The 72,089-nt window shown below is 42.5% G+C and overlaps 1 pseudogene; it reads left to right on the top strand.

The window, feature by feature from the left end:
- The first annotated feature begins 35,076 nt into the window (after positions 1-35,076).
- Positions 35,077-43,711, top strand: LOC143642285 (polyunsaturated fatty acid lipoxygenase ALOX15-like; annotated as a pseudogene).
- The last annotated feature ends 28,378 nt before the right edge of the window (positions 43,712-72,089 follow it).

Below are 72,089 nucleotides of genomic sequence, written 5' to 3'. Positions count from 1 at the left end.
CCTGTCCCTGCTCCTTGGTTTCAGGTCTCTTTTTCCAGCCTCCTCCTGTGTTTCCGCTCTGTTCCCCTCATGCTGTGGTATCCTGGCACTGCCCAGAACCTCCACTATCTCTGCTTTGCTCTAGCCTAGGCTCCTCAAATGTGTCCTGCAGCCCACTGCCCTCCCCAACCTCCACTCACTAGGTATCCCCTCACATTACCCTTTTTTGCCCAACATTGTTCATGGTACCTCTCTGAAGATCTACTCACCTGGGGCAGAGTTGCGGATTTGGCTGGTCTCTGCACACTGAATTCTCCCTTTGAGAAGCACAGCCCTGCCAGGCACCTGAGTCCCCTTCACCATCTGTACCTTGAGACCTGCCAGGTAACATGGGACTTGCTACAACCCAGCCCTGAGAGATCTCCTCATTTTCCTCTCCTGCCCACTGGCCTTGCATACTGCCTGTATCCCAACCTATCCCTCTCTACCCCTGACCCTTTGTGGTCCAGTCTCCAGACCTGGGCACTCACCTAGGCCCCTGAATGTGTTCCTCATGTCCCTTGACATAGCATGGAGTCTCCTTCTGTTGGATCTGTCCTGGGAGCCCCAAATGTGGCCCCCGAGTGGGCTCTCCTAGGTGTCCCTTGCACTTCCCTCTCTTTCCTGGTCATCACGCAGTCCCTACATCCCTTCCCATTTCACTTTTTCCTGGAGCTTATAGGTCTCATACTCCTTGGGTCCCTCATCACAATCGGTTGACTGGGTCCCTTGCCTGGGGGCCTGCCTTGGGTCGTGACTCTCACCCAATACACCACCATGACCCCTGGCCAAGCCCTTTCATCCTCCTCCTGGCCCCCTTCCCTTGTCTGGCCTCTCCTGCCAGGTCCCTGGCCCTAGATTAAAATAAGAGCCAGTGCACCTTATGCAAAACAGAGCTCTGCCCCTCACCTGAGTCCCTTGCTCTCCTTGGGTGCTTGGTCCTCCACCAGGAAGCATAAAACCTGGAGGTGACTCTGGGCCTGGAACCTGACGGCCCCCTGCTGGATCCTCTGTCTTCCCTCCAAATCTTGTCCAGTATCCTTAGCCCCTATCCAAGCCCTGGCCCTTGGCTCTCTGTTTCCAGGCCTGGCTCCTGGCTTGAGGCTCTGGTGGCCCTTCTTGCTCACTAGTTCTCTGGGCAATGTGTGAGGGCCCCTCGCTGGGGCCACTTCCCTGTTCCCTTGGCTTTCCTATACCTCAGTACCATAGTGCAACCCTAACTTCCAGCCTGACATTCCCTGCTCTCCTCTACCTGGGCCCTCCTCTAGGTTCCATCCTGGGCTCCTTGCTGGGGTCCTGACCCCAGCCCACCCACACACATCCTCAGGTCCTTCAGGCTGTGCCCTCCTTCAGCACTCCAGTCTTTTCTGTCTCTTCCATGCACTCTTTCCTGATCCCCTTCCCAGGATGCTCACCTGGGCCAGGCCACTTTGCCTGGCCTCTTTCCCCTGAGGGCTTTCTTTGGAAAAAATGTAGCCCTACCCTTTGCCTGGGTTCTTTGGCCTCCCTCAGCCCGGGTTCTGCTCTGGACCCCTGATACCCTGCAGTGGATCCAGAACTTAATCACTTCTCCCCCTTTACCAGCCACTCCCTTTTCTCCCCTTTCACCCCTCCCTATCCATATTTCTTTTCATTCACCCAGGCCCAGGTGCTAGCATTTGGCTCTCCATTATTGGGCATGGCTCCATGCTTGAGCCCCTGGCCGCCCGCCCTTCTCTAGGACCCTGTTACTGTCCCTTGGTTTCAGACCCATTTTCCCAGCCCTATGCTGTGCCTTCCCTCTGTTCCCCTCATGCTGTGGTATCCTGGAACCATCTGGAGCCTCCGCTATCCCTGCTTCACTCTAGCCTAGGCTCCTCAAATGGGTGCTGCAGGGCATCAATGTGGACAACCTCCGCAAGCCAGGTATCCCCTCACAGTACACTCTTTTGCCCCTCATTGGTCCAGGTCCCGCTCTGAAGATCTACTCACCTTGGGAAAGGAGTGGATTTGGTAGGTCTCTACACCCTGAATGCTCCCTATGGGAAACACAGTCCTGCCAGTCATCTGAGTCCCCTTCACTGCCTGTAGCTTGAGGCCAGGCAAGTAAAATGGGACTTGCTCCAAACCAGCCCTGAGCAATCTCATCCCTTCCTTCCCCTGCCCTCTGGCCTTTCATGCTGCCCCTACCACAGCCCAGCCCTCCTTAACCCTGACACTTTGTGCTCCAATCTCTGGAGCTGGGCACTCACCTAGGCCCCTGACCATGTTCTCATGTCTCTTGACATAGCATGGAATCTCCTCGTGTTGGGTCTGAGCTGGGGGCCCCTAACTTGGACCCCCAATGAGCTCATCTAGGTGCCCCTTGTGCTTCCTCTGTCTCCTGGTCCTCACGCAGCCCCTACCTCCCTTCCCACTGTGCTTTCTCCTGGCACTTGCAGGTCTCCTGCTCCTTGGCTCCCTCATCACAATCAGTTGGGTGGGTCCCTTGCCTGGGGGCCTGCCTTGGGTTATGGCTATCACCCTATAGTGCACCCACCACAGCCCCCCGCTTTGCCCTTTCATCCCCCTACTCCTGACCCCCTTCCCTTTTTCTGTCTTCCCTTGCCAGGTCCCTGGCACTGGATTCAAATATAAACCAGGGCACCTTATGCGAAACAGAGCTCTACCTCTCGCCTTGGCCCCTTGCCCTCACTGAGTGCTTGGTCCTCCACCAGGATCCCTGACACCTGGAGGTGGCTCTGCGCCTGGAGCCTGACTACCCCCTGCTGGATCCCCTGCATTCTCTCTCAAATCTTGTCCAGTGTCCTGAGCCCCTGCCCAAGCCCTGGCTCTTGGCTCTGTGTTCCCAGGCCTGGCTTCTCGCTTGAGCCTCTGGTGGCCATTCTTGCTCACTGCTTTTCTGGGTATTGTCTGAGTGCCCTCGCTGGGGCTGTTCCCTGCTCCCGTTGTCTTTTCTGTACCTCAGTACCCTAGTGAAATCTTGCCTTCCTGGCCCATTGTTCCCTGCTCACCCCTGGCCTGGGCCCTTCTCTAGGTACCTTCCTGGGCTCCTTGCTGGGGGCCTGATCCCTAGCCCACCCACACCCGTCCTGTGGCCTTTCAGGCTGTGCTCTCCTTCAGCCCTCCAGTCCTTTCTGTCTTTGCCATGCCTGCTTTCCTGATTCCCTTCCCAGGATGCTCACCTGGGCCAGGCAACTTGGCCTGGCCACTTGGCCCTGGGGACTCCCTTTGTGAAAATATAGTCATGCCCCTTACCTGGGCCCTTTGGCCTTCCTCAGCCAGGCCCTGCTTTGGACCCCTGATACCCTGCAGTGAATCCAGGCCTTAAGCACTTCTCCCACTGCTCCAGCCACTCTCCTTTCTCCCCTTCTGCCCCTACCTATCCATGTTTCTTTTCATTCACACAGGCCCATGTTCTAGTACTTGGCTATCCATTACTGGGACTGGCTCCTTGCTTGAGCCCCTGGATGCCACAGGATTTGACCTTTGGGAAAATGGAGCCCTACTCCTTGCCTGGGCTGTTTCACCTTCTTCAGCTTTGGCCCAGCTCTGAAACATGACACTTTGCATTGGACCTGGGGCTTGAGGCCTCCTCCTGCTGTACCAGTCACTCCCCTTTCTCTCCTTCTGCCCCTCCCTATCCATGTTTGTTTTCATTCACCCAGGCAAAGGTTTTAGCACTTGGTCCTTCTTGAGCCCCTTTTGGCTCTTCTCAAGGTCTCTGTCACTGTCTCTTAGTTTCAGGCCCCTTTTTCCAGCCCTTTCCTTTGCCTCCCCTTTGTTCCCTTCACACTGTGATATCCCGGCACTCTCTGGACCCTCCGCTACCCCTGCTTCATCCTAGCTAGGCTCTTCAAATGGGTTCTGCAGCCCACCGACCCCTGCCAACCTACCCATGCCTGTTATCCCCTCAGAGTACCCTCTTTTGCCCCTCATTGGTCCAGGTCCCTCCCTGAGAATTTACTCACCTGGGGCAGAGAAGCGGAATTGGCTGGGATCTGCACCCTGAATGCTCCCTATGAGAAACACAGCCCTGCCAGTCACCTGAGTCCCCTTCACTGGCTGTACCTGGAGGCCTGACAGTTAACATGGGACTTGTTCCAAGCCAGCCATGAGCGATCTTCTCCCTTCCCTCCCCTGCCCTCTCACCTTGCATGCTGCCCCTACCCCATCCCAGCCCTCCCTAACCCCGACCTTTTGTGTTCCAGTCTCCAGTCCTGGGTACCTGCCTAGCCCCTGACTGCATTCTTCATGTCCTTTGGCACAGCATGGAGTCTCTTCATATTGGGTCTGACCTGGGAGCCCCTTACTTGGGCCCACTAGTGGGCTCACCTAGGTGACTCTTGTGCTTCACTCTGTCTCCTGGTCCACATAGCCTCTACCACCTTTCCTGATCCCTTTCCCAGGATGCTCACCTGGGCCAGGTCTTTTTATTCTCTCACTTTTTTATGGCACTTGCAGGTCTCCTGCACTTTGGGTTCCTCATCACAATCGGTTGGATGGGTTCCATTCCTCGCGCCTGTCTTGGGCATGGTTCACGCCCTATAGTACACCCACCACAACCCTAGCTGTGACCTTTCATTGCCATCCTCCTGGCCCCCTTCCCTTGTCTGGCCTCTTTTGCCAGGTCCCTGACCCTGGATTCAAATACAAACCATGGCATTTTATGTGAAACAGAGCTCTGCCCCTTGCCTGGGTTCCCTTGCACTCCCTGGGTGTTTGGTACTCCACCAGGCACCCTGAAACCAGGAGGTGGCCCTGGGCCTGGAGTCCAAATACCCCCTGCTTGTCTGGACTTGTAGTGAAATTGGTTGGCTTCCGGGCCCTGTAGGAATCATATGGGCAACACAGCCCTGCCCCACACCTGGGCCCCCTTTGCTGTCCAAACATGACAACTGGCAGTGGACTTGGGCCTAGTGATGACTTTGCCCTTGGGCAATCCCCTCCCTTCCCTCTCCTGCTTTCTAGCCTTGAAAGCTGCCCCTAAGCCAACCCAGCCCTTCCTCATTCAGACCCTTCACCCTATAGTCCCCTGGCCTGGATGCCAGCCAGAGCTTCTTACTGCATTACTCAGATTTCATTGCTTTCTGTGGTGTAATTTCCTTTTGTGTCTGACCTGGGAGACCCTTGATTTGGCCACCAAGCTTACTCCCCTCTTTGCCCTTTGTGAAGACTTCAGTCTCCTCATAGTAGTGCTGTTCCTACCTCACCTCCCCCTACTAGTTTTTCCTGGAGCAGGGGCCTCCTGATCATTGGGTCCCTAATACCTTTTGGTGGGGTCAATTCCTTAAGTGGGCTCCTTGATTGGGTCCTGACTCTTTCGCCTCTCTGTACCTACTGTCAACCTCCACTGTGCCCTCACATTGAACTCCTTCTGGCCCCTGGCCCTTGCCAGATCCTTTGGCCTGGTCCCTGGCCCTTGATCCTCATCTGCACCAGGGCGCCTTGGGGGAAACAGAACCCTGACCCTCGACTGGGCTACTTGCTCTCCCTAGGACCATTGGGCAGCACCAAGAAGCCTGACACCTGGCAGTGGCACTGAGCCTCAAACCTGCCTCCTCTCTGCTGGACCTCCTGCCTTCCCTCCCCAGCCCTGTCTAGTGTCCTGAGCCACCTGCCCCAGTGCTGGCCCCTGGCTCTCCATTCCCTGGACTGGCTACACTCTTGAGCCTCTGGGAGTCCTTCTTGCTTTGTGCTTCCCTGGGTTTGAACAGTGGGCCTCGCTGGGGCTGCTTCCCCATTCTCCTTGTCTTCCCTGCATTTCGCAACCCTAGTGAAGCCCTTGCCTGCCCGGGTCCACCCTTCCCTGCTCTCCCCTAGCCTGGGCCCTCCTCTAGGTCCCTAGCCTGGGCTCCTTTCTAAGGTCCTGACCTGCACCCCACAAATCCCCTTCTTCCAGCACTTCACACTGTGCCTTTCTTTGGCCCAACTGTTGTCTTGTCCCTCCTGGGCTTCTTTTCCAGGATGCTCATCAGAGCCAGGGGATGGAACTTAGATGTTTAGCCCTGTGGTCTTCCTTTGGAAAAAGTTAGCAGTGCCCATTTGATGAGGACTTTGGCCTCCTTCATCCTGGGCCCTACTCCTCAATCCTGACACCTGCAGTGAATCTGGTCCATGAGCCCTCCTCTCTCTATTCCACTCATTCCCCTTACTCCCTTTTTCCCCTATATACTGCTGCAGTCAGGAGAGAAGGGACTCACCCTTCCAGATAAAAGACCATTACTACCTGGGTTTCGGGTGATCTCCTATAGCCCCACAGTCAGAGGGTCTCCCTCCTCTATTCAGGAGACCCATCCCCCTGGGTTTTGCAGGAGCTCCTATACTGCTGCAGCTGGGGTAGGGGGCACCTGCCCATCTATGCGGGAAACCCCTCATACCTGGGTGTTGGGGAGAACTCAAAACAGCCACAGACAGTATAAAGGTGACTCACCTCTCCAGGTAGGAGACCCCACACACCTGGGTTTTGGGGGGAGCTCATATACCACCACATCCAGGGTAGAGGGGATTCGCATCTCCATTCTCCTCTACCCTGGCAAACTTGGTATACAAGCTCCCTGCACCACCCAGGTAGAAGGGGTCTTCTTCCTGGAGGGGCGAGTCCCCTCTACCCTGGCTAGGGCTGTATATGAGCTCCCCCACTGGACACCTATGTGGGTGGGGTCTTCTTCCTGGATGGGTAATTCCCCTCTACCCTGACTGCTGTGGTATAAAAGCTCTCCCTGACACCCTGGAGGGATGGGTCCCCTGCCTGGAGGGGTAAGTCTTCTCTACCCTGGCTTAGGTGGTATACAAGCTCCCTGCAAGACCCAGGTGGGAGGGGTTTCCTATTTGGAGGGGCGAGGCCCCACACTCTGGCTGCAGAGATATAAGAACTCCCCTACCCTGACACCCTAGTGGTAAGTTTCTTCAGCCTGGAGGGGCGAGTTCCCTGGCTGTAGGGAAACAGTAGCCCCCTCCAAAACCCAGGTGGGAGGTGTCTCCAGCTTGGAAGGTTGAGTCCTGTACCCTAGCTGAAGCTGTTTAAGAGCTCCCTTTAACACCCAGATGGGATGGATCTCCTGCCTGGATTGGCATATACCCTATACCCTGGCTTTGAACGTATAGGAGCTCCTCACTGACACCCTAGTGGGATGTATCTACTGCCTGGAGTGGCAAGTCCTCTCTACCCTGGTTAAGGTGGTTTACAATCTCCCTACAACACCCAGGTGGGAGAGGTTTCCTTTATGGAGGGGGGATGTCCCCACTACCCTGACTGTACTGGTATAAGAGCTCCCCCCCAACAAATACTTGGGAGGGTTCTCCTGCAGGGAGTGGTGTGTCCCCTTTTTTCTGCTCTGCAGTATATGAGCTCTCCTGACAACCAGGGTTTAGGGTTCTCCCACCTAGTGGGGCGAGTCCCCTCTCTCCTGGCTGCAGCACGCACCCATAGCAAGATGGAAGGGGTCTCCTGTCTGGAGGAGCTAGTACTCTCTACCCTGGCTAATGCAGTATACAAGCTCCCAGACACCCTGGAGGGAGGGGTCTCCCGCATGGAGGTGTGAGTCACCTCTACTGTGGCTAATGTGGTGTACAAGCTCTCTGTGACATCCAGGTGGGAGGGACCTCCCTTCTGAAGAGGTGAGTCCCCTTTTTCCAGACTGAAGTGGTATACTAGCTTTCCCTGACACCCAGATGGAGGGGTCTCCTGCTTGGAGGTATGAGTTCCCTCTACACTGGCTGCGGCAGTAATGGAGCTCCCCTGACACCCAGGTGGGAGATTCTCTGGCCTAGAGGGGTGAGAACCCTCTATCTTGGCTGTGGAGATTTATGAACTCCCCCAACAATAAGGTGGGATGAATCTCTTGCCTGGAGTGGCCAGTCCCATCTACCATGGTTACAGCGGGATAGGAGCTCCCCCCACGCCCACGTGAAAGTGTTCTTACGCATGGGGGATGAGTCCCTGCTACCCTGCCTGCAGCTGTATAGGAGCCCCACAGCCCCGAGGACACCGAGATGGGAGGGGTCTCTTGCCTGGAGGAGAGAATTTCTGGTACCCTGGCTGCTGCTGTATAGGAGCTTTCCCTTACACCCAGGTGGGAGAGATCTCTCTTCTGGAGGGGCAAGCCCGCTCTACTCTGGCTAAGGTGGTATACAAACTGTCCACAAAACCTAGGTGGGTGTCTGGAAGGGCAAGTCCACTCTACCCTGGCTTCAGCAGTGGAAGTGCTCCCGCAGTAACCCAGGTGGGAGGGGTCTCCCGCAAGGAGGGCCGAGTCCCCTCTCTCTTGGCTGGGACTGTATATGAGCTCTCCCTGACATGTAGGTGATAGGGCTCTCCAGCTTGGAGGGGTGAGTACCCTCTACCCTGGCTGTTCTGGTACAGGAGTTCCCCTCTACACAGGTGGGAGGGGTCTTCCGCCCTTTGTGGCAAGTTCCCTCTAGCCTGTCTGCGGCGGTATATGAGCTCCCCTGAAAACTAGGACTGAGGGGTCTGCCGCTAGTGGGGCAAGTCCCCTCTATTCAGGCTGCAACATTATATGAGCTACCACCCCCATATCCAGATGGGAGGGGTCTCCCACCTGGAGGAGAGAGTACCCTCCACTCTTGCTAACACAGTATAGAAGCTCCCCCATGACACCCAGGTGGGAAGGGTCTCCCACATGGATGGGGGAGTCCCCTCTACCTTAGCTGCTGTTGCATAGGAGCCTCTCCCATTTGCAGATGGGAGGGGTCTCCCGCCTGAAAAGGGAAGTCCACTTTTTCCTGGCTTCAGTGGTATACTAGCTTTCCCCAAATAGTATAGAGGATCAATAAAACAATTTTTTTTCTTGGAAGATTAACAAGATTGATAAGCCCCTATGCAAACACAGCCAAGAGAAAAACATAGAAAAGCCATGATCATAAAATTAGGGATGAAAGAGGAGAAATCACCACAGATATCACAAAAATTCAGCAAATCATTAAGGACTATTTTGAAAACTTTTACTCCAATACACTGAAAAAACCTAGAAGAAGTGGATACATTTCTAGATAAGTTGCTCTGAGGACTGAGAATGTGTAGGTGCAGAAGAAAGATCTGTCAAAACTGAATCAAGAGGAAAAAGAAAACCTAAGCAGACAAATAACTTATAGTGAGATAGAGGAGATAGAGAGACAGATTAAAAGACTCTCACAGGCTAGGGTTGTGGCTCAGTGGTGGAGCGCTTGCCTAGCATGCCTGATTATTATTTTTATTATTATTATTAGTACCACATACTAATAAATGTGGGATAAGGTGTGCCAGGGTGTATTGTGAAGCCATTCAGCTCTTAAAGGCACCTGCGCCCCCCCCCCAAAAAAAAAGAAAGAATGAAAAAATGCAGTATTGTTGACATTCCTTTCCTTCCTCAAGGCTGAGTGAACTGTATCCTCTGTTCTGGGAGGAGGCCAGGGGGATGGGCTGTCATCCAAGCCACCAGGCCTGTAAGCCATACTTGATGTCTGTATCAATTGTTTTTTTCCCTGTGATCTTGGTTCCAAACACAGAATTGTCACCCCATTCTCATCAGTGGTGCTGACCCTTGTAAGTTGTAATTGATAGTTATATTCTTAATGGTTTGTTTTTTTAATGTGTGTGTGAAGCTATGTTCAAGAAAGGGATCATAGAAAGAGTGAACATATCTTAATCTCATTGAAGAAATGCCTTTTTGATTTCTAATAAATATTTATTTTGCCGGTTATGGCCACATTTTATTCTTGGTATGTGAATGTGAAGACTGACTAGAAATCCTGGAGTATTCCTTAACAGAAATGGATATGAGGAAGGCCAGTTTTTGGACCAAAAACATTATTGGTCCCAGTTCAGGGCCAGCATGCTGTAAGACATGTGACCTTCACATACTGTCTACACTTCAATGTGCATGCATGTCCAGGATTCTATCTGAACCACTCAGCAACTGTGGAAGCAGCTTGAGTAAAGGATTCACAGTCAGATGATGTTAGTGGTTCAGGCCACAAGATGCCCATGCAGTGCTCTACCCATCTGGCCCTGCTGGCTTTCAGCTTATTTTGCATGGCTACAACCCCATGGCTTCACCAGGAGACCAAAGGACCAAATCTCCTTATCTGACTTACAGGATTCTCATGAGGAGACAATGGAAGAATGAGCATGAAAGAGCTGCTACTGTTACTATCTTTATTGCCCATCAGCCCAACTCATATATGTGAGCATTTTTATTCTTTTTAAAATTTGTTCTAATTAGTTATGCATGAAAGTAGAATGCATTTTGACATTGTACACAAATGGAATACAACTTCTCATTAGTTATTTCATAAAGATGATTATTTTCAACCTGATTCTTCCCATACTGCTTTATCTTGTGGAAAGTGTGACCAATTTATTAAGTGAAATACTGCATTTGGTGAATTATTTTCTGGATTTAAATGATTCCCAGAATATCTTCCTTCACTGAGGCAAGTCTTATTGAGGGGCCAAGAAAAGGCTATTTTTCCGAGCACTGCATACCTGAAATCTCAGTGGCTTAGGAGGCTGAGGTGGGAGCATTGGGAGTTCAAAGTCAGCCTCAGCAATTTAGCAACGCCCTAAGCAACTCAGTGAGACCCTGTCTCTAAATAAAATATAAAAAAAGGCATAGGGATGTGGATCAGTGGTAAAGCACCCATGGTTTCAATGCCTGGTATCCCCCCCCCCAAAAAAAATGCTGTTGAACATAATCACATCTTAGAATAAATAGGTTTTAGCTCAGGATCTAGGAATAGGCCATTCATGGGAACATTCTGGGTAGGCTGATAGAAAAAGGGTGGAAACCCTTCTTGGAGGATATATTTCTGGGAATGGGACACCTGGGGCAATGGTCATGAACATTTTTATGGCACATGATACTGTGAAAAATGAACTGCCAAAATGGTCTCAGCAGTTTTTTTCAGCTTTTTAAATAATAGGCTATCCTCTATAGCTCTTTCATTTGTGTGTTATCTTCATAAGATAGTTTTATAGGTTCAGTATTATATCCCAGTTTAATAGGTGGGGAAATTGAGACCTGGAGTAAATGGCATGAGATGCAAAGGTCATGATTTTTCCTGGCTTGAAGATCCAAGTTCTATGAAGTTTAATTAGGCTGGTATCAAGAAAGGCCACTTTTTTTTAACTGTCCCAGGCCGTTTCTCTGACAATGCAGCAACATTTTGCAGAAAGGAAGGGATACAATGCAATTCTATAAAAATGTATCTCACCTGCTGTGTGTGAGGACTTAGAACTAATTCAATAAAAATTATACATCCAATATGCCCAATGATAGAGGAGACAAATATAAAAGAGAAATTTCTTTCCTTAAAAATGGTGGAAGGAGGGGGAAGGACGTGAACATTGAGTGCCTATAACATGCCATGCATTTTACCTACAGAGTCTTATTTAATCCTTACAATACCCCAGTGGTTACTCTAGTTCCTTCATCAGTTCTATTTTCCAGTAGTTATTTCAAAGCTGTCATTCTTGACCCCATTTCTCTGTAAAAACCTATAGGTAGTTTAATCTCCTACTTAGTAGTGAAAATAGAAGCCATCAGATGGAAACACCTTCAACTTTTGACCACCAAACCTACAAAGTTATCTGTATTCATACCCACAGCATTAAAATATCCTGTCAGGGGACCCTCTCTACTTCCTTGAGATTTCTTATGCTATTTCATGATTGTGAAATTTATTTCTCCACTTAACAGATCCCTTTTCTAAAATTAACCTTAGGGCCTAACCGAAAGGGCCAAAAAAGGTATTTAGGGCCTCACCTAAATTGATAAAATTTAGGTTAGGTCTCAAATGATATTTAGGACCTTACCTAACCTGTGTCACAATAAATATCATAAAATGTTTTATGATATTTAGCTAATTTGGCTCTAATATTTTTCTTTCTAAATTTTCACTTCGTATAATTATATGTTAATCATAGCATTCTTCTATAGACCCCAGGTTTTTTGAGGGCGGTTGAAATAACTTGATCAAGTCCCTGTTCTTTTTCTCAGCCAAGAGAGGAAATACCAATTCTGTTTTTCAGTTTGATAGGGTGTAAAACCCTGGGCTGACCATTCACTTTATGTCATATGTGAGTTCAGCTCTGCTTCCCTGGAATTGTGTACTGTGTGACCCAGGAAGCCTCATGTGGCATCCCTGGGTGAAATACTCCATAGAGAGCCTCCAAGTCATTGGTCTGATGTGTTAAGGAACTACTATCTGCCCAGCACTGGACTTCGTGTGTCTGTGTTGGGGTGGGGGTTATAAAGAAGGTCTCTGTGGGTAAGTTATATGTCTCTTGATGGCAATATATGTGAAAATACAGAGATAGTAAAAGCTTTGGGCAGTCCCTAAGCAGACACTTCCCTTCAGACTGTGTCTGCATGGGGTATGCAAATGCAGGCCTTGCAAATGTGCCCTGGTCCAGTTCCTCTGGTGCACCCAAGACTTGTAGGCTCCTCTCTCAGTGCGATGGCCTTGGTCACCTCGGTCCTCAGAGTTTCCCCGCTGTCCCTTCCAACTTGCTTTTCCTATTGGAGCGTAACTGTATGTAGGTCACCATTCCTGTCCCAGTGGCATCTCTGTGGTCTCCAGGCACATCTTCTTTGGTCTCCGAGTCAATCTGCTCTTCAGAGGAATCCCTCTGGGATGGCTTCACACTCATCAGATCAATCTCATGTATCCAACAAGACTGATCGACTTCTAGGTGGTAAGCAATGTATTCAAAGTTACGGATACTTCAAAGAACAAGATACTCTCCCTGCTCCCTTAGAGCTTTTTTTAGTTTAAGTAAACAAATATTAAACTGTCCTCTACTCCAGTTTCATAAATTAGTACTTTCACAGTTGTAGTATGTGTTAGTCTGATATAAAAGTTAGTGTGTTTGTATAACAGAGGGGCCTAACCTAGGCTGGATCACACTGAGGACAAGTGTTATCTGAGTCAAGGGATGAGAAGGTGGGACAGACTTTCAAGAAGTGAAAACACATAGGCAAGGACCCCAAGGTAGTAGAGAGCTTGATGCATCTGAGGTCTGGAGAATCAACCCTATGTAGCCCAACTGCTGGAGCAAGGAGCCAAGTGACATGAGATGATGCTGGAGGGGTGGCCATGCCCAGAGCATGTAGGGCTTGTCCCATCAAGGTGAGGCTTTGACATTTCATTTCAAGGGTAAGGAGAAGCCACCAAAATGTCTCTCACAGGGGAATTACTGAGTGGGAACTTTTCCCTGTTTAATCTGATGGGGTTGCAGGCTTAAAAGTGTGTTTTATTACTACTATTTTTCTCCTGCTGTTCTTTGAGATATAGTAACAGTCTGAAGAGTGTAGAATGGAGTGAGTTTCACTCAAGAGAGGTGGTGAGAAGACCCAGGAAGTGACTGAGAAAGAAGGAAAAAAGAAGGAGGGAGATTGGTGGAATGTGGAGATGTTAAGGTAGAGAAGGGCATTTGGGCACACTCATTTATTCAACTAACGTTTATTAGGCATTTAATTGATTGCAGACCCTGAAAAAGACACTGTTAATGTCCTTGACATGGCATAGATGGAAGGATGGGCAAATGGGTCAACTAAGTTATATAGAGAAAAAGGCTTCATACCTAAAATGAGAGTTGAGTTGCATTTGGAAGGAAACACAGGAATTAGCTAGAGCAAGGCCTGGGGTGGGTATGTATGTGTGTGGGAGGGATATGCATGAAGTTGGGAGAAAATTTTAGGGGGAAGAATCAGTTTGAATGGATGTGTTCAGAAATAAAACAACACAAAGGCCTTGGAACAGAGAGAATGGGAATGGAGTCTAGAGAGGTGGCGGGGGAGGGAGCAGCTCACAAAGGGACTTTTGTGCTACGTTTGAACTAAATGCTGGGCACTGAGCTAAGTGCTGGCATGCATTAACTTGCTTAATTCTCACAGTAACCCCTGGAAGAAGCATTATTATTATGAGCACTCCTACTTTATACATGAGAAAACAGAGTTGGCAGATTATCAGAAATAATAAAAATAAAACTGAAAAATGACTAACACTACATAGCCATGTGTTCTAGATTAAGAAAAAAATCACATCTAATTAGAAACATGGAAGATGATAACAATTGAGTCAGGAAATATTAGGCTCAATAGAAATAATGAATCTCCAAAACTGAAACCACAATGACCTAAATGGCACATGAGAAATTTTATAAATAACTAAAACTCGATGAAAGGATAAAGTTTTCTTGCCAAAATTTACTACTGGAAAAAGTGACCCTGAGGATTTGGACTCAAATAAAACATAACAGAACATTTACAGTGGGAGAAGGACACTTGGTAAAACGTACATGCTAAAGTCGATTGAGCGTGGTGCAGTGGCACATGCCTGTGATCCCAGCAGCTGAGGATGGTGAGGCAGAAGAATCATAGTTTCAAAGCCAACCTCAGCAACAGTGAGGCGCTAAGTAATTCAGCAAGACCCTATCTCTAAATAAAATAAATAGGGCTGGGGATGTGGGCAAGTGGTTGAGTGCCCCTGATTAGTCCCCACTTACTCCCCCCCCCCAAATACATAAAGTCAACTGACACATTTTTACTATAACATTCAGAAGGAAGTTTTGTACACAATGATTTTTCTAGTGAAAAATTTAGAAATCATTTAGTTGTTCTCTATAAAACAATAAATATGGAATGAAATTGGCTTAGTGGAGTTAGCTCTGGAAGAATGAAAATGTTTATGTATCTATATAAGTTCCAGATAATGTTAGTATTTTTGGTAAAACATTTGAAGCCATAAACATGTTTATTTGGAGTTCAAATCATAGGATAAAAATGTTCCTTACTTGGCTGCTGTGGCCTAAAAGAGGAGAGGGGAGGACCCTGAGGCTGGGGTGGGAAGGGAGGGAGGCAGTCTTTTGCCAGAGGTCCTTCCAGGACAAGAATCATGGGAGGTGAGGGATTTCAGCGTTAAAACATGGGAGAATTTCTTTCTTTTCTCTTTTATGCTTTCAATAATTTCTTGAAAGAATATGTTTGCAAACCACAGACACTTTTCCATGGGTTAGGGTCACATTTCCACCGTGTCCACTGCCCTCTGTTATGGGTCTTTACCACCTAGGCTGGCAACTTCTGGAGTCCAAAGATCTCCTCACACTTTAGCTAGGAACAAGAGTGAGTGTTCAGCCAAAATGAGAAGTGGAAGATGCGAGGAATGCACCTGTTTCCAATTGTCCATATTGAGAAGGACAGGAAGCATTTCAAGGCAAGCGCAAGACATCTGTTTTCTAGATGTATTTGTCACCTTTATAATCAGCCCTCATTTCTCTTTTAACATGTTATCTAAAGAAGAGCAGCTAAAAATCTACTATGGATATCACAATTATTGCTAGTTTATGAACTGAATACTTAATATAGTGTCATTAACTCAATTATGAAAAATTTTAAAAATAGTCTGCCCCATTAGTTTCTAGTAGCACTTAAACATTACTTGAAACATACATTTCATGCCACATTCAAGTTAATAACTTTGCATATAGTATCTATATCTTTTATACTTTGAAAGTGAAGGCTGTTTTTAGGAATGTTAAACTATCAAAATGTGAATGTATAAAAATCTATGCAGAAATAGGAAGGACACTTATTTGAAGAAACTATATACATAAAATATAACTTTAAAAGACATTCATTAATTTATTCCTTTCTTTAGAGACTGGTGTGGGTGCCTCCTGCGTGGGGGACTGGGTCAGGTGCTGTGAACTTGAACTTATATAAGGCACAACTCTGTTCTTGAGGACCGTATAGACTGGTCTGTTTTCAAGATGCCCCACAAAAAGTGAACTAGCACTGATTTCTAGTGGAAAGAGGAGCGAATACTTTTTGCATTGAGAGTGACTTTTGTTGTCTTTGCGAAACCTTCTTTCTTTTCACAATAAGAAGCCTCATTCACAAATACAGGGTACATGGTACAGTCTCCGCCCAACAGGATAGTCTTTCCGTCAAGCGTCATAAACATGGGGTCCCCAGGGGGCAATGGTTTCCAGTCTTGATCCTCTCGGAAGACAGTTAAAATAATAAATTACAAAATTCTTGTGTCCAACTCCAGATAATTAACAAATACCTTTCTGTTCTTTAAAAAGTGATACTTGAAGGGTGTCCTGAGAGGCATGCAAGAGACCTGACTCCACTGGAACCATGTAACTGTCTTGGGCAGCAGTTTTAAGAGTTTCCCTGTTAATTCTTACAGTTAACATGTGTAATTAGAGTTTGCTCTGACACCAAGTTTGCCTTGAATGTGGCCAAAGAGGTTTATAATATTAAAAGGAAAAATAAATTTCATATCCACCTAAGCGCATATTCCACTTAATGCCATCTGAAGTGAAATTCTGTATAGCAAAATTTAGGAAATATTTTTTCAGAGCCTTCTGTGTGCAAGACATTCTACTATTGGGGACATAAAAATGAGTCACATTGTATTTGCACACAGGGAGACTTTATTCTGATGAGGATTGGTGAGTGGTTTTGGGACAAGTCTAAGACGAGGTGGATGTACTGAGGTGTGTCCCCACATTATGTTAACAACTGTGTTATCTGACACGTCCTGCCCCAGGGATTTGGCCCTTCCATCCTTCAAGCACCAATGTTGTCAGATCATAGGAAGTCTAGAACAGTTCTTCTCCAACTTGGCTGTGCTTACAAATCATCTGGGGATTTTGCTAAAATGCAGATTTTGATGCTAATGGTCAGGGGTGAGGACCTGTGATTCTTCATTTCTAATATTTTCCAGCAGCATCAACATCATGCAAGAGTTTGTTAGAAAAGCAGAATTTTGTTCCCCTTTGCAGACTTTTTAAATCAACATCTTCATGTTAACAAATTCTCAGAGGTTTATGTGTAGAATACTGAAATACATAAAGTACTGCATCTCAGTGATTTTCTCAATACTAGCCTTAATTGAGAATCACTTGAGATTTTACCATATATTTACATGGGTAGAGGGGCTGGCCCCATCTCAGATATAGCAAATCAGAATTAAAAAGTGGCTTTATTTTTAACAAATACATTTTTACTAAGATTTTATTTGAAAAATTTATATAGAGTAAAATTCATTAATTTTTGTGTGCAGTTGTGAATTCTGACATATACATAGCATACAGTCTATACCCTATAACTATGTAATAAAAACATCTATGTTATCATCCACTTCCTCCAGTCCTTCATGCTTCTCATTTTTATAGTTCACTCTTCTCTTTTCTTTCCCTCCCTTCCTTTCTTTTCCTTCCTTCCTTCCTTTCTGTAAGTCCCAGGTGATTTTTACAGGGTGGCCTGGTTGAGAATGCTGCTCTGAACAAGTGCTTTTCAGGCAGAGATATGCGCAGAATCACTGAAGGAACTTCCACGCTCATTGGTTGGTCGCATCTGCAGAGGTTCCCGGATAGTACAGTGCTCCCCAGACCTGAGTCCTGTGAAATCACCTGGTGAAGTCATTTATTTCCTTGTGTCCACCTTGTAAATTAAATCAGAACCTCTGGGGTTGGGACCCGGGAACCTGAACTTTTGAAAGTCTCCTCAGCTGGTTCTTACATGGCCTGAGTTTGAGAAGCACTGCTTTAGTAGTTTGTGATGGGTTCCATGCATTTGGGGAGAAAATCCCCTAGGTAATTCTGATAAGTAACCCCAATTAAGGACCATTACTCTTAGAATCTAAGAGTACCAGTATCTTTGGCTCCAGGGCCAGCATCCTCTCTGCTCAGTTTACATTCCATTGATAGTGCTCTTCCTGATATTCATCAAACCCTCCAAGTTATCTCCAGACCCAGGCTCTTTGCACATGTTTTCTATGTCTGGCTTCTCATCTTCCAGGTTCCTGTTTCAGTGTCACTATTTCAGAGATGACTCTTCCTGACTATTCCATCTAATTGGACCCCTTTGTTGTCCACTGCTACATTATTGTTTATTTCATTCATAGTACTTGTACTTATTGCAGTCTGAAATGACCTGTTTTATGTATTCCTTATTCAGTTAATATGGAAGTTCCATGAGGACTCTGCCTATTTTGAATCTCAGGACACAGAACAGGCTTAGTAGTCATTCAAAAATATTTACTGAGATAACTAACAATCAAACCCTCCTTCTAGAACATTGAGTCATTCCTTACTGTCTATCAACTCCAAATTACTTTTTCCAGACTTTTGGGATCACCCTCTGACACTGTTAGCTGCTGATCTCAATGTCACTTCTCAGTCCCCCAGGATTGTTTTTCCTATCCTTGAGGGTTTTAAATGTTTTGCCATCATCATCTTGGCCTGTGTCTCCTGTGTTGGGTTTTGTTGTTGTTGGCTACAAGGTTTTCTTTCTTTCTCTCCCTGAGTCTTTACCTCTCCTTTAAAACACTGCTGAAGGTGCCTTGCTCTGGTTTCTACTGGGATCCCATTAAACCACAAAGCAGGGTTTTCCCCACTGGTGTGTGCTAAGAGCCACAGCCAATTAATATGATGCATGCATTTTTGATTGAAAGGTGATGCCAGCTAGCCATTGAGATGATATGATTATGTTAAAAATTACATTCATATGGATACCGGACTCCTGCTGTTTACCTTGGCCTGCTACAGGTCTCCTGGAGAGTTCCCATTGGTTGGGAAAGTGCAGTAGGAGGAAATTCCGGGGGAGGAACTTGCTCTGGGGTTCCGGGAACGCCGCGTGTGTGGATCGGGAATCTTCCCGGGCGCTTACATGGTATTGTCGGCTATTTCAAAAATAAAGTTTGTTCGTGTTTGAGTGGCTCATGATCTTGTGCCCAGCCAGACTGCGGCAATTGGTGGCCCGAGCGGGGGATGCCTGAAGCTTGGAGGTGAGTAAAATTGCTCGCCCCTGAGGGAAGGCGACAGAATGGGTGACCATTTCAAAAAACAATGTGTTCTTCTTTTGATTTATTTTGTTTTTGTTTCAAGCTGCCTATCCCTAGAATTTTCTCAGGCAAACTGGGAAAAATGATTGGCTCAAGGTTTGAAGTTCTTCAGCCCTGAGAAAGAGAAAATTGATACAACTATTCTTTGCTCCGTTTTTGTTTCATTCTGTTTCGGTTTTGTTTTATGTTATCTTATTGGGTTGTGTTACCTTTATAGTAGATTAGAAACTAGTAAAAAACAAACCGAAAGACTGTTAAGTAAATTATTAGAGGTCCAGACTGTGGTAGAAAACATGTCAGGTCAAGCAAAAGAGAAAGTCTCTCGAGTTAGTCAAACAGAGGAAAATTTGAAGAAAGAAAGCTTAGAGGAAAAACAACCATCAGGCGGGGAATTACAACAGGAGGCTGCTACTAACTCCGTTCTATCACCAGAGGGCGTAATTCAACCAACAGCTCCACCTACAGCTGAGCGGCCCTCAACCCCCGTAGTTGATGGACAAAATCCTGAGGCAGGACCCCAAAAATTAGCATGCCCTGTACTTGAGCAGGCAGGAGGGCAACGAATTCACCGTGCTTTAGATTTCAAAACAGTGAAGCAATTAAAGGAGGCTGTAACAACCTATGGCCCGCAAGCACCCTTCACCATAAGTAAGGTCGAATCTGTTACCAACTTGGACATGACACCAGCAGATTGGGCTAACATGTGTCGATCTGTGCTAAATGGAGGACAATATTTGTTATGGAAGTTTGCCAATGAGGAATTTTGCACGGAGACAGCTAGGCGAAATGCAGCAGCCGGTTACCCTCAAAGAAATCTAGAAATGTTGTTAGGAAAGGGACCTTATGAGGGTCAACGGCAACAAATTGAATATGATCCTGGTGTATATGCACAAATTGCTGTAGATGCGGTTAGGGCATGGAAAACTTTACAGGGGCATGGAGATTTACAAGGACAGTTATCTAAGGTAATACAAGGAACTAATGAACCTTACGCTGAATTTGTAGATAGGCTTATTCAGACAGCTTCTAGAATATTTGGAGATACAGAACAGGCAATGCCATTTATAAAACAACTGGCTTATGACCAAGCAAATCGTTGCTGCAGAGAGGTCATTAGACCATGGAAACATGAAGATTTAAACACATATATTAAATTATGTAGAGACATTAATGAACAAGGGCAAGTCTTAGCAGCAATACAACAGGCTTTAGATGCCAGGCCAAAAACATGCTACAATTGTGATCAAACAGGACATTTTAAAAGGAGTTGCCCCATAGGAGGAGGGTTTAACAAAGCTAGGTATCAAAGGAATAGAATACCAGGTATTTGCCCACGATGCCATAGAGGGAGACATTGGGCTAATGAATGCCATTCTCAAACCACCATAGAGGGCACTCCGTTATCAAAAAACGGACAAGGACCAAGTGTTTACCCACGATATCGTGAAGAAAGGCATCAGGCTCCATTGCCAAAAAACGGACTGTAGGGCCCAATGCTCCGGGGCCCCAAACCACAAATATAAGGGGCAATGGAGGAACCCAGCAGCACCATCAAGGTAGTGCCCAGGACACATTATCCATTAGATTCCTCATCAGACAAACTAGTGGGAGCACAGGGTTGGACATCTGCACCTCTGCAAGAGCAGTACTAACTCCAGAGATGGGAGTTCAAATCATTCCCACAGGAGTAAAAGGACCTCTTCCCCAAGGAACAGTAGGCTTATTATTGGGACGCAGTTCTTCTACACTAAAAGGACTTATGATAAGTCCCGGGGTAATTGATCCTGATTATGAAGTTATAGCTAGTTCTCCAAGAGGTATATCAGTAATTTCACCAGGAGATAGAATAGCACAATTATTAATAGTACCCAGCCTACATGATAAATTTTCCAGTCGTACTGTAGAAAGAGGTACCAGGGGATTGGGCTCCACAGGTGTAGATTGGGCTATGCTGTCTTTAAATTTAGATTCTCGCCCCATGCTAAAACTAAATATTCAAGGACATGACTTTAATGGGCTGCTGGACACAGGTGCTGACCTCAGCATCATATCTCGTCAAGAATGGCCAAAACATTGGCCATTACAACAAGCCCCTCAAACACTTCGAGACCTAGGAGTGGCGACTAATCCCCATAGAAGTGCAATGGTATTAGATTGGAAGGATCCTGAAGGATGTGAAGGAACTATACAGCCCTATGTATTGGATCATCTTCCTATAAATTTATGGGGACGAGATGTCCTAGATCAATTAGGTTTGACATTAACAAATAACATCAGTCCTAACGTGCCCACTACTAGGGCTAGACAAGGCTTTAGGAAAGAAAAAAGATTAAGAGAACAAGAACAAGGTATGACAGCACCAATTCAAATAGATCAAGAAATAAATAGACATGGATTGGGTTTTCAAAAAGGGCCACTGAGACAATCAAAATTACTTGGAAATCAGACAGACCAGTGTGGGTTCCTCAGTGGCCCTTGACTAAAGAAAAGATACAAGTAGCCCATGACCTGGTCAAACAACAAGTAGCAGAGGGACATATACAACCTTCTGTATCTCCCCATAATACTCCCATTTTTGTCATTAAAAAGAAATCTGGTAAATGGAGATTATTACAAGATTTAAGAGCCATTAATAATGAGATGGTTATTATGGGACCTGCTCAATCAGGGATTCCCCAATTGTCTGCTTCACCAAAAACCTGGTATGTTTTAGCTATAGATATTAAAGATTTTTTTTTCAATTCCAATTCATCCTGAGGATAGTCCACATTTTGCATTTACTATCCCTGCACTAAATCATGAAGGTCCTGATCAGAGATATAAATGGAAAGTACTCCCTCAGGGGATGGCTAATAATCCAACTATGTGTCAAATTTATGTTAACAAAGCAATCCAACCACTTAGAAATCAAAATCCTGAACTACAAATATTTCACTATATGGATGATATGTTATTGGCACATAAAGATAAAAACACATTGCTAGAACGTTATGCCACACTTACAAATTTATTAAAAGGTTATAATCTAGAGATAGCAATAGATAAAGTACAATTAAATCTTCCAATTAATTATCTAGGAGTTCTGTTATCCTCAACCATGGTCCGTCCACCAAAAATTCAAATACGAGTAGATCAACTCAAATCACTTAATGACTTTCAGAACATAAATTGGATAAGACCTTATCTAGGTATACCAACAGGAGAGTTGGGACCTTTATTTGATATCCTAAAAGGTCCATCAGATCCAAATTCACCCCAAATGTTAATGCCTGAAGCAAGAAAGGCATTAAAAATCATTGAAACATATATGGAAAATATGCATTTGGATAGAATTGATATAAGTTTGCCTTTATTATTTATTGTACTACCAACAAAAAATATTCCTACAGGAGTATTTTGGCAAGAAGGTCCATTATTATGGATACATTTATCTTATTCTCCTAACACTATTCTTACTAGGTATCCTGAGGCTGTAGGACAATTAATACTCAAAGGAATAAAAGCAGCAAAGGGAGTGTTTGGAATTTCTCCCAATAAAATTATTACTCCATATACTATGAATCAAATTGATGAGTTAGCTAATGAGTTAAATACTTGGGCAATAATCATGTGCAAATCTCATGTTTCATTTGATAACCACTTACCATCTAAACCTTTATTGTCTTTTTGGTCATCGCATCCTGTAATTTTTCCAAAAATGACAAGAAAAACACCTATCGGGAATGCTCCAAATATATTCACTGATGGATCAAATAATGGTACAGCAGCAATAGTTACACCTGATCAAACTTTTACATTTTTAGTACCCAAACAATCAGCTCAAAAGGTAGAGCTTAATGCAGTATTACAGGCTTTTGTGATGTTTAAAGATTCTGTATTTAATTTATTTTCCGATAGTCAGTATATAGTTAATGCTATAGTATCCCTTGAAGATGCTGGTAGGATTTCCTCTTCCTCTACTGTTTTCTCTTTTCTTTCCACTATACAAAGTCTAATCTGGGACAGAAAAGATCCATTCTTTATAGGGCATATCAGGGCACATACAGGATTTCCTGGAGCCCTTAGTTTGGGCAATGATTTAACAGATAAAACTACACATGACATACATATTTTCTCTACACTAGAAGAAGCTACAAATTTTCATAGAAAGTTCCATGTCAATGCTAATACTTTACAAAAGCATTTTAAAATAACTAAGGAACAAGCTATACAAATAATAAAATAATGTCAAAATTGTGTGACCTTTTTAACCACAAGTTAATCTTGGAGTCAATCCTAGAGGACTGATACCTAACCATATTTGGCAGATGGACGTCACACACTTGCCAGAATTTGGAAAACTGAAATATTTGCATGTTACAGTTGATACTTCTTCTGGATTTTTGATTGGCTCCCTTCATGCCAGAGAAAAAACTAAAGATGTTATAGCTCATTGCTTACAAAATTTTGCCACTGTGGGCGTTCCAAAACAGTTAAAAACAGATAATGCCCCTGGTTATACTTCAACCTCTTTTAAACAGTTTTGCTCATCATTTGGCATTACTCATATAACAGGAATCCCATACAATCCACAGGGACAAGGCATAGTTGAAAGAGCTCATCAAACTATTAAAATGTACTTGTTAAAGCAAAAAGAAGGAATTGGGAAGGGGTATATATTCCCCAAAGATAAACTTAAAATAACCCTTTTTACTCTAAACTTTTTAAATTTGGATTCATCAGGGCTTAGTGCTGCATAAAGGCATATGTGTCCAAAAAATGTACATAAGCCCAAGGTACTTTGGAAGGATATTCTAACAGGACAATGGAAAGGTCCTGACCCAGTAATTGTGTGGAGTCGGGGGTCTGTTTGTGTGTTTCCACAGGGAGAACAGCAGCCGATTTGGATTCCAGAGAGATTAACTAAGGTCCTGACCCAGTGATTGCCTGGAGTCGGGGGTCTGTTTATGTGTTTCCACAGGGAGAACAGCAGCTGATCTGGATTCCAGAGAGATTAACTAAGGTCCTGACCCAGTGATTGCCTGGAGTCGGGGGTCTGTTTATGTGTTTCCACAGGGAGAACAGCAGCTGATCTGGATTCCAGAGAGATTAACTAAAGTGATTTCTACAGACCAAAAAGAAGATGATTTGGCTCAAATCCATAACAGCTGATATCCAGAACTCCAGTTTAGTTATTCTTACATCTGCGACAGAACCAGAATGCTTTTTTCAATATCTATTTTATTATTGCCCTTTCCCATATCATGAAGTTCTATTTTGTTTTTTGAGTTCATACAGACCTAGGTTAATGTTTTGCTGATCAGTTCTATTTTTTGACTATAGAGTTTTTAAACATTGCAATGGAGAGTTCACCTGTAAAAGTTATAAGGCCTTTACTATTATGTTATGTGTCGTATGTATTATGTGTGCACACTTGTGTTTTGTGTTATATGTTTGAATGTACGTATGTCCATACGTCATATATGATGAGAGCTCATGAAAAAATGGATCCAAATAATTTTTTTTTATTTATTCACGTGATTTAAATGGTTTAATTTAAATTAGGTAAACAACAATTGAGGATTGTTTTAATATGTGAACAAAAAAGGAGGTTAACAGATCTGTTTGTTTACTTTCACCTTTCCTTTTCATTATATTTAATAATTCTCTTAAAGATAATGTAAATTATTAAGAAAATTGTTTTCTTTTAATGCCTTCTGGAATGTTACATAATTTTTTCTTTAGCCATTATTGCCAGAATTCCTATCTTCATCCCAGTGCCAGTGAAGACAATGTAAATTGTTAAGAAAATGGTTTTCTTTTAGTGCCTTCTGGAATGTTACATAATTTTTTCTTTAGTCATTATTGCCAGAATTCCTATCTTCATCCCAATGCATGAAGACAAAGATAAAACCAATCTACAGCTTCTGCAATAGCCATCACTGAACTGCTTACAGAACTTACCTGGACTATGTATCACTTGTATGCATTGTGAACTCACCTATATGCATTGTGAACTATCTGTTAGTGCAGCGACTTGTGGTAGTGTTGGGGTATTTTTGCTGATGATGTCATCAGTGGTACAATTTTTCCAAAAGGAGCCATCAATTGGCTTGGTGTATCTTCCTCCCTTCTGCTTGTCATGATCGTTCAGCTAAAATTTGGGGGCCAACAGAGGTGAGGCAAAGAACCTCACCCCCCCCCCCGCTGGTACAATGACCTCTACACAGGTGTGGCTGTATACTGGACCGGTAGTCAGTGACGGGTAAGATCCAATTACAATGGTACCAACCTAAGAACGGGTAAGGACCATATGTACTATTGGACAACCTAAGGCAGGCACGGTCCCTAAGCCACATGCTTGTTGTTTAAACAGAGAGGGGGAGATGTTGAGAGCCATAGCCGAAGGGGCTCCAGCAAACTTTCAGACTGCCAGCTGATGATTGGCTCACAGCGGCCCCAGCAACACCTAGCTGATTGGCTCCTCTGTGGAGATGCTCATTGAGCTGTTTCCCTGCCCTTTCAGACTACCAGCTGATGATTGGCTCACAGCAGCCCCAGCAACATCTAGCAACATCTAGCTGATTGGCTCCTCTGCAGTGATGTTCATTGGGCTGTTTGCCTGCCCTTTCAGACCACGGAGCTGCTCATTGGGGGACTTTTTTGGCTCCGCCCATGCGACCCAGCCAATCGACCTCAAGAGCAGGAGGATTGTGGGAGGAAGAGACTGGGTTGGGGTGTGTGGCTTGTGGGAAGCCGGTGGTGGCAGTTGGGCTCTGAGGGTTTTTTCCTGAGGAGCTGTTTTGTTTGGAGTGTGTGGTTCTAAAAATAAAGTTAGTTTCTTTTGACAAGTGGCTCCTGAATTGTGCCCAGCCAGACTGCGGCACTCTTAGTTGTTTTTCTCAGGTATTTTGTCACAGGAATGGAAGTCTGACTAACACAGACTCTCAGTATAATTAGTCATTAGCAAAATGTAAGTTAAAATGACAATGGCATATCATTACACATCTATTTGCATGGTGAACTGCACATCTCCAACCCCTGCCCAGAAACCACCTTTCACTTACAAGATGATGATACCAAGTACCGACAGGAGTGCAGAGTAACTGGCACTCTCATGCATTTCAAGTGAGAGACTAAACATAAAAGAACAATGGCCAGATTATATATAAATATAGAACTCTGTCCTACAACCTTTCTAGCAACCATCCAGGGAAGTCAAATCACACTGTGGCAGAAACCAAACCACAACTTCTGCAGCAATTGGCTCAAAATGGTTAAGACTAGGTCAATAACACTAGAATTTTTGTCCCTGCTTCCACTTAAGACCAACCACAGAAAGCCAAATATTCTCCCCAAATCAATAACATAGCTTCCCTACACTGCAGACCCCAATCAGCTTGTTTTCAGAAAACTTCTACAAGAAGTGGGAAACCCACTCATCTCTATTCCCCTTCCTGAGATCTCAATTGTTGAGAATTTGTCTTTAGGAGTGGAATCAGATACATATCAATTTCATTTCCTGAATTTGATGAGGTTCCTTTAAGGCCAACCCTAGTGTTTTGTCCTATTTTCTGAGAGAACGAATGTTCTCTCCTTCTCTTATGTGAATTCAGGAAGGCCTTAAGGTCATTTTGAAGCCTGAGTTTTCCAATTTGAGCTTTCTCTGTAAGTTTCTCACTCTAACAATTCCTATTTTTCCAAACTGTATTCCATAGCATGCGGGTGTTTTGTTCATTCTGAAGCTCCTCCAGCCTAGTGCACATGAGCAGAGTGGTCTTTATTCTGACATGTGAGAATGTGTTTATTTGAAATCTGATGTCCAATTTCTGAAAAGTCATCACTGAATAGCCTCTAAGAACTTTTGGGCAATTACAGAGTCAGAGGCATTCACAACTCCAAGGTCATTTACAATTTCTGACACTGGCTCTTGTAACTTTTTATTAATCTTTTTCTTCTTTCCCTCAGGCCTACATTTCTGTGGCATACTCTGGCCACAATCCCAAACCCTCTTATTCATCTCAGTTCTGTATTCCTTGAAAACATATTGAGTTTTTGGTTGCAAGTGTTCTTTTTTTTTTGGTGTGTGGGGGTCCTGGAGATTGAACTCAGGGGCACATGACCATTGAGCCACGTCAGCCCTATTTTGTATTTTATTTAGAGACAGAGTCTCACTGAGTTTCTTAGTGTTTCCCCATTGCTTGGGCTGGCTTTGAACTTGTGATCCTCCTTCTCAGTCTCCCGAGCCACTGGGATTATAGGTGTGCACCACCGTGCCTGGATATTGCAAGTATATTTAACCAGAGGTTCCGATGTTTACCTCATGTACTGGAGTCAGCCTCCCGGGAATCCTGTCTCAGTAGAAGAAAGATTAAAGACTGATTAATTTTAACCACATCCTATATGTTTCCTGGAAGATTCTAGTCTCATAAGAAGTGAGATACTTAAGAAGTTAGTTAGCACTAACTGGGGATTATACACAGGGCTTTGTGCATGCTAGGCAAGCGAAGCCACATTTCCAGCTCCAAGAAATCATCTTTTTCAAAACTTGAAATTTTACTTTACAGTCAAGTAAATGATCATGTAGTTGGTAGCTGCTATTAATTGGGGAGGAATATCTATATGAGGATTAATTTTGAAAGTGGTCAGTTCATTGTGAATATTTTTGGCTTTACAGAAGCTTGTGAGTTTGGGAATTCAGAAAATAAGTACATGGTCCCTATTAATTATCTGTTGCTGAATTACCATTACCTAAAAACTCAGAGGCATTAGACAACAAACATCACCTCCCACAGTTTGAAGAGTCAAGTGGTTGTAGATCAGGTCTCTGGTGAGGTTTCAGTTAAGATGCTGGCTGGAACTGCAGTTATCTGGAGGTCTGAAAAAGGCTGGAGGATCTTCTTCCAAGATAACATGCTCACAAGGTTGTTGGTGGAGGCCTCAGTTCTTGGCTGTCTCGTGGCAGAAATGTTCATTTGCTTACCATATAGACGTCTCCACAGAGTTTCTTTTCCTTTCTTTCTTTCTCTGCCTCTCTTCCTATTCCTTATTTTCTTCCTTCTTTCCTTTTTTCCTTCCTTTCCTTCTTTGGGTACTGGGGATTTAACCCAAGGGCATTCTGCCACTCAGCTACATCCCCAGCTCTTTTTACTTGCAATCCTCCTGCCTCAGCCTCCCAAGTTGTTGAGATTTCATGTGTGTGCCACTGTGCCTGGCTCCACAGAATTTCTGGAGTGTCCTCATGACATGGCAACTGAGTTCTTCCTCATGAGAGGGGAGGTAGGGAGAAGGAAAACAATGTTTTAAAGACCTAGCCTTGGAAGTGACTTCCATCACTTTTGCCATATTCAGACCAACCCTGATAGAATTTTAGAGGAGACTATCTATAAAACAAGAAAAATAATATCTCTAATACTATGGATGTTATGTGGTAGAGATCCCTGGGGGCCATTTTGAAGACTGAATGCCCTCTGACTCTCGACTTATGTTCCTCCCTTGTGCAAAACAGGCTCAATCCCTTTCAAGATGCACCAAAGTCTGATCCCATTATAGAATCATTACAGAAGCCCAGCATTTCACCATTCACGTCAGCTTCAGGTATGGCTAAGATTTCCCAGTGTGTTTCATTAAGTGCAGCATCTCAAGTATAATTCCTCTCCTCCTAAAGACCTGTAAATTAAAGGGGAGTCATCTGCCCTCCTCTCCCTAACATGCAATGGTGGAACAGACATAGGATGACTTTGATAGATATTCCTGGCCAAAAAGGGAGAATTGGCTCAGGTTTTACCTCTCTGGGTCACAACTGCATCATTATTGAAACTCACTGAGGTTACCCACAAGTCACTGAGTGGCTTTTGGATGTTTTCCCAACTCTTCAATTACACTTTTAATCTGTAAGAAAATTACTGGGTTTGTGTCATAACTATGGATGATAAATTTTGTGACATTTTGATTTTTCTGAATTTAATTTGAAAGAGAAAATTTGAACTTTGCTTTTGGGGCTTTCCTGACAGCCATGTTTGATTATAGTTAATGCCTCTATGATAGTTTTTATAGTCTTACATTTTGCCCAAGATTAAATTTTTGGGAAAAACCTTTCATGCTTCTTTAAAGCTTTACAAATTCATTCCAAATTATGTAAGAAATGAGAGTCCTTTCCCCACCTTATCCCCATTCTCTAAAGCTAACCATTGCTAGTTTTTGATGAACACCCTTTCAGGTATTTATTTGTGCTTATTGATGACAGTTTATGTTCAACATTGATAAAGTTTTTAATGTTTGAGAATATTTTGTCCATCCTACAATATTCATCTTATTTAATGCTCAGTTTATTAAACATCTCTAAATAGAAGTTGGAAACCTAAACTTCAAAAAAATATTTAAACGTTGCATTCATTGCATTGTGTTAAACAGTTTAAACTGCAATTGCAAATTTAATTTGATGATTCTTTTGAGTACACTTTAAATGGTACACAAAATAAACACCAATACAATGATTATAAGACTTACTACAACTGTTTTTAAATCTATTTTAAAACATCAACCCTATGGATTTAACTCATGACTTTATTGGTTTTTACTTGTTTTTATTTTTCCCTAGGAATAAGGTTTCCTTCTTCCCTTCCCTTTCCTTTCCTGATGGTTTCTTGGTATGTTTCCCAGGTTGGCCCTGAACTTCTAGGCTCAAATGATCCTCTTGCCTCAGTCTCCTGAATAGCTGGAGACTCCAGGGGTATGCCTTTACACATGGCTTAGATACTTCCTTTAGGTTGCTAAAATATTTCTTTTATTGTTTTCTTCTTGATACTTAAATCTCGTTACTTGTTAGACCTCTAATATCCTCAATCCTCAGATCTGCTAAAGCTGTAAAATCACACTTCCTAACAGATTAATTCATGGTTGGGGTACTGAAGCTTGTTTCTCCCAAGGAACTGTCTTTTCCAGCTACCTCAATAAACCTTTCAGTGTTTGTATCTTTCACAGAAGTCTTTGTTTCTGCAATCTGCCTTTTACCTTGAAATGATGCACTCTTTTATTCACTTGGCCAGAGTTGTGGAACCCCTCATTCTCATTGTACTGTTTTTTTAAAATATCTATGTGCTCTTTTTTAAGTATTTATTTTTTAGTTGTAGTTGGACACAATACCTTTATTTTATTTATTTTTATGTAGTGCTAAGGATTGAACCCAGGATCTCGAGTGCTCTACCCCTGAGCCACAACCCCAGCCCACATTGTCCTGTTTTGTTATTAGTATTAAAAGCATATCTAGCCAGGTACAGTGGCACACATCTGTTATCCCAGTGATCCAGGTTGAGGTAGGAGGATCGTAAGTTCAAGACCTGCCTCAGCAACTTACTGAGGCTCTAAGCAACTTAGTGAGGCTCTAAGCAACTTAGTGAGATCCTGTCTCAAAATAAAAAATAAAAAGGGCTGAGGATGTGGCTCAGTGGTAGAGCACCCTTGAGTTCATCCCCAGTACCAGAAACAACAACAACAACAACAACAATAAACATATGCATGCATTGCTAATGTATTCTCATGACTAATGGGGCATCTATCTAATAGATTCTTCTCCTGGGAGAGATGGATTGCATTTACTCATAACTTTCTCTTTAGGAAATTTGACTACCTGTCAACTCAGGACCCCCTTCTCCTTGGTCATGAAGTATAGGCACCAGCACTCGTTAACTGTTTGAACCTCCTTCCCATCTGGTTATCATGAGTAACCACATGTGCTGATCAGTCTTTCCTCTTTGGGGAACAGTTCCAATTTTTTCCAGATCTATTTGGCTCACATACAATTATCTGTTTTTATATTTTTCTATTTACTAATGGAAATAAACATACATCTCTTAATTACAATGGAGGAACTTTGAAGAAACACACCATTCTTTTTTTTTTTTTTTCATTAAAACCTGTAAAATGGGCTGGGGATGTGGCTCAAGTGGTAGCGTGCTCGCCTGGCATGCGTGCAGCCTGGGTTCGATCCTCAGCACCACATACAAAGATGTTGTGTCTGCCAAAAACTAAAAAATAAATATTAAAAAATTCTCTCTCACTCTCTCTTTAAAAAAAAAAAAAAGGAACCTTGGCAATTTCTTTAAAAAAAAAACCTGTAAAATGTCAAAAGTCCTAATTATTCACTCTTTTGCATTATGCTATTTTTTGGTAACAGTTTATAACAACTTTTTTCTTTTGAATATTATGAATTCAAGCCTTTTATAAACTATAGCAGACACTCTTTGGCACCTACCTCCCAATCATTAATCCAAACTTCTCGCTTATTGGAGGAGCCCCAAATATGTTTGGGTGTCCATAATTGCTCAATTAAGTCAGGGCTAAGTTCTAACTAAGTCAAGAGAATCACAGTGGTTCCATCTCCTTTGCCCATTTAATGGTTTCAGGCTTGACACTCAGTTTTGGGAAAAGAGATAAGGGGAATGTGATGTTTTCAGATTCAAAATGGAGTCATTTATGTCAGATCCTAACCAAAGAGAGTCAGGAAGCCATGAGCACATTTGCCTAATAACAGGGAATATCTCAAGAGACTCTGGAACTGCAACTTTCTTGCTGAAGCCATTAAAAAAAATGTCTGTCCAGTAGTAGCCTATTCAGTCTTGGACTGATACTACTTTTTTTAAAATTAATTTTTGTAGCCAAGGATTATTGTTTCAAAAAGCTTTATGTAATCATCCTCATTTGCCTTTAAAAAACTTTGTCTCCCACCCTCCTTCTCTTTCTTTCTTTGTGGTAACTGAACACAGGGGCACTCTGCCATTGAGCTATAGTGTCAGCACTTTATATTTATTTTTTGAGACAGGGTCTTGCTAAATTGCCCAGTCTGGCCTCCAAATTGTGGTCCTCCTCCCTCAGCCTCCCAAGTCTCTGGGATTACAGTCTTTGTCTTTCTATGCCCACCTGGCTATGTCTATGAATTGTTATGACTTGCATATCCAGGATTCAGGAACAGTCCCCTGCTGTTCCTGAATCAACACTGTGTTTTAGAGAGCTGTTTTTTGTTTGTTTGTTTGTTTGTTGTGGCTCATTTTGGATTGATGGAAAAAAGCTGGATGGTTTCTGAGAAAACTTTCTCGGTTCTTAAAACGAAAGCACAAAATGGTTCTTCTTTTCCCACTAGATATTGTGTCTATATGGGATTATTGGAACAATAGCAGTTATTACATGGTGCCACCATAACATAATTAAAGAGGTAACCTATTGAGGAACTAACCGATGAAGAATGACAGTATGGAAAGATCAGGGTAAACCCAAAAGAAAGCCCCCTAAAATACCTTGGGTTGCTTGGTGATATTGTTGAACCAGTGACCCAAACAACCCTACAGCCAACCTACCTTATGAACTTCTTATTTCCTAATTTTTCCCAATTGTTTGAATTATTTTGAATTTTTATGTTAGTTGCAATCAGAAGTATTCTGACACACATATCTATTTTTTAAAGATATTTAAAAAATATTTGTATCTTTAAAAAATTTTTTTTAATATTTATTTTTTAGTTGTAGTTGGACACAATACCTTTATTTATTTATTTTTATGTGGTGCTGAGGATCGAACCCAGGGCCTTGAACATGCTAGGCGTGTGCTCTCCCACTGAGCTACAACCCCAGCCCCTGTACCTTTTTTTTAAAATTTATTTTTATGTGGTGCTGAGGATTGAACCCAGGGCCTCACACACGCTAGGCTAGTGCTGTATCGCTGAGCCACAACCACAGCCCCACATATCTATTTTAATGAACCCTATTTATTGTTTTGTTTTTGCTACTCAAAATATAACAATGTGCCTAGTGGGAGCCCTTATAATTGAACATTAAGACCTCTTAATACTGTCTGTGACTTTTTTGAGAGAACCCTTACCTTTTAACCACAGCAGTATGTTCCGGGCTTATTCTATGTTGTTTATACCTGCCCAAAGATATGGAATCAGCTATCCTCCAAGGGTCCAAGTTTCTTTTAGTGGAGAATAATATTGTAGAACAAAATCAGGGCTTTAAGAAGCTGATGTAGGTGGGCTGGGGTGGTGGCTCAGTGGTAGAGCATTTGCCTAGCATGTGTGAGGCACTGGGTTCGATTCTCAGCACCATATATAAATAAATGAATAAAATAAAGGTTCATCAATGTCTAAAAATATTAAAAAAAAAAAAAAGAGAAGCTGATGTAGGTAAAAAAATGACCATCATGTCTTTTTGGACCCTGTTAGTAGTGATAGAGTTGGAAAGGTTAATTTTCCTTATATAAATAGTTGCTACAAGTAAATAAGAAAAAGACCAAAAACCAATAGAAAAATGAAATAGCCAGTTCACAAAAAAGGAAACATAAATAGCTCCTATAATATGAAAAGATGCTCAACTGTAGCCATCATAAAAATGCAAATTAAATTAAAATGGGGGTGCAATTTTTACCTATCAATAGAAGTGGTTATTATTACACCATTGACATAGGCATTCTCATATCTTGGCTACTGGTGGAAGTGTAAATTTGTACAACTTTCTATGGCAGGAAATTTATCAATTTCTGCCAAAATTACACTTGCTTTTGGCTTATAAATTCTATTTCTAGGATTTTTGTGTTACAGATATGGTTACACAAAAGAAATGATGTATGCACCAGATTTATTCCTTTCAACAACAACAAAAGTTATAAAAGATTGTTGATAACTTAAAGTCTACCAATAAGGGATTGGCAGAGTATATACAGCAAAACTGTAGCTACCTTCACAAATACAAGGAAGTTTTTAATGTTTTAATGCTAATATGAAATGATTTCCTGATTTACGTTGCACTATGGAAAAAACAAGGTGCAGAACAGTGTATAAAATGTGCTACCATATGCAGGAAAAGAACAAAAATTATAGGTATACATTTGCTTGGGAATGTGCACAGAAGACACTAGCAACAGTGTGAACAGGGTGGATTGGAACTAGGAGAGAGGAAGAACCTAGTGAATATCACTTTGTACATTCTGAATTTTGAATCATGCAAATGTACTTTTGCCAAAAAGTAAATGAATCAGAAAATATGCGTTACTAACATATTTCCATCAACTTCTTTAGTGTTACTAGGTGTGCAGTATTCCATGGCATGGTGGCACCAGTTTATTTTAATATTTGTGTATTATTTACATTGCCTAATAGTTATTTGTTTACCTTATCTCCCCAAAAGGAAGAATTTATTTATAATTGATTTTTTCAGCTCAGTGTGTTTCAGAAAATGCTCATTGACATCCTCAAGCCCAGACAGTGTGCTAATGCCAGGGGAGACAAAATTGAATTGTGTGGAGAATGTGGTTCCTGCCTAAGAGGAGCTCACATTAGTGGGAGTTATAGACATATAAATTACCACTATGCATTATGAAGTGTGCAATAATAGGAATATGTACAAGAGGGAAAGTCATAGAGGGGAAAGTTGATTTGCTCTGGCTCAGTGAGAGGGGTAGAATTGCCAGGGAAGACTTTGCTGAAAAACTGGAGTTTATCAGAGTTTGGAGGGATACACAGAATGTTCTAGGAGTAGGTTCTTGGAGAGAAGAGCATGGGGCATTCTGGGGAACACATGGCTTCAGTCCAATGTGGAGGACCAGGCAATGAGGAAGGAATGCTGTGGGATGAGGAGAAGGAGGGCAGATGGGGATAACATAGGTGTTGAATATCAAGAAGGTTCATATCTGCAGATAACAAGGAAGGCAGTCGTTTTTAAGCTCCAAAGTAATGAGCACAAAGAAAGTAAAGTGTACAAAAATTGATCAAATCCTTCAAACGCTGCGGAAGACCATGTCTCCTCGCCCACTACCTCTCCACTGCAACCTTAAGCGCGCCCTATGGCCTGGGAGAAGCAATTTGCAAGGAGCTCATGTTTGTTTAGGTGGAGGAGGACTTCCCAGTCGTCCGGATTTGCCCCAAAGTCCGCCCAAGGCTCACTCTTCTCACTGGGTTTTCCCGGATTAGGTGTTGTTGATTCCTTCTTGTAGACTTTCTGCTCAAATCCTCTTCTGCTTCCTCCTCCCATCAAGATAATGGTTTGTACGCCCTCCCAATAGGGCCCCGCCTTTTGGGGACTGGGGCTGAGCTCTAGACTGATAGAACTGGGGGCCTCTGATCATAATCTGGCGAGGTCGGCTGGAGACGTGCCACTGACGACCCGACTTCCGAGAGGGCGGGGTCTCGGGCTCTGTTATTTAATGCTTCCACCCTTCTTCGTTCTCAGAACCCATTAAGCGGCTTTGAGCAAGATGGGTGTCTATCGCGTCCGCGTATCCACTGGTACCTCTCTCTACGCGGGCTCCGCTAACCAGGTGCAACTGTGGTTGGTCGGCCAGCACGGGGAGGCGGCGCTCGGCATGCTGCTAAGGCCAGCCAGAGACCAGGTGCGCTGCAGGGAGTCGGGTGGGTGGGCTGCGCCCTCGGCCTGAGATGCGTCAAGTCTCGGTGACCTGGCGAGTCCCAGCCCACCTGCTCTTTATCCCAACTGAGCGTGCGAGCCTACGGCTCCAGGGGGTCTGCCACGTGCAGCGCCCTAGAGGGTTTCTTAGAGGGCTTCAGTAACTGTCCTCGCTCCTGGCTTCCTTGGAATTGACTTGGCTCCCCCGCACCCCTCATTCCACAGAGTTCTATTGTCACCAAACACTGCGGTCACCGGAGCAGCCGTCTTTCCGGTTTTCCTATTTTTAAAAGCTGCTCTCTCAAATTTTCTCTACTGGTGCTAGATCTCTGATCTTGGGGACTTGGGATGGGGGAAGGGTGGGGGAAAGGAGGCAAGACCTGTGAACTCTCAATTTCCCGACCTTTACTCGGTGTTCTTGCCGTTTCTGTTACTTTTTTTCACCTGATGACTCCCAAATTCCCATCATCCGTCCAGCTGTCTCCCAGCCTTCCAGATCCGGATGCTGGCCCCAAGGATGTTTCAGAGGAATGTGTAGAAAGGAGATGCCCCTCTTTCCCACTATTAACCCTCCCCTGTCTTTTCTCTCTTGGGCATCTCCCCCATCACTGTTCTGATAACTGCCTCACCCTGATCACCAGTGTCCCCTTGACCTTGTGTTACCTTCACCTTCTTAGCTGGCTTCCCCGCCTCTGTTTCTAACCCTTCTGAAGCCAGTCAATTTCTCCCCCAGTATATTCCCGACCTTAAAACAAAATTCCCCTGCTGAAAACATTTGAATGGCTCCCGCTTGTTTTCAGGACCAAATCCAAAACATTGGCTTAACTTTTAAGACTCACCATCGGATCTTGCGCGTCTGGCGCTCTGTGCTCCAGTTCCACGGAGCTGGTGCCTTTTTCCGCCTGCTGTCTCCGTGGACTCTAGCTGGAACGCCTTTTCCTTGCTTTTGTCTCGCTCTCACTCCTAGCTGCCTAAGCCCTCTCCACCTCCAGGCTTCCGCTTGGATATAAAGTCTTCTGGGAAACCTGCCTCCAGGAGGGGCGGGGTGCCTGGCCGCCCTCAGCCTTGGCTGGGGTCTCACCGCTGTAACTGCGGGATCCAGCTCCTCTGCCAGCGTTGACAGTGTGCTCTCCAGCCTGCAGCGCAGGGTTCCCAGTGCCTGATCCTTGCCAGCGCTTGACCCAATCAATGAAATAGGGAGGAAATTAGGAAGGAAAGAGAGCACCTTTCCATCTCTTGTCCTTTACCTTCTCACTGTGGGTTTGGGGACCCCTGCTCAATGTGGACTCCCTTTATCTCGCTCCCCTTTCGCTGAAGTCCAGGGAAAGCAGTCCAGGGGAAGCAAGACCCAGCCCAAGTACACAATCCTGTGGGTCCCACTGATTCTGAACCTCTCAGCATGGATGCTGAATTGTCGCCTACAGAACAGGAGTTCAAGGTGGAAGTCTCAGAGTACTTGGGGTCCCTGCTGTTTGTGAAAGTGTGCAAAAGGCACCTCACTGGTTCTGCAACTGGATCTCTGTGCAGGGCCCTGGAGGTGGAGGGCCTGAGTACAGGTTCCCTTGTTATCGTTGGGTGCAGGGCAACCACATCTTGAGCCTTGCTGAGGGCACTGGTAAGCACCAGGGACAAGTGTGTGAGAAGACACAAGAGAGGCTGAAGGTCTGCGTGTGTGTGTGTGTGTGTGTGTGTGTGTGTGTGCGCGTGCGCAGATGTGGAAGCTAGAACCTGGAGGGCAGGAGTTGTTTGGGAATTGTCAAAACAGAAGGTTACTGGCACAGGTGTCAAGGAGACAGGAGAGGGACATGAAGCTGTAGGGGCCAGCTAGAAGGACCAAGAAGATAGGGATAGGGTCAGGCCCTCAGTGAAGTCATACCATGCCCTCTTTACTTTCAGGCTGCACAGTGGTTGAAGACTCTCAAGGCCTTTTCAAGAAGCACAGGGAAGAGGAACTGGAAGAGAGAAGAAAGTTGTACAAGTTAGTCCCCTGTAGGGCATGATGTAACATGTGGGGCATGTTGCATCAGAAAAGAGGAAACCTAACTTGCTGGCTGCTACCCGCTTCCTGGTCCTGGGGCCGTACATGGCTGGGATGGTGCCTGGCAATCAGCCAGAAGGCATTACCGTGGGTTGTGACAAAAAATCGGACCACCTGTAGGATAGGCTCAGAACCCTTCTGCCCTGGTGGACAGCTCGTGTCACCCATTGTCATATACCCTGTAGGATGGGTATACACATGAACTCTCCCCACCCTGCTGACCTTTATCCTGATTGGCTCCTGTACATTATATTAGCTGTGTGTGTTTTCTCAATAAACCAGCTCCTGCTTTGACTGGTCTCCCTGATGCATCTGATTGTCCTCCGGCGAGGGACCCTCTCCTTTCTTGGCTCGTCCAGTGGGGCGAGCTCTCCCCACCTCTCCCGCAGGTCGTAGGTTGGGAGGGAATGAGGGCTAAAAACCCCAACAGTCGCCCATCCCCTGACTCATGATGAGTGGTTAATTCTCTGGAATACCAATGCCTGATTTTATTTCTGCCCCCGCAGGTGGGGTAACTGGAAGGCTGGCTTAGTTCTGAATGTGGCTGGGACTAGTTTATCTGACCTCCCTGAAGATGAGCGATTTCTGGAAAACAAGAGAGTTGACTTTGAAGCTTCACTGGCTGTAGGGTGAGACCAAGGAGGCCCTGGTGAGAATCTTGATCTAGTGGAGGCCAATAGGCCTATGTACTGCACTGGACTGACCAGTCCAAGATAGGTGCCCGTGGCTGTAGTGTTTGCATCTACGACTCAGTGTCTGTTTGCCCTATTCTTCCCTGAAGGCTGGCTGACCTGGCTGTCAAAAGATCTGTGAATATTCTGAGTAACTGGAATGATGTGGATGACTATAACCGGATTTTTTGGTGTGGCTACAGCAAGCTGGCTGGTTAGTCCCACCTACCCCAGTACTTCTCCCTGGACCTTTTATCACCTAGATCCCACCCAGTCTGGGTTAATGAAAGAACCAGGGTTGGGAGACCAGAGGTTTAGATCCCCTGATAAGCTGGGGTCAAATGAGGATGGTTTGGTGGGGGTCGGGAGGACCAGGATCTCAGGTCTCATAGCATGCTCTACTGCCACTCCCCAGAGCGAGTGCGGCAGTCCTGGAAGGAGGATGCCTTCTTTGGGTATCAGTTTCTCAATGGCGCCAACCCCATGCTGCTGAGGCGCTCCATTCAGCTTCCTGAACGCCTAGTGTTTCCTCCAGGGATGGAGGAACTGCAGGCTCAGTTGCAGAAGGAGCTCAAGGTATGAACCCTAAGGAGATCGAACAGTGAAATGGGAGTGGTGTTAGCATCAACTGTGCTGCAGTAGGGTTCACCATGGGCCTGGCTTATGGCTGATTGGCAAGAAGGACTCCTACAGAAATCCTGAGCAATCCTGAAAAGTACAGCTCCATGGCTTTTCTTCCCACATGAGAATGGTGCAATTGTGAAGGGTGGGGTGTATGAGGTGGGATGGTTGATAAACTGAGTCAAAATGAGGAAATGGGACTGAGCCTTGGTGCTATGGATTCAGGGAGTGTGCAGAACAATCAGGGCCAGAGGATTGTTAATCTGGGACAATGTGGGACAATCGATAGAGAAAATTCAGAGGATTACAGGGTCAGGCAAACTTAGATTTGAATCCTGGCTCTTCTATTTGTAAGCTGTGTGAACTCAGACAAAATACCCAACTTCTCTGATTATCTATTTCATTTTCTGTAAAACTGGGAATGATTCAAGTAGAATGTATACAAATTTCATGAGATAATATGCACATAATCCACTACTGGTACAAAGTAGGTGATGAAGACAAGTCAGTTTCCTTCTCTTTCTTCTCCATTTGGGGAATCAGGGTGGGAAGAAGACACCTTATGCTGAGAGAAGCCCTTGCCCTCGCCCCCACCCAGGGAGGCACCTTGTTTGAAGCTGATTTTTACCTACTGGATGGGATCAAGGCCAATGTCATCTGTAATCACCAACAGCACCTGGCTGCCCCTCTGGTCATGCTGAAACTGCAGCCTGAGGGGCAACTCTTACCCATGGCCATTCAGGTGAGAGGACTTGGGATTTCTGTTCCTTGTTGGTTGGCCGTCTCAAATCAGCCCCTCATTCAGGTTCACTGAGAACTCACTCTCTGAGACACTGGAGGAGTCATTAAAGGAAGAAATGGGTGAAGTCTTTGATTTTAAGGGTTTTTCAGCCTCATTGGAAATGTAGACAATACTAAAGTCAGAGACAGTCTGAAAGGAATCCCTGCAAGAGGGCCAGGACTTAGACAAACGGGAGGAGAGGAAGGACCTATCCCCAGGGGCAAGATGTGTTGGGCAGAGAAGCGGAGGTAGAGAAGTCAGGAGATTCTCTGTGATTGGAGTGGGCGAATAATATGAGGTGAGAGGATAAAACCTAAGGCAAGCTAAGGAGTAGGGATAAGGGAAGCTGGGGATGGCTGTTGTGAAAGATGTTGTGGGCACACTAGAGGGGAAGTTGTGTTTAGTGCCAGGTTTGGGGTTTCATGCTATAGCTCTGGGAGGTGAAGGACTCCCCTGGGGATAGAGACGGAGAGGAAAGATGGATAGGAGTGCAGAGGGAGATTCAACTGGATTCCAAAAGAGGGGAAAAGGGGGTGTCAGTCCATACCAGTAAAGAAGAAAAAAATGCCTGGGTAGGGTTTTGACTTGTCAATTTTGAGGCAATGGGGAAACATTCAAATTGTCTAGCAGGCAGCTGAGAACTGAAGACTCAGTCCTCTGTGCAGAGGTGGTGTAGGAAGATCAGAGAGAGGCTGAGGTTTCTGAACAAGACTGTGGGATGAAGGGTTTGATTCCTGTCCACACTGTGGGAACTGAAAGGGGAAGTGGAGGCTGGAGAAGGCTCGGTTTCTGCTGAAGGCTGAGCGCATTGAGGCTTGTCCAACATCAATGCACTGCTCTGAATGGATAAGAGAAGGGTGGTGGGGGGAGAAATGGTAGCTGGAGTGGGAAGATGGAGAAAGACAGGCAAATGTGGAGGAAGAAGGGACAGGTAACATGCAAGAGAGGGGAAATGGTTGGGCACCTGACACTCAGCCCCTCTTCCAACTTTTCCTTCCCACTCTTGTCTTTGCTCCAGCTCCAACTGCCAAAGATCGGATCTATTCCGCCACCCCTTTTCCTGCCCACAGATCCCCCAGTGGTCTGGCTCTTGGCCAAATGCTGGGTCCGTAGCTCTGAATTCCAGCTTCATGAGCTGCAGTCTCATCTTCTGAGAGGACACTTGATGGCTGAGGTCTTTGCTGTGGCCACCATGAGGTGCCTTCCATCAGTACATCCTGTCTTCAAGGTAATACCTTATTCCCAACTCGACTCTCTTGCCTGCTTCTCTTTCACTGCATATTCCCACCTCTGGAGGGGTCCCTGTGTGACATCTCAGTGCTTTGTGAGAACCAGCAACGGAAAACAAGAGAGCTAGGGAGTGGGAGAGGGCCTGTCCTGCATTTTCAATTGCTTTTGTCACCTCCCCAAGGGGGCGAACATGTTTCTTGGGGAGAGGAGCAAAAAATATTATTTTTTTTAATCTATAAAGCACAGATATTCATACGAACAGGCTAATGACTAAAGATTCCATCCATAGGGGACCATGCAAATAACATAAAAGACTTTCACATAAAAGATTTGAAAAGTTCTAAAGTAGTAACATAGGCCAGTTAAAGGGGCTCAAGCCAGCAATTAGGGCAACACATTCACTCATTCAAAATGGTTATTGGGTGCAAGAATCATTCTAGATGCCAGTGGTAACATCTGGATCAGACAATGTCCTGATCTTTTGGGATTTTCATCTCCAATAAGGGCAGACTATAAAGACTGTGTTGCAATATAGGGGCTGTGACCAGTATGATATAGGGAATCAGAGCAGGGTGGTGTGATGGTGAGTTTAGATTGGGTGTCAGGAAAGGTTCCCTCAAGGAGGTGACATAAAGGGTGAGAAAACAAGAAGCCAGCCAATGAACTGGTCAAGGGCCCTCGGTGTTCCAGGCTAGTGGGACAGCCTGTGCAGGGACCCTGACATAGAATGATCTTGACTTGTCTGAAGAACAGAAAGAAGGGGAGTGTGGTGGACAAGGGGAGAGGGAATCAGAAGGTTCTGGAGGCAGGTGTAGGTCTCACCAGACCTTCTCGAAGGGGACTGTTATTCCCCTCAAGGGTGTGTGTGTGACAATCACTGTGTGTGTGTGTGTGTGTGTGTGTGTGTGTGAAAATATTATCTTCATGTATAAAGCATAGATATTATAGCACAGAAACAGGTACAATGTTTGTAGCATTAACATTTCTTGGATGAATGTGAGATTAGGAAAAAAAGTCTCAAAAAGATTCTTATGGGACTTTTGATAAAAAAATTATTTGAAGAATATTCACCTAGACTTATGAAAAGAATATGGAAAGAAAAGGAGAGTGATTTCTTTCAGTTATAAAGCACTAAGGCAGTGATTTGTGGAGGGCATTAGGCAGTGCAGATTAGTAGCAAACTCTTGGTGTTGAGGGGCCACTGAGCCCCAGGTCTGTGCTTTTCCTGAAGACCTGTTCTTTCCTCCCCTTTCCACGCTGGTTTCTGCAGGGTCCTGCTACAGATCTCTTTTGACTTTGCCCTTGCCTGCTTTTCTTCTTTTAGCTTATAGTTCCTCACTTGCGATACACCATGAAATTAACCTTCGGGCCAGGAATGGGCTGGTCTCAGACTGTGGAGTTTTTGACCAGGTATGGGGAAAGAAGGGGGGGATCCAGATTCTGGGTTCACTGTCCTTGCTGGCTCTAGCCTCAGACAGCTTGACTTGCCTGACTGTCTCTCCTCAATCCTCAGGTGGTGAGCGTAGGTGGGGGAGGCCATCTGGATCTGCTGAGGCGTGCTGGAGGCCTTCTGACCTATAGCTCATTATGTCCCCCTGACGACTTAGCTGACCGGGGGCTCCTGGAAGTCAAGTCTTCCTACTATGCTCAAGATGCACTGCGGCTCTGGGAAATCATCCGTCGGTAAGGCAAGCAGGGAGGCAGGGCAGGTGGGGTGACGGTGAGGGTGGAGAAGAAGGCTAGGAGAACAGGAGGGCTGTGTCTTGGTTGGGGAGCTGGATGCCCTGAATGGGCCACGTGAACAAGGAGCCGAGAGCTTCAGCTTTTCTTGTCCTGACCTCTTGTCTGGCAGGTATGCGGAAGGAATTATGGATCTGTACTATAAGACAGATGTGGCTGTGAGAGATGACCCTGAGCTGCAGAACTGGTGTCGAGAGATCACTGAAATTGGGCTGCTAGGGGCCCAGGATCGAGGTAATCAGAGTTCCTGTCCTCAGAACTAAGACAAAAGTTATAAGAGACCTCTCCAGAATCCTCTCTTCTTATATAGAATCTTCCAAAAGCATATCCAACCCATATAAAATCCAAAAGCCTCCTAGACACAGTAGGAGTAGTGCTAAAAAATGTTTAACAACTGGCTCCCCAGAAAAAAGAGCCCTGCCTGGTAGCATTTGCCCATTTCTGTGACATAAATATCCCCACTGTGGCTACCAGCATGCTGAACAGTTGAGAAGTTGACATCTTTGTGAGCCAGCCCCAGCACCTGACTGATTGGGATCCTCCCAGCAGAGGTCCTCCATCCCCTGCCCCCACCGGCTCTCAGGTCAATTTCCACAGGTCACTGAGAGTTGCTGGCATCCCTCTTTACCACCCTTTTTCTCCTCTCTTTGCCTTATCTCTCTCAGATCTGCTCCTATGCCTGACCCCACAACTTTAACTCTCCCCACTTCTTGTAGGGTTTCCCACCTCTCTCCAGTCTCGGGCCCAGGCTTGCCACTTTGTCACCATGTGCATCTTCACCTGCACTGGGCAGCATTCTTCCATCCACCTGGGCCAGGTACTTAACCTTGACTGTTAACCTGGGCAACTGGGAATTTGTGGACTTCACTGGGGGGAGGGAGCTGAATACAGGTGAGCCAAAGGGTTTTCGTGCTTAGCAGGCCTTGATTCTAGATTCCTGCTCCTATTTAGTTGGATTGGTTCTCTTGGATCCCTAATGCACCCTGCACCATGTGGCTGCCCCCACCAACTACCAAGGATGCCACTATGGAGACAGTGATGGCCACACGGCCCACTGTTAATCAGGCTACTCTCCAGATGTCCATCATTTGGCAGCTTGGCAGACGCCAGCCCATTATGGTGAGAACCAGATGCCCCGAGGGCCTGGGGAAGGAGGCAAAGGGGGAGGTGTGGTGCCCTGAACGGGGCTCATAGGTTCTAAGCTGTGTTTTCCTCTCCATCCCAGGTGCCTCTGGGCCAGCATGAGGAGGAGTATTTTTCAAGCCCTGGGCCCAAGGCTGTGCTGAAGAGGTTCAGGGAGGAGCTGGCTGTCCTGGACAAGGAAATCGAAGTCCGGAATGAAAACCTAGACATACCCTATGAGTACCTGCGACCCACCCTGGTGGAATATAGTGTGGCCATATGAGTGTCCCAAGCTTTTGGTTGTTTTAGCTCTCCTCCGCCCAAACCACAGCCACCCTTCCCAAATGTGACCTTTCCCTTTTCTCTGCCCCTTGGAACACATTTCATTTTAGATGCATCATCTAGGTGCCTCTATCCTTTCCTCTTTTCCTCCCTCCCTCTCTTCTTTGCTTACCATTCAGATCTCCTCTAGGGCCAATAATAGCCACCTTATACAAACTACTTCAAGAACATGATAGAGTGATAGTATATATTGCATCACACCTTTTATGAATTGAATTTGATTTTGAACCTACATTTTAAAATAGTGATAGAAAAGAGCTTACACCCAGCTATTTTAAATAAAGCATTGCCAAAAGAATATGAAGCATCAAAAATGTTTTTTTTTCTTTTTTTAACTGGATAGGATTTAGCATGTGTCCTGAAGTCAGACACATACTATAATGCAAACCAGTAACACAGAGATTCTAAAAAAAAAAAAAAAAATGTCGACACTCAGGATTTTCATTTTATGGTTCACTTAGAAAATAATAAGTGCAGGTAAGTTGGTCAAATTTAAGAAGATGTTCTGGAGAGATTTAGCCTCAGGTTTCAGCCTGAGGGATTCATCTCTCTAACCTATTGCAGTTTATCGGTTGGAAAGTTCAAAATTAACATACTTCACGGGAAGAATACTAAAAATCTATTGATTGTCTTATCGAGCCAAAGGGTTTTCATGCTTAGCAGGCCTTGATTCTAGATTCCTGCTCCTATTTAGTTGGATTGGTTCTCTTGGATCCCTAGTGCACCCTGCACCATGCGGCTGCCCCCACCAAAAGGATTCAGTGAAATTCAACTCTGTATGTGGGTAAAATTAAGAAAAACAAACTTGGGAGTTTTGTTTCTTCATATAATAATAATCTGTAACCATCCATTTAAAAGCATAAACTAATAGTATACACAAACCAAAAACATTTCCTTTACAATATGAACAAAGTTGCTTCTTGCCCTGATTCTATTTGATTTTATAGAAGTAATGGATGATAGTTGGTCTGATTTTTTGGGGGGGAGGTTCTGGGATTGAATCCAGGGGCATTTTACCACTGAGCTACATCTCCGGCCCTTTTTATTTTGTATTCTGAGACAAGGTCTTGTTAAGATGCCAAGGCTGGCTTTGAACTTGAGATCTTCCTGCCTCAGCCTCCTGAGCTGCTGGGATTACAAGTGGGTACCACCATGCCCAGTTTGGCCTGATTCTTAAGGCAGAATTAGAAAAAAATTAGTTGAGATGTCGGGGGTGGAGAATATAATGCTAGAGTATAGGGAAAATCTGCAAAAGGCAGGAGAGCAGAATATTGGCAAATACAGTTTAGGTCATACTGCAGGTTGTTCTTATATAATATATTCATCGGAACAGAAAGATGTAACCCAGCAACTGGGCAGAAGGGAACTGCCCTGGAGAGGGCATAGCTGGAACAGTCTTGAGATCGGCCATGCACAGTGGCACATACCTGTTGTCCCAGCTAGTTGGGAGGCTGAGGCAGGAGGATTGAAAGTTCTAGGTCAACCTGGGCAACTTAGACCTGGTCACAAAATAAAAAATAAAAAGGATGCCCCTGGGTTCAATGCTCAGTAGCAGCGGCCATAAGATCCAGAGAAAATCTGACTTTCCGGGAACCTTCCTTAACCCTAACCAGACCATGCCATGGAGCTCTCCTCCTTCTCTATCTTGCTCCTTTCCATGCCAATCTCTTTCATGGGTGATCAAGTGTGGGACATGACGGTGTGATGTCTGTGAGAAGCTAGAGAAAAAAATATGGGAAGTACTGCAAAGACAATTGACGGGAGGTGATGATGTTTTACACAGCCATAAGACTAGGTATGGAGAAAGGGGAGAGGTTGAATCCAAGGACTTAAGGCTGGTTGGGGGGGCAAAATAATTTTTATCTTAAATTTTATAGCAATCTTAAATTTTTACGATTGCTATATAATACCCATGCAAAAAAAAAGTGCATGAAATGTAAAGTCCTGCTTGATGGGTCATCACCAAGAGGACAATCATGTAGCCACAGCCTGGAGCAAGAAAGAAAACTTTCCCAGCATCCCAGAAGGACCCAACCACCTACCAGTATTACTTTTGATTGAAAAAAACTCATTTTTTCCCAGTACCGGAGATTGAATGCAGGGCATCCCACATGTTAGGCAAGTGCTCTGTCATCAAGCTACATCTCTGACCCTTTTTCAGATTTTTATTTTAAGGCAACGTTCTTACCAAGTTGCTGAGGCTGGCTGGAACTTGAGATCCTCCTGCCTCAGCCTGCAGAGTATCTGGGATTCCAGGCAACAAATCATTCCAGGTGTGCGACACCATGATTAGCTGTCTCTTGACAAAGGTTTGTTTTCTGTTGCTTATCCTTGCAGTCCACAATTTAAAAAAATAATATTTATTTTTTAGTTGTCATTGGACACCATACCTTTATTGTATTTATTTTATTTATGTGGTGCTGAGGATCAAACCCAGGGCCTTGTACTTGTTAGGCAAGCGCTCTACCACTGAACCACAACCCCAGCCCTCCATAATTTTTAATAGTATAGAAGATGTTGTGTCTAGAGCAGCATAAACTGAAATAAATAGCACTCATGCTTATAAATGGGCTTGCTCTTCCTTTATGAGGCAATGATGGTGGGGTATTGAGTCAATCTTGTCAAGAGAGAAGCTGGGTTGGGTTTTGTTGTTGGGTTTGTTTGCTTCAGCACAATACCACCTTCAAGTTCCTCTGGTGTTATCTTTGTGCTTAGGGTGGGGCCAGGGCACCAGAGGGTTCCTATGCTATCATCAGCTTCTAGACTTTTCTGTTTCTGAACAGTGGAGGGAGTCTCTCTCCATTTTCTTACAGTGGCTGCTTGGTGGTGGGGTGGGACAAGGGCAAGGGACTTTCTCTTTGGCTGTGGTCCAACCTCAGTTTCAGGAAGCCCTCAGTATGCCTGTGTCTGGGGTTCTCTCTGAATCTGCAACTCCTATGTGTGGCAGCCAAAGTTTGGGGTCTTGTGTGGGAGAGAGTTCCTGGCTCTCTCTCAGGAGACCCCTATTGATGTTGATATGGAATTGTCAGCTGAGGGAGGTTGCCGGTCCTTCTTCCAGGGATCTAGAGTGCTGTTTGTGCTCCTCTTCCATTGGTCTTCTCCCATGCTCTGGGGTGACTGGGTTTGCATTCCCCCCCTCTGGCAGCTTGGGTATTGTGTTCTGTAAGGAAGAATGTTCCAGGCAGGACCTTCAGAATTTCCTGCAGTGGTGGTTGATCCTCATGCAGGTCTACACCAGGGAGGGAGCCTCTCTCTCATCTTTGGTCATGTCCCCAGTCTTTCTCCTGAGCACCTGGAGGAAAGTCGGCAGAGAAGAGCCCACGGGCATGAATTGTTTCCCTTAGTCTGTAGCTCCCAGGAATTCTATGCTTTCACACACTCACACTTGCCTTTAGCAGTAAGTTAAAAAATTTAGCTATTATCATTTGCTGGTATGGTAGTCCTGCCAGAGCTTCTGATCTGATACAGGGGCCTGCCTTTCAGAACTTGGAAGAGCAACTCTTTTTTTTTTTTTTTTTTTTAGTTGTAGATGGACACAATACCTTTATTTATTTATTTTTATGTGGTACTGAGGGATCAAACCCAGTGCCTCACACATGCAAGACAGGTGCTCTACCACTGAGCTATAGCCCCAGCCCAGAGGGGCTACTCTTTATTCAGACTTCAGGCTACTTGGTTGCCTTTCAACCATGGTTGACTGATGCTTTCAGGAAAAATTATGATTGTGTTTGTAATGGTTTATTTTGGTAGGATGGAGCACTGCATAGCCAGGCTTTCTGTATTCTAGGCAGCAATGAGACCAATAATTTTATATTCTGATAATAATGGCACTTTCATTCTTTTATGTTCTATAAGTATTTTCCTTTGTTAAGAATATTGATTTGGGGGCTGGGATTGTAGCTCAGTGGTAGAGTGCTCTCCTAGCACGTGGAAGGCCCTGGGTTTGATCCTCAGCACCACATTAAAAATAAATAAATAATAAATAAATAAAATAAAGATATTGTGTCCAGTTACAACCAAAAAATAAATATTAAAAAAAGAATATTGATTTGATCCTGTGATGAACTAATGACTTGGTAGGAGTTATTGAAAATACATGTCCTTATATTGTTCATAGCTCGTAAATTGTGCTTAAATCCCTAAATTAATAGAGTTAAAAAAATTTCAGCACCACAGCTGAGCATTTTCAGTGAAATGAAAATTTCATATGTGAATCTGTGGCCACTGTTTGTTTCTTTGGGGAGATATCATGAAAGTTTGGATGGGGAAATTCAGTTTAATCTGCTTCGATATATACAGATTATTCCTTAAAAGTAAATGTTAAGAGCTAGGGATATAGCCCAATTGGGAGAGTGCTTGCCTCGCATACATAAGGCCCTGAGTTCAATCCTCAGCACCACATACACACACAAAAGTATGTGTTAAAAATTTTAACTTCAATATTTAATATAGGTTAGAAATATATGTATATATATTTACCTATACATACATATATGTACACATGTACTTATATATTCAGCAAAAATGATAATCCTTGGGGAAACAAGTTAAAATAATTTTTATCATTTATTTAAATTAATCTGTTTTTTCTTCTATTATACAGCCCAAGTTATATTCTTTTCCATAAAAAGATATAGCATTAGGTTTAATGAATTAGATTTTAATCAAAATGTTTATTATATAAATGAGTTGTTTTATTTATAACCAGGAAAGTATTAGACTTAAATATTTGAAAATTAACCAAATTTTTGCCTGATGAAAGGAAAATTAAAAGGAAGAAAGTTGATCATCATTAAGTTTCTCCATTTAAAAATATAAATTTGAGTCTACCTCATGGACAACGATAAAATTTTTAAAATGACAATTTAGCTGGAGACTGCATAATAAAATGAAGAGAAATGAAGGTACATTCAAGCTAATGCATTATGCCTTATGAAAAGGAAGCATTGATGCTATTGAAATACACCTCCTTCAATATTGGGGAACGCATTTTAGAAAAACAATGAAGTATTTATTAATAAATGAAGCTATTAAACCATATATACATGTAGACATAGGATAATGAAATCATCATTTTGACCACTCTAGTAAATTCTATAAAAGAAAGTTGATTTTTTCTTTCTGGGCATGTGGAGACAATTTATTTGAATACATGATTTGAAGAGATAAAAATATATATATAAATTTGAGTTAGTGTTGTTTTTTAATATACAATAACAGTATTTGTTGGCAAAAGAATGGTGTCAACTCTGAAAACATATTTTTATTAAAGAGGACTATTTCAAACTTACCTGACAGTGGAATGAAATCAGACACCTTTTTTTCCCCCCAGTTCCTTTTGTAACAAAGAACCAAATTAAAATAGTATGAAACTCTTGAGGTCCACAGGCTTTATCAAGTTTATTCTTCCTGGTTTTGGGTCAAGCCAATAAATTTATTGAAGGATTTGTATGCTCTTCATCCTTTTCTTCATTTCTCTCCCACAATATTTTGGATTTTCTAAGTATAGGATCATATTATCTGCAAACAGTGCTGATATGACTTCTTCCTCTCCTATTTTTATTCCTTCTAGTTCCTTCTCTTGCCTAGTTGCTCTGCCTAGAATTTCTAGTACTATATTAAACAGAAATGGTGGGACTGGACATCCTTATCTTGTTCTAGATTTTATTTTATTTTTATTTTTAAAAAAATATTTTATTTTTTAGTTGTAGTTGGACACAATACCATTATTTTATTTATTTTTATGTGGTGCAGAGGATCGAACCCAGGGTCTCACACATGCTAGGTGAGCACTCTACCACTGAGCTGCAACCCCAGCCCCTCTTGTTCTAGATTTTAAAGGAAATACTTTTAGCTTTTCCCTATTTACTATGAGGTTAGCTTTGGGTTTGTTGTATATCGCCTTTATGATGTTGAAGTAGCTTCTTTCTATCCCTATTTCTTTTATTTTAAATGTATTTTTCACTGGGCATAAGAATTTAAGTTTGCCAGTTATATATTCTTTCAGCACTTAATAGTTGCCATTCAGTCATCTTCTGGTTTCCTAGATACTGTTGAAAAATCAAGGTATGTCTTACTGTTATTTTTTTCCTTTTAAAGAAATTTCTTCCACCCTCCCTTACTGCTTTTATGGTTTTCTTTTTGTCCTTCAATTCATTAATGCTTTTCTTTATCTTTCTTTCTTTTTTTTTTTACTTTATTTATTTATTTTTATGTGGTGCTTAGGATTGGACCCATTGCCTCTCATGTGCTAGGCAAGTGCCATTCTGCTGAGCCACAACCCCAGCCCCAGTGTTTTTCTTTATATTTATCCTGATTGAATTATCAGAGAATTTTGAGTATTTGGATTTATGCTTTTCATTGGCTTAAAAAATGGCAGCTGGGTGTGGTGAATCATGCCTACAATACCAGGAACTGGGGAGGCTGAGGCAGGAGAATCAAAAGTTCAAGGCCAGCTTCAGCAACTTAGTGAGGCACTAAGCAACTTAGTGAGATCCTGTCTCAGAATAACAAATAAAAAAAAGGGGGGATGGGGTTCAGTGGTAAAATTCCTCCGAGTTCAATCCCCAGTATATTAAAAAAAATTCTCAGCCATTGTCTATTCAAAATTGATGTGTTCAATTTCCATCTCCTCTCATTGTAATTGGAAATCCAATTAAAAATAAAATGGAGTTTTAACTGTATTCCATATGTATATTTATTCATAAGAATTATATTCTTTCCCTTTTTGTGTTTCCTTTTTGTGAATGTGTTTCATCTTGTATACATGTTATTGGTTTGTCTTCCAATCAAGTAATAATTTTTTTGCTATATTAATATGTAAGTCAACCCACATTTAAATTCCTGATTTCAGTAATTGTAGTTTATAATTAAAATTTTCTTTTATATGTTCAAATCTGCTGCTAAATCCTCTATTTTTCATTTGTTTTCTTCATATTTTATTGTTTTTTCAAGTCTGTTACTTTAAGCACACAACCATTGTTATTTTAAATAATTATTTGATAACTCTGATCTCTAGTTCATTTTGTAGATCTGTGTTTTTTTTTTCTCTTTGGAATTTTGGTCATATGTCTCTTAGCATTTTTAGTAATTTTTGAACAAATTTGGGACATTCTGTGTAATTTGTTTCGGAAAAGCTGGAGTGCTGTTCTCTTCCTCCAGAAGTGTTTCATCTTGTAAGCTGTCTCGTGCTGTCACATGAAAATCCTGTGAAAGTGTCCTATGACATGTCTTTTTGCCATATCCTGTGAAAATAACCTTGAACCTCTAAAAGTCTATAATTATGATTGGTTATCTTAATAATGTGTTGATTTGGTGTTCACATTTAAATCGTATTTTTGATTTCCAGAAATTATGATTTCTTGTGAATTTCCTTTGTTAGTTCCAGAGGAGATCTTTGGCGCATCCTTTTTGACCTCCATGTATGAAGTAACGAGGAAAAAAAGATAAATCTAAATTTTCTCTTTAAGCAAAGTGTGTGCCTCAGTTACTGAATAGATTGGGTTGTGATATGGGTTGTCTGCATTGAGCAGAAAATGGTGCACCGAGAACAGAGATACCACGCTGTTGCAAAATATAGGACAACTAAAGGAAAATAAAAGAAATGTTGGGTAAAGGCAGGAGCCTGTCAGCCTTTAATAGCTGCTTCTAACCCACTGGGAACAATGCTGATGGAGAGTTGATTTGCTGAGAAAAGTTGTATTATGTTTTAGCTAGTGCAGGGTACACTGCTTAACAAAGAGAACCCAAGTATAGCAATTTCAAAAAAGGGGAACATAAAATTTATTTCTTTCTAAATAATGCTTCAGGGAAGGTATTTACGCAGATTTGGAAGCTCTACTGCACAATTCAAGTGCCAATGTTTCTTCCACTTTTTTATGCTGATAAAGAGGAGGTTGTTTTTAAATTCACAGTTGAAGCTGAGCAGTGGTCAGCAGGAATAGGAGAGTATTGCTTATATCCTTCAGAAAACTAAGTCATGATAAAATCTAATACCAATGGAGTCTGGGAAGTGTGGGGTAACTGGGCTGCAATGTGACATGCTATAATTACAGTAATGTCAAAGAAGGAGAAATTGGATTTTGAAGCAGTCTCTGTCATACATTGGAAAAGAAGAAAATTTATGATTGTTTCTGTCATTTTTATCTAGAAACTTTTTGCCAAGTGGCATTGAGTATGTATTCAGGGTCACAGGTAAGTCTCATCTGTGATTTATCAGCATTTGGTTCAGGGGAGGTGCTGACCTTGGAATGAGTATTTCCAGCTTTCAACATTGATCAGATTAGAATTTTATCAGAGTTGAGACAAGCAGATCTTCCTGTTTTGAGATTGCAAAGTCTATAAGAAGAAAACTGGTGAACTCAAATTTCTAGTTCACTTAAAATATTGCTGCTTCTGTTCTGGTGAGGAAGAATCTTCTGGGACTCCTCAGAGCACATTGCATGCAGCAGGATGAGTAGCACAGATGTGATGGAACACATTTAATATTCTTATGTCCTGAAGTCTCTCCTTCTTCAATATGTCAGGGGTTGTTATAACATCTAAGCTTCTTTTGCATCATCCAGAGCTGCTTCTGACTTCTTATTGGCCATCCCAGCCAGGTGTGAGATTCTACCCCCCAAGGTGTGCACAGGCCAAAACTCTCTAATGAACAGAGTGACTCTCAGAACACACACTCTCTGTCAGACCATACACATAAAAAAATTTAACCTAATGTAAAACAATGTTTCTTTCATCTTGATTACGTACCTCAAAATTCCATTGCCAAAAAAAAAGTCCTCGGATTTTTAATGACAAATAGATGAGCAAATTCTGAAATTCTCTCCTCATATAAATTTTGTTTTCCAGAATCTGAGGAGCAGGGCTGAAGTGGAGTTAACTGCTTTTAATTTTTTTTTCTTGCACAGGGTTAGTCTCCCTCTAGGCAGGCAGTAACAGCTTGTCAACACAGCCTCTTCGGGAAGAGGGTGTGAGGGGCTCATTCCTAATGGAATGGTGAGAACATGACTCCTACTCTTGGATGTCCACACAACTGTGGAATTTCACTTAATGTGATTAATCAGAAGTTTCTCTGAATTTTCTTTTCAGGCAACATCCCAACTGTCTAAATAAGCCATGATATATAACTGTTTTTAGTGACTGAGAAAGGCAAAACATTTGAAGCCTGGACTGCAGTGTGTTTTAGGCAGAGGTCAACTCTAAAAGTGCCATAGAATGACAATAATGGCTTCTCACACTTGGCGGTCCAGACCCATTGTGATGGCTTGGGTGTGAGGTATCCCCCTAAATCTCCTGTATTAATTCAGGAATGCTTGAAGGTGAATGATTGGATTATGAGAGCTTTAACCTCCTTAGTTCATCCTAGTTTGAATGGAGTAACAAGATGAAGATCATAACTATAGGCAGATGGAGCAGAACTGGACGAGGTGGGTCACTGGGAATATGCCCTTGAAGAATTCTTCTTTCCTGGGCTCATTCTTCTGTCCCTCTTTCTGTTTTCTGATTGCTATGAATGGAGCTGCACTCCTCTGCCTCCCCCTTCTATTATATTATTCTGCCTCACCCAGATCCCAGAGCAACGGAGTTGGCTGACCGTGGGCTAAATCTCTGAAACTATGAGCCAAAATAAATTTTCTTCCTCTAAGTTGTTCTCATCAAGTATTTTGGTCACAGAGGTGAAAAGTTGACTAATACTTCCATTTTTGTGCAAGCTGCTGTTATTAAGATCCACTGAATAAGTTTACTGGTGAATGTCTTTGCTAATATTTCATTGGTTACCTTGTTGTCAAATGTATATATGTTTGTTTCTGTGACTCGGGAAATGATCACTTGATCTTTTGTCTCAGTGCTTACATATCCAAGCAGAATATATGCCCCTTATTGTATCTACCATCAGAAAGCGCAATATGGAACATTTCAGAAGGGAAAACCACTTGCCCAATATTCCCTGAAATCCCATTACAGTGATCGGCATTCAAGTCTGTCCTCATTTATGGCTTTCTTCAATTCACAGAATCAAGTTCAGTTTCTTTTCTTCCTTCCTTTTTTTCCCTCCTTCCTTCTTTCTTTTGCAACACTTTTCAGGTGTCCATAATGGATAAGAGATTCTTTCATGTGGCCAAAGAAATTCTCTTGAGCTTTGATACTTGAAACAGTAAATGAGGAGTTTGAAATGACTTCCTTTATTTTTTTATATTTATTTTTTAGTTGTACTTGGACACAATACCTTTATTCTATCTATCTATCTATCTATCTATCTATCTATCTATCTATCTATGTATCTATGTGGTGCTGAGGATTGAACCCAGGGCCTCGCACATGCTAGGCTAGTACTCTACCGCTGAGCCACAACCCCAGCCCTCCTTTATTTTTTTGTTTTTAAGTTTATTATGAGAAGAACTAGCATGTGCATCAGAGTCCTGGAATTCCTAATACATCTTACGTTGTTTTAGAAAAGAAATCCCTTGCTCAATAGAGTCCCGGCCTCCACAATGCTTGCTTCCAGGTGACTGAGTCATTTTGTCACTAGATACCAAGAACTTCTAGTGTTGCACGCCAGAATTAGATCTCAACTCTAGATATTCTGGATTTCCCCGAGAGTCTGTTATTTACAACAAGCTCTTTGTTATTAATATCTATACTAGTAGCATTCTGTGTTTTTAAACAAAGATACTAACTTGCCAACTTAAGCAAATCTATACATTTTTTGGGGGCGGGGGTACCAGGGTTAACCCAGGGTGCTTAACCAATGAGTGGCACCCCCAGCCCTTTGGTTATTTATTTATTTATTTTTGTGGTGCTGGGGATTGAACCCAGGGCCTTGTGAATGTGAGGCAACCACTGTACCAACTGAGCTATATTTTCAACCCCTTATTTTTTATTTTGAGACAGAGTCTTACCAAGTTGCTAAGGCTGGCCTTGAACTTGTGATCCTTAAAGAAGAACGTAGGCGAGAAAGAATGGGGGAAGTTGGTGTTTGTGTGTGTATATAGTGTAAAGGAATGAAATCCCTATGTTACTTAAGAAGCTATGTAAAATAATTGAGAAAAATCAAGAAATAATATGACAGAAAGAAAGAAAGAAAGAAAGAAAGAAAGAAAGAAAGAAAGAAAGAAAGAAAGAAAGAAAGAAAGAAAGAAAGAACAGACAGCAGACAGCAGGGTTATGGTTTGGATAAGTGTCCTGTTCCTTTCTTTCTACTCTTCTACTGATCTCCTTTTTCATGAGATTCACCCCACTTTCTTTTCCCTTTTCCTATCTTCCACAAATGAGAGAAAACATGACCCTTGACCTTCTGAGTTTGGCTTCTTTTGCTTAACATACTGTCTTCAAGTTCCATCATTTTTACTTTTCTTTATGGCCAAATGAGAATCTATTGTGTATATATACCACATTTTCTTTATCCCTTCATTTTTTGGTGGATACCTAGTTTGGTTTCAGTTTGACTATTGTGAATTGTATTATTATAAACATGGGTCTGTATGTGTCACTGTAATATGATGACTGAAATTTTTTTATACACTACTGAGGAGTGGTATAGCTAGATTATATAGTGGTTCCATGTGATTATATAGTGGTTCCATGTCTGATCTTTTGAGAAACCTCCATACTGACTTTCATGAGGTTGTACTAATTTATAATCCCACCAACAGTGTAAAAGTGTGTTCCTTTTTTCTCACCCTCTCTGCAGCATTCATTATTATTTGTATTCTTGATGACTGCCATTTTGACTGGTATGAGGTGAAATCAAAGTGTGGTTTTGATTTGCATTTCTCTCATTGCTAATGATTTTGAAAAGTTTTCATATATTGGTTGCCCATTATAATTTCTTCTTTTGAGAATTTTCTGTTTAGTTCATCTTCCCATTTATTAATTGGGTAGTTTGATTTTTTGTTGTTAAGTTTTTGAAGTTTTTAAAAATATATTCTAGATATTAATCCTCTGTCAGAAGAGTAGCTAGCAAAGATTTTCTCCCGTTTTGTAGGCTCTCTCTTCACATTCCAACTCGTTTCCTTTGCAAAAGCTATTTAATTTGATGTCATCCCACATATTAACTCTTGGCATTACTTCATGAGCTTTGGAAATCCTATTGAGAAAGTTGTTGCCTGTCTTATATGCTGGAGTGCTGACTCCAAGTTTTCTTCTAGCAGTCACATTGTTTCTGGTCTAATTCCTATGTCTTTAATCCATTTTGAATTAATTTTCGTGCAGACTGAGAGATAACGGTCTAGTCTTATTCTTTTACCTGTGGATAACCACTTTTCTTTGCACCATTTGTTCAAAAGACTGTCTTTTCTCCAATGTATGTTTTTATCAAGGATCAGATGACTATAGATGTGTGGGTTTGTCTCTGTGTCTTCTATTCTGTACCATTGTTCTGTGTGTCTGTTTTTATGCCAGTACCATGCAGCTTTTGTCACTATAGCTCTGTAGTCTAATTTGAAGCCAGATATTGTGATGGCTCCAGTATTACTTTTGGCTTAGGAATGCTTTGACTATTTTGGGTCGTTTATTCTTCCTAATGAATTTTAGGACTATTTTATCTAGTTCTGTGAAGAATGCCATTGGTATTTTGATGGGGATGGCATTTAATCTGCATATTACTTTTGGTAGTAAAGCTATTTAAACAATATAAATTCTGCCTGCCCACGAACATGGGAGGTCTTTCCATCTTGTGTCTTCTTCAATTTCTTTCTTCAATAATCTATAGTTTCAATATATGGATGTTAATTCTTGATAAGGTGGGAGGCCCTAGGGAAGAATAGCATTACCATAGATTATGTAGAGGGAAGTGATGGGAGGAGAGGGGAGGGGATGTGGGGATAGGAAAGATAGTAGAGTGAAACAGACATTATTCCTGTATGTATATATGTGACTATATGACCAATACGATTCTGCAACATGTACACTCAGAAAAATGAGAAATTATATCCCATCTATGTATGATACATCAAAGTGCATAAGTGTATTCTACTGTCATATATAACTAATTAAAACAAATTTAAAAAATATTCTATAGTTTCATTATAGAGGCCTTTCATCTCCTTGGTTATGTTTATTCCTAGGTATTTAATTTTTTTGAGGGTATTATGAATGGGATTGTTTTCTTGATTTCTTTCTCAGCAGATTCTTTGTTGGTATATAGGACAGCTATGGATTTTTGTGTGTTGATTTTGTAACCTGCTACTTTGCTAAATTTGTTTATTAGCTCTAACGGTTTTTTGGTTTTTTTGTTGTTAAGATAATATGTTAAGATAATGTTGTTAAGATAATATTTTTGTTGTTGTTAAGATAATATGATCCTATCTTTGGACTTTCTAAGATAGGATCATATTATCTTCAAACAGTGCTAATTTGACTTCTTCCTTTCCTATTTTTAACCCCTTTATTTCATTTCTTGCTTAATTGCTCTGCCTAGAATTTCTAGTACTACATTAAATAGTAGTGGTGAGAGTGGACATCCTTGTTGAAATTGCCAATTCTTAAAGGGATAAGTTTAGAAAATAAACTATGAGCTTAATATGTATATATTACAAATAGCAATGATTACTACAGAAAAACTTACAAATCCTCGTTTCAATAAAATTGTGATATTTTCCTAATCTCTTTTAATTGATTTTAATTTTATTCTTTATTTTTTGTGGTACTGGGAATTGAACACAGGAGCATTCTGCCTCTGACCTACACCCCTTGGTCCCATCCTTTTTTCAACTTCTTTTGTTGAGGCTGCCCTCAAACTTGTGATCCTCCTACTTCAGCCTCCCAATTAGTTGGAATTATAGGCACGTGCCACAGTGACTGGTTTGACATCTCTAAAGTATCATAGAAGTTCTATTTGTGTTACAATTTTAAAGGTAATGCAAGTTATTTAATATTAAAACATGGTTCTTGGTTGCCATGTGCACCTTTTATGAGTATTGGACTAATTCACATATGCTTCTGAACCATGAACTGGAACATAAAGAGAACCAAGAAAGTGGATACTTGACACTATTCGGAGAAGACACTTCTCTGCGTAAAGATCTGTCACAACTGTGCTCATCTGTGCTATGATAAAAGGGAGGGTTGAACGAGTTAATTTGTCTTTTCTCTCCCTCTAGTTTGTCTGTTGCTCAAGGTCTCCCCAAACATTATCTCAATATCTTGTCTCTGATGCTGGTGGTTGCCCAAGTCACAAATCTTCATAAAATTTGGGTGCAATCAATTATCTCTTGATTCAAGGACACTGAGTGAGCATGCTCATAAACATGTACTTGGGGACACTGAACAGTGTTAAACCCAGAACAGATGTTTAGAGTTCCTGAAAACTTTGTCCACCTGAAACGCTTTCTCTGCAAATCTTCCCAAATCTTTGCCCTGCTCTGCTTGCAGAGCCAGCTCAAAGCCAAAATGTTCCCCTTGGTGCCAGGTGTGGTAGCACATGCCTGCAATTCCAGCAACTCGGAAGGCTGAGGCAGGAGGATTGCAACTGTGAGACCAGCCTCAGCAACTTAGTGAGAGCCTGTATCAAAAGAAAAAAACAAACAAATTGGGTATGTGGCTCAGGGATAAAGCCCCCCCACCATTGATCCCTTGTACCAAAACAAACACTCCCTCCCCCCACAAAAAAAACAAACTAAAACAAAACAACTACCTCTCCCCAACCCTGAAAGTCTACGCTGGTCACATTAACTTCTTTCTGCTCCTTATTTAACTCCTTAACCTCCCACCACTACATACTGTTTGGAATAAGGTAATTTCACTTGAGTGGACCTGTTCCTGGAAAGGCTTGATTGCTAGCAAGAATTTATGTATATGAAGTCTAATTTTCAGTTTCCTTTCATTACAAACCTGGAGAGAAATTCCTTTTGAGAAAATTCTTCAGTGAAGAAAGACAACACTTTGACTGCCAGGAAATACTGGCAATGTCCCTTCTTACAACACCCCTTCCCTCTCAAGAGTCTCTGTCTCTCATATATGTACATGCACTCATATCATTGAAATTTCTCTCTGGGCCAGGCATGGTTATGCACACCTGTAATCCCAGCTATTTGGGGGGCTGAAATAGCAGGATCACAACTTAGTGAGACCCTGACTCAAAATAAAAAATAAAAAAAAACACTGGGAATATGGCTCAATGGTAGAGCTCCTCATGGGTTCAATCCCCAGTATGACAAAAAACAAAACAAAACACAAAATGCAAATCAAAACAAAACAACAACAAAGGACAAAACAGATCTCTATGCTGATACAATAAATATTTGACTCCAGGGGTTTCCAACAGTTATTGTGGACTAGATTCCCTGGAAAACTCATCCAATGCAAAGCACCCAATATGGCTCTATTAAATAATTAAAACTTAAATGCGCTGTTTATTTAGCAACAAAAAAAGGAGAAATTTAAAGTACAAAATGAAGCCAAAGGAGGATCTGGTGAAGTGTGATAATGCCATAGCCTGCACTGACTGTGACTTAGAGCTTTAGCTTTAGCCATATGGTGACCAGGACACAGCGCTGGGTCTCCCACTGCGAGGTGTTTAAGACTTCATAGGCAGGCCCTATAGCTGGTCTAGTTATCAAGATCCCTGGCATTGCTGACTTAACCAATATTTGGTCCACACAGCTCTCAATTCTGACAGGGACTCAGCCCAAACTCTGTTGGTCCTAGAGGGAGTAATGATGGTAGAGGCCAAAGTGTCCTGCATACCATCTTCTTGTGATCATGTTGTCCATGGTATGATCTGGAGTTCAATGAGGTGCCTCTGGCCAGGGTGAGGAGCTTCTGTTATGTATCCAGGCAAGGTGAGAACCTGACCAAACCTGGCCTTAGATAAATGCATTAGTCAACTTTTTTTTTTCTGTGAGCAAAATACTTGACATAAACAACTTAAAGGAAGAGGGATTTCTTTAAGCTCACAGTTTTAGTGGTTGGCTGGCTCCATTGCTTGGGCCTGAGGTGAGGCAGAATATCATGGCAGAAGGGTGTGGTGGAGGAAAGCTGTTCAGTTTAGAATGAGAGAGGAAGTGGACAAGGACAAGAAATACTTTTCCCAAACAATCAAAAATGTGAAGAGAAAGCCTGCAGAATGGGAGAAAAACTTTGCCACCTGCATCCCAGATAGAGGATTAATCTCCAGAATATATAAAATACTCAAAAACTTAGTATCCCCCTCACCCCCCAAAAAAACGCAAATAACACAATCAATAAATGGCCAAAGGAACTGAACAGACACTTCACAGAAGAAGAAATACATTCGATCAACAACTATATGAAAAAATGTTCAACATCACTAGCAATTAGAGAAATGTAAATTAAAACTACACTGCAATTTCATCTCCAGTAAGAATGGCAATTATCAAGAATATAAGTAACAGTAAATATTGTTGAGGGTGTGGGGAAAAAGTTTCACTCACACATTGCTGGTGGGACCTGCAAATTGGTGAAACCACTCTGGGAAGCAGTATGGAAATTCCTCAGAAAACTTGGAATGGAACCACCATTTGACCCAGTTACCCGACTCCTCGGTTTATACCCAAAGGACTTAAAATCAGCATACTATAGTGATGCAGCCACATCAATGTTTATAGCAGCTCAACTCACAATAGCTAAGCTATGGAACCAACCTAGGTGCTCTTTCACAGATGAATGGATAAAAAAAATATGGTATATGTACACAATGGAAAATTACTCAGCCATAGAGAAGAATGAGGGCTGGGGATATAGCTCAGATGGTAGAGTACTTGCCTCACATGCACAAGGCCCTGGGTTCAATCCCCAGCACCACAAACACACACAGGAGGAGGAGGAGGAGGAGGAGGAGGAGGAGGAGGAGGAGGAGGAGGAGGAAATTATGGCAGTTTCCAGTAAACGGATAGAACTGAATACTCTCATGCTAAGTGAAATAAACCAATCCTCCAAAAACCAAAGGCCAAATGTTCTCTTTGATATGTGGATGCTGACTTACAATAAGAGGGGAGGGGGAGGTAGGAGTAGAGATTCATGGGATTAGAAAGGGGAAAATGGGGGGAAGGGAAGAGGGATGGGAATGGGAAAGATAGTAGAATGAATCAAAATAACTTCCTATGTTTATACATGAATATACAACCTGGTAACTCCATATCATGTACAAACACAAAAATGGCAAGTTATGCTCCATGTGTGTATGATATGTCAAAATACACTCTACTGTATAACTAAGAAGAACAAACAAACAAACAAACAACAACAACAACTATATATATATATATATATATTTTATTTCTAAGCCATGCTCTTTGAAACATGATCCCATCACTTCCCCAAAACTCCAGTTCTGAATGTTGCCACATTGGGGACCGTGCCTTCGACACATGAGCCTTTGGGGGACATTCCATATCTGAACCAAAACAATGAATACATGTGTCACTCTGGAGGTGGAGGTGGACAAGTGGGTTTTCAGAAAGAGTAATATCACTCACTCTGTTTTTATTATCCGTAGTGGTTTCTGATGAGCATCCTTGAGATAAGTAAGTCTTATTTGATTTATTTTGTAGCTATGTTTCATCCTTCTACAGATTGAGTTTACCACGAGCATTTGTCAATATAAACTGGACACATTAATCCCAGCTACTTGGGAAGCTGAGGCAGGAGGGTGACAAGTTCCAGGTAATTCCCCCTCCCCCATGTCACACACAATGAATATATAGTCACCCAGACTAGTATGAGAATTAGGCTATTAAACAAAGAGTTAATGTCCTCTAAGGAAAGAGCAATAATATTCAGATGTTTAATTGGTCTGATAATTCTTCCTAGTGTGAGAGAGCTAATGTCTTCTGAAATGTGACACATCAATAGGATCTTGGAACTCTACCCTTCACAGGTGAATGTCTAGCAAATAAACTTATTTATTTATTTATTTATTTTTATTTCTTACAGACATGACAATAGTGGAATGCATTATAAGCATAATTATCCATTCACAGCACAATTTTTCATAACTGTATATAAAATTAACGCCAAATTATGTCATTATATATGAGCTCTCATACATTTTTTTTGCATTACAATTCTTTTTTTTTGATTTGAAAATGGTTTATTTTAATGAATAAATATTTTTATATTTGCTTTAATCTTTAATATAGTAAATATCAATAGGATAGCCCATGCAAACAACTTCCTTGAGGGTCTTTAGTAGCTTTTAAAAATATTGAGTCCTAAGACCACAGAACTTGAGAACTATTCCTCTCATGCATAGCCTGTTTCATCGATGCAGAAATGTACCATTTACACGTTTTTCCATTTCTGAAATTGGGACAGCATATCTTACAGTTTAAGGTATGTCCTATTTTTCAAATGGTGTGAAAATTTCCATTGGTAACATTTGGCAGCATGAAGGAAACACTGGAATAAAAAATACCATTGTTTTTAGTCATTCTTCAAACCTCAAATATAATTGTCTGATATTTATTTTAACAAAAAAAATTCCATTCTTTTTCTCTTTTTCTAATTCAGAAGCAGTATTTCTCCTCAAGGCCTGTTTTTGAAGACCAAAAGCTATGGAAATATCAGTGAGCGGGTTGAGCTGAGGAAGAGGCTGGGCTATCAGTCGTTCAGGTGATACTTGGATCATGTCTACCCAGAGATGCAGATCCCTGGGCCCAACACCAGGCCCCAGCTACCCATTTTCATCAACAGAGGACCCAAATGGCCCACCCCGGGTCCTGCAGCGTGGCAGGGTGAGGTGGCTATCTTTGGCAGGTGTTTCACTAGAGGTGTGAAGACCCTCTCCAGGTCCTCCCTGCTGCCTGGAGGGAGGCTCACTTCCCAGGCAGGCCTGTGGCTGCGCCCTGCAGTGCACACAGCTGGCATTTTGAAAGTGATGGGTGGACTCCGCTGCATTACAATTCCTAATACAACTTTATACCACAATTTATCATATCTCTGTTTGTTTATAAGGCATGTTGATACCAAATTCACATCTTCATACATGTATTTTGTATAATGATGAGGGTCTACTTCAGGAAATAGAAAAAAGAGGGAGTACTTCCAGCAACTAAACTTTAATTGGAAGGAAAAGTGAGAAAGCTTGTGGTACAAAGGCTATTGTTGGCAAGAAGACTTGAGCCAGCAGAGGGTGCTGAGGCACCGCACATAAGACCTGATAGGCCTGTGGGCTAGAAAGGCCAGGAAGGGAAAAGAAGGAACTGGGAAAACCAGGACAGAGTTTTTCAATGAGGATGTTTCTTTAGATCCTCAGCAATCACTACATGCTCATTCAAGAGGCCTAACAGGGGTCCACAGCAAGCACTGCTGTCATGCACATTTAGTGATATGCAAATCAACACTGATCACTTGTCAGGGGGGCAACTGTGGGGTTACCTGGGCCTGGACACCTATTTCCAAGTCTCACAAAGGCCCTGTAGCCAATGTTCCCAATTCCAGTAGCATCTTCACAGTGAGTCTGGGGCTCTTCTGTCCTGCAGAATGCTCTATGGGAAAGACTTGAGAAACCTTGCTGTGTCCCGGTCTGTCTTCCTTTTGAGTCCTGACTTTCCTGCCTTTGCTAGTGGGGACCGGTCATTGTTGTTTTTAGGTGGCAGCCTATCGCTGAAAAGAGCTGCTCTTAACAAAACCATGCCCCCTCTAATTTTATGTTAAGTGCTTTCATTAGTGCATTATAATTATACAAAATACCGGAGTTCATTTTGACATAATCATACATACACAGAATTGAATTTACTCAGTCCCCAATGCTTCCTCCCTCCTTCTCTTCCTTCTTATCCATGTTTTACCTTCTTTACTGATCATTTATTTTTAAATTGGTGCTTTATTGATATAAATAAAAGTAGAGTTCATTTTTGGTATGTTTCTATATATGCATAGTATAATTTTGTCAAATTTATTTCACATTTCCTCCCTTATCCCTCCTTCCTGCCCCTCAATCTCTCTCCTCTACAATATTGATCACCTCTTTATTTTGGTGAGATCTGCTCCCCATCCCCCATGCTTACTTGGCTTTAGTTTCTGCATGTGAGAGAAAATATTTGACTCCTGACTTTTTGAGTTTGGCTTATTTCTCTTAGCATGCTGCTATCCAGTTCCATGCATTTATGGGCAAATGCCATTTCTTCTTGATGGCTGAGTGTATATGCATATACACTCCATTGTGTATATGTATCATGTTTTCTTTATTCATTCATCTGTTGATGGGCATCTGGGCTTCCATGAACATGAAGATTGATTTGCCTGTATCATTATAGTATGCTGATTTTATATCTTTTGGATAAATACAAAGGAGTGGGATAGCTGGGTCATATGGTGTTATGGTTTGGATGTGAGGTGTCCCCCAAAAGCTCACGTGTGAGACAATGCAAGAAGGTTCAGAGGGGAAACCTAATCAGTGAATTAATCCCTGCTGGGATTAACTGAGTGGTAATTGGAGGCAGGTGGGGTGTGGTGGAGGAAGTGGTTAATTGGGGCCATGACTATGGGGTATACATTGAATTTGGAGAGGGGTCTCTCTCTTTCTCTGCTTCCAGGTCATCAGGTGAGCTGTCTCCCTCTGCCACACTCTTCCGCCATGATGTTCTCCTTCATTCAAGCCCTGAAGAATGGAGCTAGCCTTCAACGGATTGAGACCTCTGAAACCGTGAGTCCTCAAATAAATTCTTCCTCCTCTACAGTTGTGCTGGTCAGGTCATTTAGTCACCATAGTGAAAAAGCTGACTAAAACATATGGTACTTCCATTCCTATTCTTTCCTCCTCTCATTTGAAACCAAGGCCTTCATCCTAGGCTAGTCTCTTTCTTTTAGGCCTTTATCAAAGATTGTGTGAGGTAACCAACATACTCTGACACCATGATTTTTTTTTCCTACCCAATTCTATAATGTGAGAGCATCTTCAGGCATAGGTTCTTAGTTTGTAAAGTTTAATGCAGAAAAGCAGAGTTCTCACAGTTTACCATCCTTATTTGAAGTACCCTAATTACTGGCACAAATTCTGCCACTTTTAGATTATTCACTTGCAACACCTTAAGTGGCTTAAGCAAAACGGAGCTGTGCTTCTGATCTTTCTGCTGAAAACTTTTCTTCCCTCAATCTCCCGGTCAAGGCTAACGGCAACTCCATCCTTCCCATAGTTTGGGCTGAAAAATCTTAAAACTTTCCTTGATTCTTCTCTTTTGTCCATAAAACTAAACACTAAAAAATATTGGCTATACAGGTTCATATTCTGTTTTGGAAATAAGTACTCTTAATAATGAAAAATCTTAGGTAAGGAGGCTTGTACAAAATTTAAAAAATGAAAATACAAGAATGATAGAAAAATAAGCAAAGCCAGATTATTATTAATTGGTACCTATAAACTCTAAGGGAAAAGAAATACCTGGTTCTTTGCGTATTTTTGCTGAATGAAGCATAATATGGCTTGCAAACATTTAGGGGAAAACAAATCAGTGTGGCAACCAATCAGGCCTACTTTCATAGCATCTTCCAATGCCATTCCTGGCCTACAAAGGACAGCTGCTCTTGAGCTTGTTAAAGGTGCTGGTGCCTCTCAAATATTCCACATCGTGAAGGAAGTATCTTCTAGGCTTCCCCAGGAAACAGAGTCAGCTGAGGGCTTCTCTAATTTAACATATTAATTACAACATGCCCACTTCTCTGAACTTATTCTCTTCCTTAGTTCTCTTCCCAGAGATCTTTCATTTCATTTAGTGGAGACCACTGTTTTTCTAAATTCCAAGAAGAAATTCTGGCAATGTTATTTATTTTCTTCAGTACTGGGAATTGAACCCAGAGCCTCATCCATGCTAGGTAAGCACTCTAACATTGAGCCACACCCCCAACCCTTTTTATTTTGAAATGATATTTTGCTAAGTTGCCCAGGCTGGCTTTGAACTTGCAATCCTTCTGCCTTAGCCTTCCTAATAGCTGGTATGGCAGGCCTGCACCACTGCACCCTCATGACCCACACTATACACTCATGAAGTATATTTTCTTCATTCTTTAATATGTACTTCCCATAGCTTGCTGTTCTTTTGGTGAATAGGTAAGTTTCCTCACTGCAGCATACTAAGAATAAACCCTAAAGATGTCTAAAAACAAAGGGGACAGGTAGAGGTCATTGCATGCTCGCCAGATCACAGGAGGCTCTGCCCTCTAGCTAGCTGAAAGGGGCTACTTATGCTAGCCAGAGGGTTATAGGAATCATGAGGTTGAAACTTTTCAAGTACATTCACTCAAATCTTCCCATCCCCGTCTCAGGGTCTCGCTGAGGCAGGAGAATCACAAATTCAAAATCAGCTTCAGCAAAAGTGAGGTGCTAAGCAACTCAGTGAGACCTTGTCTCTAAATAAATACAAAACAGGGCTGGGGATGAAGCTCAGTGGTCGAGTGCCCCTGAGTTCAATCCCTAATCAAAAAAAAGAAAAAGAAAAGAAGTATGCTAAAAATCCACTTAGAAACATGTGCACGCGCAGACACACACACACACACAAACACACAGTTATCCTTGAAAAATATTTTTTCCAGTATCAATTATTGAGTATTTTTCCACACATACAAATGAGAAAAATGTATGCTCAGCAATGTCATTCTGTGACTTTGTAAATAAACAGAAAAGGGACATGTTTTTGATCAAGCATATTCTAGTTCCAGACATTTATCATAATATGTAAGACATGTATGTATTTGATGATTATTAGAGCCTTGTGAATAATAGTGAATATGTAGAAATAGCATAAACATTTAACATAATTGATCTGGTTAAAAAGGTTATGAAAGTCCAATTCATAGAGTCAGAAACTAATGTCTGCCAGCAGCTGGGGGGAGGGGAGGGGAGTGATTGCTGTGGGAGGAGAGTTTCTTTTGGGAATGATGAAAATTCTCAAAAAAGAGATTCTGAATGATAGTTGCAAAAATTATATGTTAAGACCTTTGACTCATAGCCTTATATCAGTAAATTTTATGTTATTACTTATGTTTGTATAGGACTGTTTTAGCATTACATAATTGAATAAGTCAACGGAACACTCTGGAACTATCATAAATGATGATGTAAATTTTTTCACTTGTGTGTATGGAAAGGTGGTCACAATAACTGTTATGTTAAAACTCCAGATTACTCTTACACACACACACACACACACACACACACACACACATACACACAATAGGAAAACATGCAGCTTGCCCTTGTGTGTTGCTGATGATACCTGCCCTGCGTGTCACTATGAAAATGTAAGCAAGACATTCAAGGTGCACGTCATCCATGCTGCACCTGATGTGCTTGCAAATAACCAATCTGTCACATATCTCTGCCTTCAAAGCCAATCTCTCCATTTCCTCCAGGAGACTCCAAGTTAGTGGGCAGGTGGCCAAGGATCCAGGATGCCTCACCCACACTGCATTCTCTGCCTCTGGGGTGATTTTGAGGGGTTACACAACCTCTCTGAGCTGCCTATTTGCACCCATTATGCTTTCTTATGGGTTTGAGAACCACAAGCAACAGGGTGCGTCACTGCACTATGGAAACTGTAGAGTGTTAGGATGATCAGAGAGATCGTTATATTGCCTTTGAATACAAGGGTTCAGATTATAAGGAGATGTTTTGAAGTATGTGAGTATTTTTGTGAAAGACTGAAGACAAGAGAAGATAAGAAGGGGAAGAGAGAGAGGGGACACCTGAGACCTCCAGCCTTACCTGTGGCACTGCGCTGCTCTCAGACTCCCCTGGCTCTGCTGCCTCCACCTTCCTCCTCCATCCAGTGAAGGTCACAGTCAGGACATAGGAAACCTGAAGCAGGACTGGGGACTCAGGGCTTCCTAGGGTAAAGGTGAAAAGCAGGGACACTGGCACCTGGACCTTTGGTCCCCATACAGGAGGAGACAGAAGACAGACTGTGGGTGCCCCCCACAGGGCTGGGGACCTGAGAGCTGAGGCTTGAGCCCCAGTTCAGGAAGGAAGGGGCTGAGTCAGGACTGTGCCAGGCCTATTTATCAGTTTTGGGGAGGCCTCGGGAAGCAATCCCAAGACAGCTTCTTCAGATGAACATAATTGCCCCGATGTTAATTCTGTGAGCCAGAGCCTTGGGAAAGGAACCTGGTTTACAAGGAGTTCGCCAGATTCTTTCTCCTCCTCCCCCTCTGTCTCCTTCCCTTTCCCTTTTTCTGGTGGTAGGATGAGTTTGAGTCTCCCAAACCACAGAGCCCTCAGCCCACACTCTCTCTGCCCTAACCACTGTCTCAGAGCAGAGAGGATTCTAGGTTCAAATCATCCACCCCATACCCCCTCCATAGAGGAGCTGGCCTCAGCATTCCTGTCCAGACAACGCCTGCCACCTCTCCTTTCTACCTCCTCTTTGATGGGATCTCAAGCAAAGAGCATCCAGTCTCATGCGCGGTAGCTGTCAAGCAATGTCTCAGTTGGGAATCCTTCATGCTGCAGGAGAGGACGAATGGTCTCAGGCTGGGCCTAGGTCCACCAGTAGATGAGCCATGATTATTGTTAAACATCTGGGCTGCTCCCACTTTTCAGTGCTAGCAGTAACAAACCTTCTGCTGGCCACATTATGAGATGGGCAGATTGTCATTGGTGCCACCACCCAGACATCCCACAGAGTTGTTTGCATACAGTAGTTACCCCTCATCCATGGGGGATATGTTGCAAGACCTCCAGTGAGTGCCTGAAAACTGCACGTAGATCCAAACCCTATGTATGCTATGCTTTTTCCTCTGCATGCATACTTACGAAAAGTCTAATTTATAAGTCAAGCACAGCAAGAGAGTAACAATACTAGCTATAGAACAATTATAATAATATTGTTTTAAAAGTCATAAAAATTAAAAATAGAAAAGTTATTTAAAACTTATGAATTGTTTATTTCTGGAATTTTCCATTTAATATTTTTGGACCCTAGTTGACTATGGCTAACAAACCACAGAAGGCAAAACCATGGATAAGTGGATACCTCAGCTCTTGGCCTCCCTCTGGCTCCTGACAGTCTTGGATTTGGTCTTTACCACAGCACCCCCCTTCTGGGGGTAGCCCTGACTTCAAACACCTCTCACCAAAACAACCTCAGTCCTACTCATGCCTGAGAGTCTATCTTCCCACCCTCCTCCCTCCTCCTAATTTATTTGAGTATTGTTTGTTGATGACAGACATTCACCTAAGCACTGGAGATACCGCCAAGAAGAAGGTGGACACATGCCTCCCCTGAGAGCTTGCAGACCAGGATGAGAGAGGCCTTCTAAAAGCAAACAAGTGAGGAAATAAAATACCTACAAACTGATGAGGGCCCCAAGGAAACAGTAACCTGAGAGAGAGAGCAGTGGGGGAGAGGAGCAGGCAAGTTCTTACGTTGGTGAGTCAGAAAGACTGAGAAGGGCTGGGGGCGGCTCAATGGTAGATCATACTGCTTAGCATGCCAGAAGCCCTGGGTTCAATCCCCAGCACCAAACAAACAAGCAAAAAGGTCTCTGAGAAGGAGACATGTAATCCGGGAGAAGATCCTTCTAGGGAAGGGGAAAAACATTTGTGAAGTTGCTCAAGTGGGAAATGAGCCCTGTGTGTGTAGGACTGGTGGGAAGGCAGCCCTGGGTTTTGTAAGCAAAGCAGTGAGTGATGCAAAAGGTAAGTGGGTAAGGAGGGACAGATTAAGCCAGGGGAGTTGCTCTGTTTTTATTCTGATTACCATGAGAAGTTACTAAAGTACTTTAAGCCAGGAAGTGGACTGTGTATTCAGAGATCAGGCAAATCCTAAAAATTTTGACGGGAAACTATCAGGAGCAGTGGATGTTGATTTTCATCTGCTCTGTTGTAAAGCTTTTCTGGTGGGTAGTCTTCAGCTATTCTTTGCATTCTGTGTTCTTTGCCTTATTTTATCTTTTGTTACTTATTATTATTATTATTATTCCTTCAATAAGAGCAAATGAAATGATAGAATATACCTATTAGGCTACCCTAATAGGTATACAAGTTTGTGTGATCCTATTTTTTTATTTACATATGACAGCAAAATGCTTTACAATTCTTAATACACATATAGAGCACAATTTTTCATCTCTCTGGTTGTATACACAGTACATTCACACCAGTTTGTGTCTTCATACCTGTACTTTGGATAATAATGATCATCACATTTAACCATCGTTAATAACCCTTGCCCCCTCCCTTCCACTCCAACTCTTCTCCCCTATCTAGAGTTCATCTATTCCTCTCATGCTCCCCGTCCCTATCCCACTATGAATCAGCCTCCTTATATCAAAGAAAACATTTGGTATTTGGTTTTTTGGGATTGGCTAACTTCACTTAGTATTATCTTCTCTAACTCCATCCATTTACCTGCAAATGCCATGATTTTATTCTCTTTTATTGCTGAGTAATATTCCATTGTGTATATATGCCACATTTTGTTATGAATTCATCTATTGAAGGACATCTAGGTTGGTTCCACAGTTTAGCTATTGTGAATTGTGCTGCTATAAACATTGATGTGGCTGTGTCCCTGTAGTATGCTATTTTTAAGTCCTTTGGGTATAGACCGAGGAGAGGGATAGCTTGGTCAAATTGTGATTCCATTCCCAATTTTCCAAGAAATCTCCAAACTGCTTTCCATATTGATTGCACCAATTTGCAGTCCCACCAGCAATGTAAGAGTGTACCTTTTCCCCCATATCCTCACCAACACTTATTATCTTTTGTATGCATAATAGCTACCATTTTGACTGGAGTGAGATGAAATCTTAGAGTGGTTTTGATTTGCATTTCTCTTAATTGCTAGTGATGAACATTTTTTCATGTATTTGTTGATTGATTGTATATCATCTTCTGAGAAGTGCCTGTTCAGGTCCTTGGCCCATTTATTGATTGAGTTATTTGTTTTTTTGGTGTTTAGCTTTTTGAGTTCTTTATATACCCTAGAGATTAGTGCTCTATCTGATGTGTGAGGGGTAAAGATTTGCTCCCAAGATGTAGGCTCTCTATTCTCCTCACAGATTTTTCTTTTGCTGAAAAGAAGCTTTTTAGTTTGAATCCATCCCATTTATTGATTCTTGATTTTAATTCTTGCGCTACAGGAGTCTTTTTGTAAAATTGATATACGTGCACTTTATATTATTAGAAAAACCTACAAGTGAATGTATCAAACCACCAAGATCAGATATTAATTTTATTATTTAAAAAATAAGACATTAAAAATTTTACTATATGTATGAATGGACTCAGGCAATGGGCATCGGTACTATAAACATCACAGAAAGAGAGCTGATCAAATATTATTTGCCTCATGATAGAAGAAAACACACCCGGTCCTACAGTTTTGCAGATGGGATGGAACTGGAGGCTGAGCAAGCCTCTGGTTGGAGGTCTGAAGCAGCCACGACCCAGGAACCCTCAACTTTAGCCATTGTCTTCCTCCAGGACAAATCACCCGCACAGTAAAGAGGAGTTGCTGAGAATAGACCCTAAATAGAGTAGTACAGGAGGAAAAAGATAAACAAAGGCACATTCCAGGTGTAATTGTGAAAGAGAAAAAGAGCTAGGAGAGCTCAGAAAATGTGTCTGCATATTTGAATACTCCATCAAAACAAAATAGGGAAGTCTTAGATGGCAAAGTTAGGAAATCTATTGCTAACATCTTCCTTCTGAATTCAGGAAAAAGAGCTGCTGAAGCTGAGTTATAGAAAAAGATTGAGTACTAGAAAGAATGTAAAAACAATGGGCACTCGTCAACTTTAGAGAAAAATGTTATTTATATAAACTTATTAGCAATTTAGAACACCTATAAAAATTAAAAGTTTCATTCCGTTAAGTCCATTTACCAGACTTACTCTATCAACAGTATAAAGAATAAAAAATGTAAGTATTAGTAAGTTTATGACAACTTTGCTTCTAATTATAAAAATTTGTAGTTAATAAAATATCTATCAATAGGTGATTGAATAAAATATTGTACATGCATACAAAAATAGAATGAGATATATCTTAAGATGGGGATGTGAAATTTTTTTCCATGAAGTTTCAAATAAAAAAATACATGTTCATGTGATCTTATTTGTGAAGTTGATATGCATGCACTTGTACATTATTAGAAAAACTTGCAAGTGTATGTATCAAACCACCAAGATTGGTTATTATTTAGTATTTAAAAAACTAAGATATTAAAAATTTTACTATGTGTATAATTTGACTCTATCATTTATACTCCCAGGGATAGATAACCTATTAAATCATCCAAAATGGAATTAGCTTTATAACTGAAGAGGTCCAATACAGAATTATTTGTAATTTTTTAAAATGAAGAGGCCAAATGCTCACCAATGGGGCAATGCTTCAGCCTCCTGGTGATACCATAACAGGT

Source organism: Callospermophilus lateralis, chromosome 11, assembly GCF_048772815.1.
Source record: "Callospermophilus lateralis isolate mCalLat2 chromosome 11, mCalLat2.hap1, whole genome shotgun sequence".
Lineage (NCBI taxonomy): Eukaryota > Metazoa > Chordata > Mammalia > Rodentia > Sciuridae > Callospermophilus > Callospermophilus lateralis.
This window is presented reverse-complemented; position numbering and strand designations above follow the sequence as displayed.